Here is a 72,089-nt window from a genome sequence, read left to right on the forward strand (position 1 = left end):
AACCAAGTGAGCAACTTGCCATGAAGAGGAATGATGTTTTTACATTTCAGAAGTATAAACTATATCAAAGCATTATTGCCTGAAGTTTTTTCCAGAATGATGCAAGACATTTCCTCATTCTCCCAGTTTCCTCTTCCCCTAAATACATCCACCTTACCTCATTCAATTTTCTTTAAAAGCTCTCCATCCTGGCTCTGGTACTTTATTTCTTTAAAAAGAAATACACACAATCAAATCTTTCAGTGGTAGTGATATTAGGACTGTCTGTAATTGGATGTACGGGTGCAATTTCCACCGGTTATGTGGCCTATAGGTAGGACGGGGACGAGAAAATGAACGTGAAGGGTATTGGCCCGTACGGGGATCGAACCCGCGACCTTGGCGTTATTAGCACCACGCTCTAACCAACTGAGCTAACCGGCCGCCCCGAGGCCCAGGCCTTTACTTACATGGTTTAAAGTTATACCTAATTAAAGTCGGCGGTCTTTGTAAAATGTTTTTGAAAATGTTCTTTTTTCTATCAAAAAGGAAAAGACAAATCCCAGTTGCCTGCACGGATGAACCGTGCTTCTCCCCAGGAAAACTCAGTCTCTCAAACCGACCGAGGAAGACTCATATCAATGTCCGGGAGCAACTACCTCCTTGAAACTATTCCCAGAAGGCCTCGGGAAACGCGAAGCCCCTGCAAGCCTGAGATGGTGGCGGGCGGATCACGGAGCACAGAGCAGGGCTTGGTGGACTCGGCTTCCGCGCACGGGGTGCGGATTCTCGGCTCTTGGAGGTCATACCGGGCGGGTCATCTCTTCCCACAGGCCTTTAGCCGCTTGGCTTCAGGGTGGTTCCGCAGTCGCCTTTAAGCTAACTCTGTAGCCGTTCGTCCGGAGCGGAGTAAGACAGGGACCTTACGCTGCAATGTCAGCCATAGGCCACTTGGTGCCGCCCGAGTGCAGGGCTGAGGACTGAGGCAAAAGGACTGTGAAGACCGCCCCCCTCCTGAACCTCTGACCCCTCCCCATGCCCCCCAAATCACCAAATCTATGACAAGGGAAGTCGAGACCACAGCGAGTCCGGAGTCAGGGCCTTGTTCCGGACCAGGGAGAAACACCGGAATCTGAGAGGAGTAGGGGAACTGAAGCCAAGGTCAGGCAACTCAGAGGAAGGAGTTGGGAAACCTTTGCCCTTTTGAGCCTGGCCTGATCTACCTGCAAGCGGGCGTCAACGATGTCAGGGACCAGTAGAGCAGCGAATTTCTGCTTGCTTTCTTTTCTCTGTTGGACCCTACAACCCTCTCTCTCTCTCTCTTTTTTTTTTTTTTGTATCTGAAGTTAATTGACTCGTTTTATATATATATAGTATATCGAGTAAGATTTGAAAGACTATTCGAAAGAGAGCTATTTCTTTTAATGAGGCAAGTTAACTATTCATTTACTTGTTTTACATTATGCAATTTATAAATTTTGTTTTTAATTGTTTAAAAAGCTGTAAGATGGTATTTCTTATCTTTAGTACATTTCTTTTACTTTGTATCAGCATCCACCATATGAACTAGTAGCTGTCTTCATTTTCTTTGTCCTCTAGTAAAAATTCGGTGGAAAGTGTGTAGAAAAACCAATTTTTAAAATTTAATTGTATGTATTTATTTATTTTTATTAAAAAAATTTTTTTACTACAGTACTTTATCTGTAGTCTTTTCCCCTCCCTTTGTGTTTTACTGCCACTCTCCCGGATTTCCAAACCTTGAGAAACCTCTCTCTGCTTAACAGCCAGAATGTCAGCTGTTTGGATGACTGGGCATTCTCTTTTCTCTCCTGTCCTTCCCCAGTTTTCTTTGGCTGTGAGATCTCTCTCCATTCAGTAAGCCTTGGAGAGATTTCTCTCAGCTCTCCAGTCCTGGCTGTTGGCAGCTAAAACACAAAGTGCTGTTTGCTCTTCGTTTTCCTGCCGTGCTCCCCAACTTCAGAATGTTTTGAACTTGAGAGTGCCTCAGTGGGTATTTCCACTTTCTAGCCTTTTCCCTCACCCCCTTTTGACTTACTCTCCTCATCAGAGACAATCAGAACTGGTTTTGGCTACTTGAAATTCTGTTTGGGTCAAGCAAGCCCACAAGCAAACCTTAAAAATGTCTAAGTTTCTTCTGGTTTCTCCTAATCTGGTCTTCACAGGATTTTCCTCCTCTGTGCCGCTGCCATCTGCCAGGAATAAGGACAGCCAGAGGCTTCTTTTCTCCTATGAAGGAGAAATTTAGTTTCTGTTGATTTAGTTTATGTTGATTTAGTTTATGTTGATTCTTTAGTATCCTCAGCTCCTGATGGGTTCAGAAAATCTACTCCCCTTAAGCTTATGGCTTTGCTTTAGTTAGTAGGTTGAGAGGGACACACACTTGCAACTTCCTACAACTTAACCAAAATGGAACTCAGTGCTTTGTATTTTTAAAATATTTCCAAATGTCTGTGCCAAAAGTACTTTTGTCATTCCTTGAAACTATTTCCTTTAAAATATATAACAACAGACTAATCTCTCTCAATAAGGAAATTAACCATGTTGCCAGTTGCTTTTCATATTGTTTCAGGTAATCCTTATATCACATGTCATTTATTCAACTGATATTTTAAAATAGCCAGTTTTGTTCTTATATTGAAGTTGGAAGAAGTGAGATATAATATCCATACGATACCATGAAAACTTCAAGAAGTGAAACGAGTGACCACCTGCAGGTATGTTGCCAGATTTTACTTAGACTTCCAGGTGATACTGCTGGGCACGTGCAGGGCAAAAGAATGTCACATGGAATTTGGATACATTTCAGAAAGTTACCTCGAATATTGTCCCCTGATTTGACAAATGTTTATTGAGAACTACCAATATAATGGTCCCAAAGCCACACATGATACCTTCCTCATCTTCCCAGAGCTTAAAATCCAATACCACCATGACTTCTGATTAGTTGTCTAACAGTGGAGATGGTCTTCTCCACAGAAGCGGTATCTTCATTTTACTTTAAGAAAGATCTTCTTCAGTCTTTTGCATCTGATGCAGGTGTATTTTCTACACAAATGATCAGGACAGATTAGCAACATTATCCAGTGAAAGCACTTATACTATGCGCCATGGAAAACTTCCATATATGGGCACGTATCTTCCATATGTCAGCACATCTGCTTAAACAGAATATCCTGTTTGGAATCCTATCTCTTGCTTTTTGTGATTTTGGAGAATAATATCACCAGCAATGTTGAAGACAGCTTGATAAAGCAGAGATTTTTAGAAGTTAAATGATGGAGAAAATTGTGAGCCTGTTGTCAGCTAGGAAATGAGGATCTTGAGGTCAGGAGATGACAGTGGGGTGTTTTGTATAGAAATGCTGAGGTGGAAGGATTCGTTCATATAAAAGACTGCATGAAAAATCACTCCCAGTGGGGCCTCAAAAGGGTACCTTAAATTCTGTCTTGGAAACTGTAGGCTGCAGAATTCTCATTCCGTAACACCAGCATATTATGGAGAGAAGTGGAGTCTGAATGCAAGCATCAGAGCTTTAAAAAACAAACAAAAAAAAGTAAAATAAAACAAACAAACAAACAACAACAAACTCATATCCTTAATTCACCAAAAAAAAAAAAATTCTCCAGGATGCTGCCTTAGCTTTCCAAGCCTGGAATTTATTCAAGAATTGGAATTATGAAAGGTTTTTGTTTTTGTTTTCATAAATGGAGGAAAGGGGAGAGAAATGTTTTGCAACAATGAATATTTCTTCAAAAGGCATGAAGTGAGTAAACCCGGGCTATACAGGCAAAATCTACTCAGTTATGTATAAGGGCTGGAGCAACAGTTAGCAGGTGTTTCCGTAGTGTGGTGGTTATCACGTTCGTCTCACACGCCAAAGGTCCCCGGTTCAAAACCCAGCGGAAACAAGTTTTTTTCCTGATTATCTTATGTACTTCTACTTGATTTCAACTTGCTTATATTAAAAAATAACAAACCCCACAAATCTTCGCACTTACCCTTTGTTTGAAGGAAGAAATTATCCTGAGAGTCCCGCGCCGATGCATGGTTTCGCTGTTCACACGGGGCAGTTTTTCCCTTTCTCCCTTCTCTCCTCTGCTGGGTTTCGACGAGGCCTGTGAGGGTCCCTGGGAAAATATCAGAGGAGATGAGCCGGCGCCGCGGAAATGGTTGCTCTCTTCGGAATTTGGATTTCTACGAAAAGAGGCTTCTCCAGGAACTGACCCTGACGGCAGCTTGATCTTGGACCTGATCTGTAGCAGAAAAGTCTCCCAGACTCAAGCCAGTTTTGAATGCAGAGAATTCTGTTTCCCCTTGAGAAAGTCCACCGGCACATTGCCAAAAACGTATAATGTTATTCTTCCTCCTAGCCTTTCCTAAAGGGACCTGCGCTCATGTACCAAAGTGATTGTGCATTAGGGAAAAGGAAAAAATCAGACTTTTCAGGAATTACTAGACAATGTCTCGGAACCGGCATTACTTGCTAGAGATAAAAAACATCATTGCTGTCCACCAGGCAGTAGGTACTCATGAAGGTCAGGCAACCAATGAAGTTTTGCCTCCTGTCCATTTCACTGTGGACACAGTGGATCCCTGAGCCCACCCTGTGGTTACTTTCCCAATTCCAGAGAGAATCTCTATATCATTTCCATGACTAATGGAGTGAAGGCCAATTAGAGGCCACCAGAAATTCCTCTGTGAAAATAATTACACAAAACTGTTATTCCTGGACCGATTTTAGAGGTTAGTGCCAACATCGAAAACTTGAAAGATACAGGGACAGAGATTCACCAAATTTCTATTCAACTCACTTACTCAACTGTAGAAGGTAAATGGGTTGTGGAAAATGACAGTTATTGTAGATCTAGTCAAGTGATTATTTCCATTGCATCTGCTATTCCAGATGTTCTTTTATTAATGGAGAAAATTAACACGTGCCCTGGCCCTGGTATGCAGCTCCTGATATGGTTAGTGCTATTTTCTCTGTACCCAGTCAGAAAGACCATCAGAAGCAGTGAGCCTTCAGCTGGCTGATCCAACAGTACATCTTACCTATGCTACCTCAGGGGTATATCAGCTTTTCAATCATATGTTATAAATTAGTCTACAGAGACCTTCACCACCTTACCATATGTTCTAAAGTTGAAAGCTGATTTTTGTTGTTTTAAATATGAACACTGTAGGCAAATGTATATTGTGCAAACTGATCACAAGTGAATGGGCCTACCTTTCCAGAACTGGCTCAGTCCTGTGCGCCTCATTTGCATCTCTATCCCAGTTTTAGTCCATATGGGCTGCTGTAACAAAAATACCATAGACCAGGTGGCTTAAAGGACAAACATTTATTTCTCACGGTTCCGGAGACTAGTGTCGATTCTCAGTCTGGTGAAAGTTTGCTTCCTGGCTCCCTGTCTCATAGACAACAGTCTTCTCACTGTCCTCAGATGAAGGAAAGGGTGAAAGAGCTCTCTGACATCTCTTTTATGAGGACCTAATCCCACTCATGAGGACTCCATCCTCATGACCTAAAGCCCCCACCTCCAAATACCATCTCATTGGGGACTGAGATGGTCTCAATGTAATTTGGGGGAGAGAGGCACGTTCAGTCTATAGCAATCACCAAAACATCCATTTCCTTTTCTGACTTCAACTATGTTTAGTCAAGTATAAGTTGATATTGACTTTTTGTGCAGGGAGGCCAGTGGCCAATGGGTGATGTTGAAACCAATTATTAAAACATTTTGAAAGGAAATTATCCTGAACTGATCCTTCACATCCAGAAGTGCTGCCCCACCATACAGTCCTGACTGTCAGTTGAGTCTGAAAGAGTCTTCGTAGCCATCAAAGGAGGCATTTTCTAAGATATCTTTTTACCTCCCATTTCTTCCTGAAATTGAGAAAGGAAGTTGACTGAGAAAGACGCTTGGACAAATTTTAAAATCAAAGATGCTTTAAAGAAAATACCAGTCCGCAGGCGTCAATCCAGGAGGAAAGAGAAAGAACATCTCCTGGGGGAATGTTGATGTGTAGAAGAATGTGGTACCATTTAGAACTGAAAAGAATCCCTGACAAAAGTTAAACTCCCAAGGTGGACACAGGGAGGACGGGATGAACAGTGACTGCTTTTGGACGACGTTATTTTAAACAACCTCCTTTTTCTGTCCCCACCTCTACTTGGGGGTGAATTCCTTAGTAGTGTAGAAGTACTAGGAAGAAAATCAAGATCTAGCTGAGAAAAAAACACAAAAATTTCAAAAGAGCTTTTTCATTTGTAAGTGGATTTCACAGTCTTCACCCCAAGATTATTTAATTCTCCAAAGTGTTCTGTTGGAAGAGCTATAAAACCTCCAGAACTGTGCACTGTTTACATGACAAAACTGGGGACAGGAAACTAGAGATTTATAGAGTCACTTCACTCACTTATGAAGTGAGTGAAGGATTTCCCGTGAAAACAACTCCTGGGCACTGTCCGCTGTAAGAACTACACTCTGGTCAAGACAGAAAATAAAAAGAGAGCTATGCTCTTTTCTCTGCAAAAAACAAATCAACAAAACAAGACACACACAAAAACAACTTTTAAAGTTGTATTTCTAGACCCAAAGGAGGAAGTTTAAGCTATTTAAATTCTGCTAATTCTTCCACTTCCTTCAGAACATCCTAGAGCAAATCAAGGGCTTTGAAGTCAGGGTGTGAAGATGGTGGGTCTGACCTACTGAGCTGGTCCTGGTTGCTCACAAATGGAAGATCCAATTCAGTGTCTGAAGAACATTCCAGAATCGTTTGATCTTGGATCAGGTGATTCTCCTAGAGACTCCCAGGTCTCCCGTGCCCTGTGTGTCCAGGGCTAGACTTGGACAGCATTCCAGAACCTTCTTGCCTTTTTGCCTCAGGCTTCCTGAGTGGCTTCAAATCTTATTTGTGTGATTAGCTCCTTCTGAGGCTCGAAGTGAGGCCTCCTTCAGAGTGCTGACTATTGCTGAGTTCCAGAAAGGAAGGGCTAGTCACCATTCCAGAGGAGAACTCTGGTAAGAAAACTTTTCTCCTCCACTTCCTCATTTATACTGTTTTCTTGAGCCTTTATTTGATTTTTTAAATAGGTAACATCTAAAGTCTAATGTGACATGCAGTAAATTTCTTCCTCCTGCTTCCAAAGAATTCCACCTCCTTAGTCTCCAGCCCCTCAACTGGGAACTTTGTTGTGAGTTTACTGATTATCCTTGAGAGTTTTTTTTTTTTTTTGCTTTGTTTTGTTTTTGTAAAATGCATATACAATCTAACACAAATATATCTCCAATAGTATCATTCTATAGAGATTGCTCTGAACCTTGCTTCTACTTTATAGCATATGTATGTACATAGTGATCTTTATCAATTTGTTTTAAATATGCACAGCATTTCACTGTGTAGTTGTGCCATAATTTATCTAATTAATAGTTCTGACTAACTAGGTTTTTCTCAATCTTACCATTACGGTTAATGCTGCAGAGAATAAGTTAGAACACAATATAATTTCTCATGTGTTCAAGTCTATGTTTTACATTTGTGGAAATGCTGTATCAAAGAGTATATGCATTTGAAATATTGGTAGATCCTGCCACATTGTCCTCCTAGCAGTAAGGCATAGTGTATTTGTGGAGAACACAAATGAGCAGAATCGTAGACACACTTAATACAACTCTTACTTCATTCAATGCCAAGTATGAAGCTAAACCAGGCAATCCATGAAGACTGTAGAAAATTTTAGAAAATCAAGGATTCTTGTGTTGCTGGAATATTGCCTTCTCTCAAGGAGGTGAGATTTCGCAGCCTGGAGCCTGGCAGGATGGGGACAAGTTGGATGAGGCTGAGCGGAGAGATCTGATGAGGGGACTTGAGAAGTGATCTCCTTTCACGTACTGCTTAAAGTAAACATGCCAAATAAGCAAGGATGGCCAGAATTGGTAAGCAGGATTATAAATCAGGGACCTGTATGGTCTTTTTAGATTCCTAAATAGGGGCTGGGGATTCAAGCTGTGATGGCCGAGTGGTTAAGGCGTTGGACTCGAAATCCAATGGGGTTTCCCCGCGCAGGTTCAAATCCTGCTCACAGCGTTTCTCAGTGCTTTTCCACTCAAATTACAAAATGACTTTCTCAGTGTGGTTCTCAATCTTCGTCTTATTACATAAACAAACTGAGGAGTAAGAAGGCAGCTTTCCGTCCCGTCCCTAGTACACTCTCAGTATTTTGGCTCTTCCATCCTCCCCCAAACTGGGCGGGCACCTGTGAATCACTTGAGCGCGGGGGCGGGGCTTCCTTCAGCCCAACTATCTGCAGCTACCCCTCAGTACCCGGGAAGCCTGAGACTTAGCGAACGCTCAAAACAGCTGCTTGTTTTGTATCCATTCTGTTAAATCTAAAAGTAGCAGCAGGTCCCAAAGGCAAAGAGAAACAAGAAATTCTGTTTTAAAAAATCTGTAATAAAATTCCCCGCTCTGTTAATGGCGATGCAGGTAGCTTCCTTAAAGAGTTCTCTGGTATTTAAACAAAACAAAACAGTCTAGTGAGAACCATGAAGGTCTAGGATCATAAATATCTCTCTCTCTCTCTCTCTCTGTGTGTGTGTGTGTGTGTGTGTGTGAGCGCTCTTTAAAACATTGTACTATAGAAATGAGGAAACCGAGGCAAAGAGAAGATACACAACTTGCGCCAACGCAATAAATCTAACGAGGGAAGAGTACGGATAAAGGCTGTGGGCACCGTGACTGCACTCGGACCCAAACTATTGTACTTCTCGCTCAAAGAACTGCCCTCACTTATAAACACTTTTGTATCTCCACATACCTATTTCGCCTACATTGAGCCCTTAAATATAGCTAGCCAATTTATGTAATGATACTGGTATTCTCTAATTTTATAATTATATTAACTCTGAACTTCTAAGTTCCTATATGAATTTGGTTCTTAAAGTGTTTACCTTTATTAAATTATTACCCCCATTTCGCCTAATTTGGGAGGGTGGGTGCTTCGGAATGTTTTTCTGCTGCTTAGAGTCTGAAATTATTTCCTGTGTAAAGAGTTTCAGCTCTTTGGAGAGTGAGATTGAAAAATATGATTAATACCTCAAGAATGTGTTTTATTCCACTTTCTCTTTCACTATATCAAAATTGAAAATTAAATGGATCACTAATTTTTGACCCATACTCAACATCAGTAAGTGCCAAAGGAAAATGAAATGACTTGATGAATGGACAGATGAACCGACTGTTAAAGAAGCGTTGATAAGTAGAAACAATACAGACAATCACGCACATAAATGGGGGGAAAATGCTAACCACAGTCGTTCTATCACATACATGATGCTCCAAGGCAGAAAATTCTTTCATAATTATAAATATTTTAAGTGAATGTAACTTATACAAATTGACCCCGAGGATAACCAATCAGTTTTAGCAGAATCCATAGGTCTTTCTTGTACAACTAACTTCCATCTGTGTCATGAATCAACCGTTTTCTCAATGAGTCTAGTGAATAATGAGTAATAGACAGGCTTATAGCAAGGGGGGCCAGTGGCGCAATGGATAACGCGTCTGACTACGGATCAGAAGATTCTAGGTTCGACTCCTGGCTGGCTCGACTTGCCCTTGTCTTTTAGGAAAAAATATGTCTCTGTGTACATTTTTCAAATTGATAACAAATTCTTAACGTCCTTCGATCTGGTTCTTCGCCTTGCATGGGGCCCGCCACACAGTGCAATTTTGGCTGTCCGTTAAGTCTGAATGGATGCGTAGGTTGTCTCTCTTCTGAAATGTCCTTTTAATCTCGTTTCTTTTAATGATACTGAGAAGGGGAGTTGACAGAAAGGTCTTTAGAAAGACAACTTTAAAAAATTAAATACGGAATATTATTTGACCATAAAAAGGAATGAATTTCTGATACATGCTACAACATGAATGAAACTTGAAGACTTCATGTTAAATGAAAGAAGCCAGACACAAAAAGCCTTATGTTGTATGATTCCATTTATATGCAATGTCCGGAATAGGCAAATCCATAGCGGCAGTAGTAGTTGCCAAGGGCTGGGGAAAGGGTACAGAGTTGGTTTGCGGGTGATGGAAATGTTTTGAAACTCGATAATGGCGATGGTTGCACAACTCTGGGAATATACTCAAAAACACTGAATTGTACACTTTTATGTGAATATTATAGACTGTGAAGTATATCTTAGTTTTTAAAGATCAAAGAAGTGTCAAAGAAAAGAAACAAAGTCTGACCAGTATTTTCTTCATTAATTTTTCCCCCGTTGGGCAGGGCTCTCACTCTTCAGGCTCTTCCCCTGCACACTTTCTGTCTCTGAGCATCGGTCCTAGAGGAAAAAGAAGGGACATCAGCTGGAGAAACTGAAGCAGGAAAGCCACTTCTGTGGACAAACGAAATCATAGCGTCCCCCTTAGGCCCTCAATTCAGCGATCTTGGCAAAGATCTGCCCTGACACCCGAGAAAGCTATTCAGACTCTTATCTCATCGCCCAGCTCCGGATCTCAACTAGAAGAGCGCGGCAGCCTCACCGCCGAAGACAGAGACTAAGAAAGTGTTCCGAGTTGTAAGCGATCCTAGACAAAAGTTAAACAGACAAGAAGAGGGCGACGGTGTCAAAGGAGAAGAGGAAAGTGGCAGTTTGGGGGTGGTGTCTCTTTCAACAGCTGGATCTCCTTGTAAGGTCTTCCTGGGGCGTGACTTCAGACGTTTGGGGCCGAGTGGAGGAGCCTGGGAAGGAAATCAAGGTGAAGCTGGGAAAGGAACAAAAACATGCAAAGGAGACTTTCATTTGTTGGTATTGATGTATTTATCTTACAAAAGTTGATTGACTCTGGACAATGTGCGTTGTGAGGGGTGCCGGCAACCGAAAGAATGAACCTGCCACGCGTCTAGACCTCGTTTGATACCTCATCTGTTGGGCTGTTACCGAATTAAAAGGGGAGCGGGGTGGGGAGAGAAGAAAGGTCCAAAGGATTTGGAACTTCCTGATGTAAATACTTCTCAAATCTTAGCGCGGAGAAGAATCGCTAAGAAAAAGTATTAAGCCCAGTTTTCTAGGCTTCACCGCCCTCCCTCCCAGAGATTCTATATTGGTACTAGGATGCAGCCCATGAATTTTTAGCAAGGTGATGCTTCTGCTGCTATTCCGCCGACCATACTTTAAGCAGTACTGGACTAGTGCGTTGTATTTTATTACTCACTTTTTCCAGCTAACATCAACAGGGAACTTCCACGGTAGAAGAAAAAAAAAAATAGAACATCTATATGGAGACGCTCACAACTTTAGTATTATTCCACTAGGCTTTACCCAACAAAGATAACCGACTTTTCTACTCTCAAGATTTTTGGTTTGTTTTTCTCTTTTATAAACGTGTTTCATTGAATACTTTTTTTTTTTGGTGGTGGTGGTGGAGGCTTGTTTTAGAAAGAAGTCCGTTTCAACCTCCGTCTCAAATAAACAAAAAGACCTTTCTTTGATATAATAATCAAATCACTCTTGGACTTAAAGGAGATAAGCTAGGTTTTTTCAAAACTCTGCATATTGGGAACGTTCCTGCCCCCCCAAAAAAATCTACAGAGATTATACTGTGAAGTGAGTATTTTTTCCTTTCCCCCAGAATGTTGTGGAAGTGCCCTGTCCAAAACAATAGCCATTAACACATGTTTCTAAAATTTAGTTTTTTAAAAAAAGAATGTACAATATCTCATTAATTTTTTATTGATTGCATGTTGAAATGATAATATTAGGAGTTAAAACATTAAAATTAATTCCACTTGTTTACTTCTTAAAATGTGACTACTAGAAAAATTAAACTTACTTATTATGTGATATTATTTGTTAACTCTCACACCTTCTTGCGGTTATTGATGTAGCAACATCAGTAAAGTGTAATCAGTTTGCCAAGGATGTGGTTCTTTGAAGCAGACGCCATGGCAGTGTCATATTCCAAAGAATTTGTTTGTTCTTTACTTCAAAAAATATCTGTATTCTTCTCCAAACGCAATTCTTAGTATGTGAAAATGAAAACTTTCTCACACTATATTTCTTTACTGTTTTTCTTTTTCTGTTCAAGAGGGTTCTGTGGGTTGGCTGGTTGAAGAGCGTGCTTAGTAAACAAAAGATCCTGGATTGCAATTTGGTGGAGCTGTCTCCATAGGTTTCATAATTTTGAAAAGTGTTAGCCCTCATTTTGTTGAACACAGTTTGGGGAATTGATCCTTGATCAAACCCGAGTTGTTCAATTGCTGTATGATGTGGAGAACTAAGAGCCTGATGTTTACTTTATAGATGTGGTTTCTGAAGGTGGCAGGCACTGGAAGTTTTCAAAGAAAAGAGGGAAAGACTGGATGGAGTATGTAAAAAGTTGCATGAAAAATCATTCCACACATGGCATGAATGAAGCACTGTAAATTATTATTTGGACACCAAACAGTTCAGAATTCTCATCAGATGACAATGCCCCTCTCATATGCAATGAGATTAACAGTGATTTGCTTTGCACATCATTGAATATTTTGTCTTTAATCAATGACTTTACCATCTGAGAGTTTGCAATGAGAGCTACAGCAGTTACTGGAAACCACTGTTTTTTATTTTGTATGATCCCCACAAACAGCGTTAATTCTTTTTTGCATCCTGGAATATTTACCACACATGATGTGGTCAATAAATATTTGTGAATGGATTTGTGAATATCCAGTTTCTTTTCTCTACTATTTTGGAAGTCAGTAGAATGGAGCTGGATGCTGGAGATGCTGACGGCTGCAGGAGCTCCTGGAACCAGAAAGCAAAACTCTTTCCTCCTACTGTGTCTCTCCTGCACCCCCTACTGACAAAATTTCGGTGCCAGCTGGCACAAGAAAATAAATGTTTAAAAGGCCCAGAACCCTTTTCAAACAGTAGTCTAAAAGGGTGAATGTGTGGCTGAGAAGTGCATTAGAAAAAAAACCTGTTTTTCCTCCTGTGTGTCTCCTTCACTACTCACACAAGAACACTTTGCTTCTGACACTTCTGGCCACCAACTACATGGGAGTTTTCCCCCCACCAAGCAATTCTACAGCACTAGCTGAGTGTCCTACAGTTTAACTCAATTCTGACACTATTTATCTGGAGATAGCATCAGATCCCACAGGTTACGGGCTTAGTCCCTCAAGACCGCACCCATTTCAGATGCCAATGGAAAGTAGTAGGTCCCCACGTTACCCCAACACATAAACAGATGACATATTTCAGTAGATTGTTGCAAACTAAAAGTCCAATAAATATGTTAAATTTAAACACACACACACAGTAAGACTAACTAGTCTACTAGTTAGTCTATCAAATGCCTTTGATAGACTAACTAGTAGACTCTATAGAGCTGAGAAAAGAAGTGATAAACTTGAAGGTAGGCCTAAAAACTACCCAAGCTGAAACACCAAGAAAAAAAAGAAAAAAAGAGCATTGAAGAATTATTGATTAATATATTTGTAATCAGAATCCCAGGAGGTGAAGAGAAAAGAACAGAAAAAATATTTGAAGAGTTAATGGCCGAGTATTTTCCCAAGATAATGAAATACAGATATCCCTCACTTTTCAAAAGTTCACTTTTCTGCCACTTCATTTTTAGGAAAGACCTACATTTGTACCTGTTTTGTAGAAAGCCATTATAGAGGCAGCGTGCATCAGGAGCAGCAAGGGTGGGACCACCAAGCTCCTCCCCCAGGAACTACAGTCAGCATCTCAGCATCAAGCCGCTATAGCTTTGAACTGTGTCTGTGAGCATCTGTGCTTTACCTACATTTATTTTGTGCATCCATGTGCAAGAAGTGTCCTAAGGTAACTGCTTCTTCACTTCACACCAATTCAGCTTGTGAAAGGTTTTATAGGAATGCTCTACTTTCCGATAGCAGAGGAAACCTGTACATCAAACCTCAGCTCCAAGGTCAGAGAATTCCAATCTATCTATCTATCTATCTATCTATCTATCTATCTATCTATCACCTATCTATCAATCAATCTATCTATCTAAAACAGCAGACTTATCAGAAATTAGGTATACCAGAAGATAACGGAATGACATTTTAAAGTGATGAGAGGCTAAAAAAAAAGAAATTAAAAAAAAATCTGTTAACCCAAGCAAAAAATATTTTCCAAAAGTGAAGAAATAAAGGTCTTTCCAGACAAACAAAAACTGAAGAGTGCATTACTATCAGACCTGAAAAATAGGAAATGTTATAAGATGGACTTCAGGAAAAAGGAATACAAAAGAATGAATATCCATTTCTGTACGTATAATGGAGGTACATATAAGGAATACTTTTTCCCAATTTTCACTCTAAAAATGATAGACTGTATTAAGCAAAAGTAGTAGTGACGTATTGTACAGTTACAGCATATATGAAAGCAAAATCTATGACAGTAACACACACTATAGGAGGGAGTATATTATTACAAGCTTCTTACACTGCACTGGAAGCAGCATAACATTATTTGAAGGTGGACTTTGATTAATTGTAGCTGTATATAGAAAACCCTAGGGAAACAACTAATGATTTTTTTAGACATACAAATGATAAGGCAATGCTGGAGATATCATCAAATCATGTAAAATACTCATAAATTTCAAAGACAGGAAGAAGATAAAAGAAAGGAACAAAGGACAAAAGGAACACATAGAAAACAACTAAGTTAGCGGATTTTGATACAAACATGTCAATATTTGCGTTATATCTAAACTGTCTAAATCACCCAATTATAGATAGATCCTATCAGATTGGATAAAAGAAGTTCAGCGACATCTACATGCTGGACTATTTTCCAACTTGTACAAGGAATTTTCATTTTCAGGTAAGACATCCGCTAAAACGGAGTTACCGGGAGTGGGGTTCGAACCCACGCGGACACACGTCCATTGGATCTTAAGTCCAACGCCTTAACCACTCGGCCATCCCGGTGCCCTGAATCAGGCCTCACATGTCAAGTATTACTGGGTTAAAATTAATTAGACTTCCTAGTCCCTGGATTATGAATAATTTTACACACGTGAAATCTGGGACCAAGCTTTAAAGAGAGAAAACAAATCCTTGTAATGTTTCTTGGAAAAAACTAATGAAAACGTTTATTTTCACTAGTTTATTAGTTTATCTAATCACAAGTTTGTGCCACGCTTTAACCAGCGTTAGGGAAACACTGAACCACCCCTGATCTTATGGACTTACATTAAGATGAGGAATATTATGACAAAAGAAAAAAAAAAAAGCACATGATGCTGCAGGAATACATACTTTTCCAGACCCAACTCACTATGCTCAAGAGAAGACACTTCTTTTAGTGGATCTGGAAAGAAAAACCAAAGAGGAAAGGAAGTGGTATAACAGAGGTGGTGAGAATGCAGCCTCATGAACCATGTCTCAAGACTCTATAAAGGTGGAACGTACATGTTTTATTACTCACTACAGAACACTGTTTTGCCCTATTCCAAACCCACTGAATCTAATTGTCCAGGTAAGGGCTTCAGGTTTGGAATCAGAGGACAGTTAATATCGAAACAAGTTCCTCTTGGAGTACATTTGGAAAACCCTAGTGCAAGCATATGGAATTTGGAATTTGAATACAGGACATTGGTTTTAATAAGGAAGTATTTTAAACAGAAGTTCTAACTCTCCACTAATGAAATTTCTTTCCTGAGTACTTACTATGTGCTAAGTGCTGAGCCTGGTGTACATAATCTACCAGGTCAGTAAGACGCTGCCAGACACTTCGGGGTTGGGGTACTGGGTTGTTTAAGAACTCATTAAAACAGGTTTCAGATGGGTATTTGGGGAGTTGTGTTGAAAGTCTGTGAAGGATTCTGGAACCAGAGATGAAATTAAATCCTGAAGTAGGGTTTGGAATAGGAGTAATTTATAAACATCATAAAACATCTATTGCAAGCCACAAAAATAAATAAATACAGTCACCACTTGGTATCTGCATCTGAAGGGATTGGTTCCTGAAACCCCCTCAGATACCAAAATTTGTGGCTGATTAAGTTCCTTACAGTCGGCCCTCCCTATCTATGGGTTCTGCATCCCATACAATAATATGAGATAATATGTATATTATCTCATATATATATAATATGAGATAATATGATAATAGGATTGTGTCAGCTGTAACATACAAGCACAAAAGGTCCAAGGGCAACTCTCCTCAAGCTTAAAACCATTGATGCAGAAGGAGTCCATCCCTTGTTGGCAATGCACAATGCTTACTGAGTTCAAAAACCTATGTCCTCCATTGCCTTATAAAACCAGGAGAAACGAATATGTCACTCATTTCATTGGTCCATCCAGTGCCAGGTTCTGTCTCTGGCCTTTTAGATACTATGTGCTAATGAGCAAAGACATGGCCTGAGAGATTCTTGCCTTTGCATATTGGGAGAAATCCAGGCCTGTCAATGTCTGGGTCAGAGCTGAATTGGGAGGGGTGAGTAGTGGGTGCAAGAAAGGGCATATCAGAGAAAGGAGTCCCCATACATAGACATACACAAGAGTTTTTCTATTGTTCTGTTATTGTAATTCTTTTTTGGTCAGTATTTTTATTGAGGTATAATTGACATAAACCTTATATTAATTTCAGGTATAAAATGTAATGATTTGATATTTGTATATACTACAAAATGATCATCACAATAAGTCTAGTTAACATCCATCACTATACATTGTTACATATTTCTTTGTGTGATGAAAACTTTTAGGATTTATTCTCTTAGCAACTTTCAAATATTCAACACAGTGCTATTAACTATTTTACCGTGGTGTACCTTACATCCCCATAACTTATTTTATAACTGGAAATTTGTACCTTTTGGCCCCTTTCATTCATTTAGCCCATCCCCCAACCCCTGCCTCTGGCAACCGCCAAACTCTTCTCTGTGTCTGTGAACTTGATTTTGATTTTGTTTTTTAGATTCCACATGTAAGTGAGATCATGCAGAATTTGTCTGTTTCTGTCTCACTTATTTTCTCTTAGCATAATGCCCTCAAGGTCATTAAAAATTAATGAAAAGTCATTAATAATAAAAATCAGTGTTTTTATTATACATTACTTGGATATTTAAACAACTAACTTTGCTTTATGCCAAAGTAAAATATTGAGAACACATACTAATCACAAACTTAGGAAAAGACTGATTGTCCTGTAGCAGTGGTGACAAGTAGCCACCAGACCTGAATTTAAACCAATTCAATCTACCCATGACAATTGTTTTGTGAACATACTTTTGCATGACAACCAATCACTGTCAACCCCTGCTTTCTGAAAGTGAGCCAGCCAGGGATGCACTCACTCCAATAAACATACCTTTGAGTGCCAACCAAACAACAGCAGTTCCTCCCAATAACCATGCTTCCATAGAATATGTCAACCCGCTTAGTCTCCGAAAGCCTATCTTAAGCCCCTTCCCAGAAAACATCAGCCATAAGCTCTTTCAAAGGGACTGTGCCTTACCAACATCGCTCCCTCCTTAAATGAACTTTGGTTTTGTATTTCAAGTATTGAGTGATGAAAATGCACCTTTGTCAAACCTGAAACATCTAAATTTCATTTCTTGGTGGGACTATGTTTGCCGGGGTGGGGGGGGGGGGCTGGGGAGGCGGGGAAAGCAGGGGGTGGTGACAAGGAAGGTAAGTGCCATTGCTGAAGAACAAATTAAGTCAACATTTAATCCCAATTTTATGTCTGCGAGGTTATTTCCAATTTGATAAGTGCCTGCAGGAAGATTATTTAGTAACTGAAGAGCCAAAAACAGGGGTTGGCCCGTACGGGGATCGAACCCGCGACCTTGGCGTTATTAGCACCACGCTCTAACCGACTGAGCTAACCGGCCATGCGGCTCAAAGTTGTCGCTTTTCACATAAAATAACAGGTTTCACATTCTTGTGCCCACCTAGAACTAAATGATATGTCCACAAATTGGACAACCTAGAAGAAATAGATTCCTAGAAATATACAACCTACCGACACTGAATCGTGATGAAACAGAAAATCTGAACAGTCCTATTACTAACAAGGAGATTGAATCAGTAACCAAAAACCTCCCAACAAACAAATGTCTAGGACCAGACGGCTTCGCTGGTAAAGTCTACCAAACATTCAAAGAAGAATTAAGACCAGTCCTTCTCAAACTCGTCCAAAAAGTAGAAGAGGGGGAGGCTCTTCCAAACACATTTTACCAGGCAAGCATTACCCTGAAACCAAACCCAGACAAGGTTGCCACCTCACATATTGCAATATGGGGAAGTCATTGTGACTTATACATGATTTGGTGTGAACTTTATGCTAACTAGAACAGCCTGTCTTGTGACCCATCAAACATACCTTGTACCTCTGCTTTAACCATTGAAAAGGGTGCATTGTCCAGAAGTAAAATATGTCCATTTTGAAGATAGAGATAAAGCTAAGAGGATTGTTGATAGTCCAAGTCAGAGATGATGGTGGCTAGAAGAAAGTGAGAGCGCTGGAGGTGGGGAGAAGTTGTTGGATTCTGGATAAATTTTTAGAGTAGAACCAGCAACATTAGTTGATGGATTAGTCATTCACTCAACAAACATTTATTGATTGCCCACTATGTACACTGTAGTAAGGACCCAACATTTAGCAATGGACAAAAGAGATGAAAATCCATAGCCCCATGGAGCTTACCTTCTAGTCTGGGAGACAGATGATGAACCATATAAATAAATAAAATATGTATACTTCTGATAGTGATGTTGCTATGAAGAAGAGTAAAGAATAAAGGAGACCTACAGGTTTGACAATTTGTAAAGAGCTGACCATGGAAGACCTATCTGACCTTTGAATAGAGATCTGGCTGAGGTGAGGGAGCACGACATGAGGGTTTATGGAGAAAGAGGAATCCACAGTGAGAACAGCAGGAGCAAGCCTGAGATACTCAAAGTGTTCTAAGGACTCTAAGGAACGTGGTGAGATTGTGGGTCAGAAGGTTGGTGGGGGGGTTGATGATGGGCAGAAAAAGGGGGACACTGGAAAATAGACATGGCGAGACTAAACGAGAGAGAGACTGAAATAGAGAGAAGACTGAAAGAGAAGCGAGAAACAAAGAGAGGGACAGACTGAGTGTTGGGGCAACTGAGGGGGACTGAAAGTGTGCTGAGGGCAGAGAGAGGAAGAGGGGGTCCTGAGGTAGAAAGAAGTGGTGACTGAAGGAAAGAAGAGACTGAGGCACAGGCAGGGAGACTGAGGGCCTGTGGGGAGGGAGATCAGGGGGCAAGAGAGGAGAAAATCGGGAGCAGAGAGAGAAGTAATTGGATATCCAGGGGCCACACCAGCAGGTCTCTATATACAGACTCTGGCGTCCCTGCCTCGCTTTAGTGGTTCCAACAGAAGCTTGACCTGTCCCAGGACAGGAGTCTGGAAAGAAACCTGAGCTCCTGATCAAAGACTATAAATTTAAAGGCCAGCCCTGGGAACGTTAGATGAAGTCGAGTGAGCGGGGAGAACACAGCACCTAGAGCTCTTGCACAGAGGACTGGACACCATGGCCATTGGGCCTGTCCCGTGGCTGGGCCCTCTGCTCCTGGTTTTCCTCTGGGGGTCCTCAGCTCCAGGTAGGAGGATCCTGAGTGTCAGGCAGGGGGTCCTAAGGGGGCCTGGCCTGACTCTTTCCCCTCCATGTCCCACAGCTTCCCTCCTTAGGCGCCTAGGTGAGCACATTCAGCGGTTTCAGGAGAGCTCTGGCCTGGGCCTGAGCCTGGACACAGGAGGTGTGGCCCTCCCAAAAGAGGGGTGGCTGGAGCAACCACTGGACCCCTTCAATGCCTCTGACAGACGATCCTTCCTGCAGGTGAGGCCCGGAGAGGGGGAAACCACTGTGTCCCCTGCCCCCCTCCTTAGTCTCCCTACCCTGCCCCTCGGTCTCTGCTTTCCGTTCCTATCTCTACACCTCTGTCTCCCCATCCCTCTCCCCCTCAGTCTTATCCAATGCCTGCTGTCAGAATCCCTTATGACCCTTTAGTCTAGCCCCTCTGTTTTTTTGATTTGCCCTCTAACCCCTAATCTCCCCTTCTTTTCTTCAGCCTCCCACTTTTTTTGTCCCTCAGGTCCTGTCCTTCAGTCTTTCCTTTTCCCTGTCATTCACTCTCACTCCCCCACTGCCCCTCAACACTGCCCCCGCATCCTTCAGATTACACACTAAACCCACCACCAAGTCTCAGTATGGAGCAAAAATCTGGACCATCTTTGGAACCAGACCTGGCTAACAATAGGCACTTGAAGGTATCTACTGAATGAATGAACAGATTCACCATTTTTCACACCTACTCTATCCACAGTCTCCAGAGGTCATCTCACGTAGACCCTATTCCTAAATCCATCTGCATTCATTACTTATTCTACAATTATTATTTCAATATATTGCAAGTGCCTACCAAGTGCTAGCCACTATTCTTGACCCTGGGGATATAAGAGTGAAAAAGCTGACAAAAATATCTGCTCTTGTAGATCTTACATTCTAGATGAGGAGACAAAGAGGAGAGAAATGAACACGTAAATAAACAAGCCTATTTCAGATACTATAGGTATACAGAGATCCATTAGGGAGAGAGACTGGAGCGAACAGGGAATAAAGAACAGGTCAGAACTCTCACAATCCCATTTCTTCTTCCCCATCCTACCTCTTAGCGGTATTGGGTAAATGACCAACATTGGACCAGCCAGAATGGGCCTGTATTCCTGCATCTGGGGGGCGAAGGCAGCCTTGGGCCTGGCTCAGTGATGAGAGGTAAGATGCAAGGGTGAGGAAAGACATAGATGAGTAGCTGGTGGAGGCCAGGAAGGGGAGTTGCATATTGCAGTGCTATGAGGTCTGAGGGTTGCAGGAGTTGACACCCACTTCACACACACCCCCTCTGGACTCTTCACAGGGCACCCTGCAACCCTGGCCCCAGTCTGGGGGGCCCTGGTGATAGGTCTGGAACATAGATTTTATGGCCTGAGTATACCCGCTGAGGGGCTCGACGTGGCCCAGCTCCGCTTCTTGTCCAGCCGCCATGCGTGAGTAGGGGTAGGGAAAGTGTTTGGGGTCATGGGACTGAGGATGTCTGTGTTTTGGCATCTCTGCATCTGTGTCTCTCTCCTCCACTGCCCGAAGTTGACCTCTGAGTCTCTGGTCCCATGTTTTTGTCTCTGTCTTTCAGTGTCCTGTTCTTTCTTTCCCCATCTCTGGGTCTCTCTCCTTCCCTTTCCCCCAACCCCCCTTTCCACTGTATTCTTACGTTTTGCTGTCTCACTATGGCCTGTTGGTCCAGACCACCAGCATCTCTTACCTGGATGACAGAGCCTCCTCACTGGTCTCCTTGTTTCTGCCCTTGATCCCTCCAGTCTATTCTCCAGATGAAGCAGAGTGCTCATTAGAGCATAAACCAGATCACCTCTCTCCCAGCTCAAATCCTTCACATATCTCTCATCACACTCAGAGTAAAGACAAAAGCTTTGCAATGGCCACAAGGTCTGATTGGCTCTGGCTCCCCAATTAACTCTCTGATCTCTCCTACAGGCTAGATTTTCACCCAAACTGCCTTGGAGATTTTCCCTCTCCCACCTAGTCTGGAAGAGAATGGTGGAGGCTTTCCAGATGGGTCTCCCCTGACCTAGGCACTCATGAAGAAATGAGTTTGTGGGCATGCGGAGTCCTCAGAAATACCTCATGAGAAAAGAGCCCTAGCTTCTGGCCAGACTCCCTCCATTCTCCATTCCCGCCTATACAATGGGGGAATCTTCAGGGATTCCCGGTGTTGGGGACTGACCGAGCCTCCCCTCTGACCCTAGGCTGGCCGATGTGGTCTCTGCCCGCCTCGCACTCTCCCGCCTCTTCAACGTCTCCTTCTCCAGCCCCTGGCTCTGCTTCGGAGGCTCCTATGCCGGCTCCCTGGCTGCCTGGGCCAGGCTGAAGGTCCCGGGACTCCTCTGGGAGGACTGGGGGGAGGGAACTTGGACTCCGGGGTCCCCAACTCAGATAATAGAATACCTGCCCACCACACTCCCTCCTCCCACACTCTCCTTTCCGCCCAGAAGAGCTTCCTACAATCTGCCTTCACGGGAGTCCCGTGTATAGAAGGTAGGGACTTGCCTAAGATCACACAACGAGTGAGTGACACAGGGGCTGGAAGATATGGGATCCCAGTCCCTAAGCCCCCAGGCTGACAACTTCTCCTCCCTCAGTTTCCCCATCTCATTTTCGCCTCCGTCGCCTCTTCCGCTCCGGTGCGGGCCATACTGGATTTCTCCGAGTATAATGACGTAAGGATGGCAGGCGGTGGGTCCGGGTGGGGAGGAGGGCCTCAGTGGTCGGAGTCACCTGATACTCTCCGGCGGTCGGACTTTAGGTGGTGTCTAGAAGCCTAATGAACACTGCGATTGGCGGATCCCTGGAGGTAGGATGTGGGGCCCAGTCCAAGGGGGATAGGGAGAGAGAAGAGGCCTTGAGGATGGGGGCCAAAAGAAAAGGTTGAAGCTTGCAAGGTGTCGGGGTCTGAGGGACTTGGGAGCCCCGAGAGGTGGGTGGATTTGGGAAGAAGGCGGGAGCTGAAGATGGGTCCGGGTACCAAGAAAGGAGGAGACCCAACAGAGGCGGGGCCTGGGGACAGAAGACCCTATCAGGAGGCTGTTCCACTGTGGGGCGGGGCCTGGGGGGACGACCCGGAGGAGGAGCCGGAAGAGGGTGGGGCTTCGAGTCTGAGTGGCGTTCAACAGACCCCGGGATGAATCTGGCGCCGGGAAAGTGGGGAGCCCAGGGAGGATGCAGGTCGTGGAAAGGCAAAGGCCGGGGCTCGGGTCCGAGTCTTCGCCAACGCTGCCTCTCGTTCCCAACAGTGCCGGGCTGCTGCGTCCGCAGCCTTTGCGGAGGTGGAGCGACGGCTGCGCGCGGGCCGCTCGGCTCAGGCAGCGCTGCGAGCGGAGCTGGGCGCATGTGGGTCCCTGGGGCGCGCGGCGGACCAGGCAGAGCTGCTGGGGGCGCTGCAGGCACTCGTGGGAGGGGCAGTGCAGTACGACGGGCAAGCGGGAGCGCCGCTGAGTGTGCGACAGCTCTGCGGACTCCTCCTCGGGGACCGGGGCAACTGCAGCAGCCCTGCGCCCTACCGCGGGCTTCGTCGGGCAGTGCAGGTGAGCACCCCTGAGCACCGCCAGGCGTCGGCAGACAAGGGTTCCTGCTCCACCTCCGCTGTGTGATCTTCGTCAAGCGTAAAGCCTTCTGCACCTTAGTTTCCTCGTCTGTAAAATGGGTATGACATCTCATAGGGACCTCGGAGGTGAAATGAAGTAGGGGCATGGAAAACACTCAACAGGGAGCCTGGCACACCCTATGCAAATGTTAACGACTGTGCTTACTATCTAGCTTGCCTACCTTGTTCTGGCCTCTTCCTGGAGCCTGCAACAGCGTCTAGCACACAGCAAGCTCTCAATTAGTATTTATAGAATGAAAAACGGTAGCCCTGGGGACACAGTTCTCCTAGAGACCGGGCTCCCAGCCTCGGAATCCACAGCTACAATCCAGCTGTCACTTTTCCAGCGTTTTCTGCACCAAGTACTGTGCAGTGTGCTTCACATTTATTATTTCATTGAATTCTCACAATAATTCGAGGTAGGCACAGCTGAGGAAACTGAGATCTAAGATATTCTCACATGTCCAAGATGTCACAGGTAAGACGTTCTTGGTCATCTAGTACTTTAATCTCTAACCCATAGGGACCTAGGTCCCCACCACCTCTGACGACTGAATCCCAGGAGAACTCAGGGACTCACTCTTCTGACTGCTGACTTTTGACTTGTAGGGATCTATGGCTCCATGCCCTGGCTTGATGGGGGGAAGGGAGGAATGTATGTATGTATGTATGTATGTATATATGTATATTGTCCCCTAGGTTGTCACACACAGCCTGGGTCAGAAGTGTTTAAGCTTTTCTCGAGCAGAGACAGTGGCACAGCTGAAGGTCACAGAAACCCAAGTGGCTGGCGTTGGCGACCGGCAGTGGTTGTACCAGACCTGTACCGAGTTTGGCTACTGTGAGTGACTGGCCTAACCCTCACCCCCAAAACATACATTCTGTGCTATGCCCAGACAAGCCATCTAACAGGTAGTCTGGACTCGTTTTCATTTCCATAGGACAACTAGCCGGACTGCTGGGCCTCGTTTAACCTGCAGGTGTGGGGTGTGGGGTGAACAGCCGTACTAGAGCGTGCACGTGTGCTTGGCCCTCACGCACCTTCTCACTCACACACTTAGCCCTCAACATGAGTGATCGTCCCTTCAATCGTCTCTTCATCTGTGTGCCTGTCCCAGGAATGGCCCTACCCTCTCCAGTTACCAGGCTAGAAACCCTAACAGTGCTTTGCATGCCTCCTTCCCATCATCCCCATAGCTTGTCATCACTGAGTCTTGCCCACTCTTTATCCTGGACAACTCTGCAGTTCACCCAACCCCTTTCTCTTCCCACCTCTGCTGTCCTGGTAGGGACCCCCATGCTCTCCTGCCTGGATCCCGGACCCAGCCTCTTCTCTGGTCTCTAGGACTTCCCTTCACCCATACAATGCAACTTCCTCACAGGGCTTTGCATATTTTGACACCCACCCCCCCACACCTCCACCCGGCCCGATACACCAATCTTCCTAATCCTCAGACATTTTCTTGGATTACTTATCTTTCCCTCTTCACACAGTTTACTCGTTTTCAAGTCTCAACACAAGATGTCCCCTCCTCAGAAAGGGAGGCAGATCTCTCAAGATAAGTCTGCCTCCCTGCGCCCCACCCCATTAGCTCCTTGTTCTTCTCCTTAGCACTTTCCACAGTCTTACCATACATTCTTTATTGCCTATCTCCCCTCTGGACTGTGAGTCCTGTGACAGCAAAGCCTGGGGCTGTTGTGTTGTCACTGTGTTCCCAATATATTGTTCAACATATATCTGACTACATGGTAGGTGCTCAAATAAATGGTGAAGGAAGGAATGAATTAATGTGAGGCTGAGAAGTTAGATTTACCCTGAAAGCACAGAGGAGCTATGGATATTAAGCAGGGGTCCAATTTGTGCTTTCAGCACTGCAGGCTCCTTCCCACCTCTAGACCTTCGCACATGTGGTTTCCTCTTTTCTTTCTTTGTTTGCCTCACTCTGGCTAATTCCTTAAGGTCTTATCCCTTGCAGGATGCTGTCCCTGAGCCCACTGTGCTCCCTCTGAGACGGCCCCACCCCTACCCCAGGCCTTTGTCCATAACAGCCCTGATCGTTCTGGGCCATCACTGTCTGGGGCTGAGTATGTCTCTGACAGGAACCATGAACTTATTGAAAGGAGGGTCTGGAGCTGTCTTGATCATCAGTGGGGAGAGCTCTGTAAATGATTATTAAAGAGGTAGGGGGCTGGCTATGTACTCCACACTTATGGATACCTCTCTCCACAGATGTCACCTGTGAGGTCCCTGGATGCCCTTTCTCCCAGCTCCCAGCTCTGCCCTCCCAACTAGAGCTATGTGAGCAGGTGTTCGGGTTTTCAGCCTCATCCATAGCCCAGGCTGTGTCGCAGACGAACTCCTACTATGGTGGCCAGACCCCAGGGGCCACCCAAGTGCTGTTTGTTAATGGTGAGCGTGCTATCAGAACCTGACTCCTTAGTGTCTACCTGGCCCCAGCTCAACACACCATTCTCTCCTTTCTTTCCAGGGGATATAGACCCCTGGCATGTGCTAAGTGTAACACAGCCTTTGGGACCCTCAGAATCAGCCCTTCTCATCCCTAATGCTTCTCATTGCTTGGACATGGCACCTGAGAGACCCTCAGACTCCCCCAGCCTCCGCCTAGCACGCCAGGTAAGCGAGAAAAAGCTCTGGGTGATTTGCACTGTCACTTGCATACTAATTTGCATGTTCCTGCTCTCTACTAGTGCTGGAGTCTGACTGTCCAAATTCTCTCCACCTCGCCACAGAACATCTTCCAGCAGCTGCAGACCTGGCTTGGTCCAGCAAAGAAGAGCCAGGTTAGGGGTGGGGTCTGAGCCCCACATCCTCACCATTCCCCGTGTGGCCACCTCAGTCCTGGATGTATACACTTATTGGACAAGAAAAAGCTTGTTTTGAAAGAGGAAATTCCCAGGAATTCGGATTTAGCACCTGTTCTGCATAAAACTGACTTGTGTCTGCAAACGTCCTCACTCCCAACTAAAAGTGCTTTGTTACAAAGAGTTATGTGAATATAAGTGATTCTCCTCATCGTGAATATTGTTATTTTAAATGTCAAAGAAATATGGCTCTTTATGCTCATCTCCTCCCCCTGCAAATCAGCTTCTGTCTCAAATTCTGCTCAGCTCCTGGACTGGGCACCTTGCTTCATGTCTCTCTCTGGACCTCAGACCCTGACCTGTCTCTGCTTCTCACTGTTTGTCTCACTGTGCCCTCCTCCCTCAGTCTCTTCCTGTCTAACTTGTCTCTGTCTCTAATTATCTCTCAACCTCCTCCTGTTTCTCTGGATATCTTTCTTTCTGTCTCTCTCTGTGTCTTAGTCTGTTTCTGTTTATTTCTCTGTGTCTGTGTCTCTGTCCCTGTCTCCCAGTCAGCATCTCCTCTACTCTCCTCTCTTGCTTGCTCGGTCCTTAGTTATCTCCACTGCTCTACTCCTGTCTCTCATTTCTGGTGCCTGTGTCCCTTTAGTCACTTTCTCTCTCACTCTCTCTCTGCCTCTATTTCCCTCTCTTCAGACTTTCCGTCTCTCCTTCGTTATCTTCTCAACATCTCTCTCCCTCAGGCTCTGTTTCTGTCCCTTATGCTCTTCCCCACTGTCTCTATTTCTCTTCCTGTCACTTAATCTTTGTCTTTCTCTGTCTGTCTTTCAGTTTTCCATCTTTTTCACTCACCATCTTTTTCCATAATTAAATGTCACTCTCAGGCATTTCCAGCTTCCAGCCCTGGGGATTTAGGGTTCTGGTCAAACCTTCTTGATGGGGACATCCCCAAGTTCTAAGAGGTTGGGCCCAGTACCAAGGGGTCCGACCCCAGTACTAAGGGTCCCGCTTAGCCTGCTTTAGCACTGCCAACAGTGCCCTGTTCAGCACCCAGAGCCGCAGCCACCAGGAGCAGGAATTAGCAAGTCAGGGCGACTGAGTGCCTCTGCGAAGCTGGGAAGTGGAGGAGAAGTAAAGACAAGTCAGGACAAGGGTTTGGGGGCTGGGATGGTAACAGAAGCCATGAAGCCCATTCTGTGAGGAAGTCACTCCCTGCCTTTCTTGACTCCAAACCCTGAGGAGTAATTTTTTTTTTTTCTTCTGAGGATTAATCCCAGCTCACCGGGTGCTACCCTGTACCACTTACTGCTCTTTAACCACAGCCCCTCATGCTGAGGTCTAGCCTCAGTGTCTCCCTTTATATATTTAGCATGTGCACCATGGTCTGATACATCGTGGGTACTCAGTACCTATTGAGAAATGAGAGAATGAGGTCAACCCTCAACTCTTCACATACTTTTGTTTTTCCTCTTACTTTGCTGGATGCAACTTCTTTCATTCTCCTTTGCAAACTTCTTCTCCATGTATTATTCGAATGGGTTTGGGTTTGGTGCTGGGCTACCTTCCCTTAAGTATTCTCAGAGCTTCCCTACCAATGTGTCTGTGGTACCAGGGCTAGCTCTCAGGTATTCCAGAATATTGATTACCTCAGCCTTTGAGGGTTTTCTCTGGAGGCCCTTCGGCCAGTGAAAAAAGCCGGGGCTGCTCCGCACCTGACAGGTGCAGGTGTTTCTGCCTCTTTCCTCTGAAGTTGCTCAATTTGAGTCTCGACGCTGCCACCCTTCTCAGATCTAGATGTTTCTCTTCCGGTCCAGATAAAGTCCCCTGATTCTGGGGGCGTAGTTCTGCTCCGGGTCAGGGCCAACCACACAGTGCGCGGGGCGGGTGGCATTTCAGGATCACTCCGAGGCCGAGGCCGGCGGCAAGAGAGTGCAAGTTCGCAGGTCTCATGTCCTGGGATCTGTCCGAAAGGGTCTCCAGGAGCGCAGTATACCCGCAAGAGGCGCGCGCAGGGGCCGAGTCCTCGGAGCCTTGCTCCGTGGCCGCTCCGTGGTCAGTTCCGTGATCTGCCCGCCGCCAAATCTGGCTTGGAGCATCTTCTCGTTGGCCCCCGGTCTTCCCTGGGTAGGAGGAAGGACACCTCACTCCGGGGCTCTGATCGTTTGGGGTCAGAACTGTAAGTTTGAGAGGGGCCCCAAGAAGTAGAGTTCATTCAGGCCAAATGTTAAGTTTTTCTCTTTTTCTTTTTCCTAACTCCGCGATAGGGGAGAGTGAAATAGGAAGAATGTGATTTTTTTGATGTTAATTTTGGGTTGTTTTGGTTCTTTATGTTCCCTTTTCCCCACCCCCAGAAGAATTAGAAGAAACCGTTTTATTTCGTTTTCATTTAATTATCTAAGGAGGAATGCTCTGACTATCCAGCGGCCAGTTAGCTCAGTTGGTTAGAGCGTGGTGCTAATAACGCCAAGGCCGCGGGTTCGATCCCCGTACGGGCTAAGCTGTATATAACGAGGTCACTTTCTTACATTTATACACAGACGAGAGTTCTGCCAGTTTCAGGTGCACCGCGATGTCACAATTAATGTGTGGAAGACAAACCTCTCGCTGAGAACTTTAAAAAACTTGAACACACGCCTTTGATGTCCCGCAAGGTTGCGGTCCTGTTTTGACTCCCATCTGCAGGGCGAAAGGTTAGCAGGGAGGGACCCAGCAAGGGAAATAGAGCTGATTTGGGCATATTATTTTTCCACTGGGTAACTGATTCTTGCAAAGAAACTGACCCTATTGGATTATTTTCGTCCAAAAAAACCCTGGGAAACCATCCACACTTTCTACACTTCCACACTTGGGTCTTAACTAGTTCTGCGAAAGATGAAACAAGATTTTTTATATGACCTGTGAAAAAATGTATTAATATCAACACTAAGAAAGAAACAGCTTTGCCAATTGCCTCTTTCTAACAGGGAAAAGAGCTCCCAATGACCAAACCTGGAACAGTCTGAACAACAAAGAGTGTGGTTTTGGATTATAGAAGTTACCTTTTTGTAAAGACACTTATATTTATACTTTGGGATAGGAGAGGGTTTCTAAAGGAATAAGACACAACCGCGCTAAACATAAGGGGAAATTTGATAAATTTAAGTGAAATGAAGAACTCTGTTAATCCAAAAAAAAAAAAAAAACAACTATAAAGTAATGAAACACAGAATGGGAGAAGATATTTCCAATATAAATAACGAACAGGACTAACATAAAAATATGCTTTAAAGAACTTTTATGAGTCCATGACTCTATGAAGTCTATGACTTCTTGAGAGAGTGAGCCAAGCAGAAGATGTTTGTCTTTTATTTAGCTTACGACGTCAAACACAGCGTCACCTCGGCTTCATTCTTTCTTAGAAGCGAATCACTAAGCCCAGCCCATAGTCAAGGAGAAGGCAATCAGACTCCACCTTTTGATAAGAGGAGTGCCAAAGAATTTGTGGAAATATATTTCTTTAAAACTACAGCAACCAGCTTTATTAGAAATTAGGAAAATGCAAGTTATCCTATAATTAAATACTACTGATCTTCCACCAGAATTACTAAAATTAATACAACAAGAAGTACTATTTGGCAAGGATGTGACATAATAAGAACTTTCATCACCACTATTGTCTAAAATGATACAACTACTTTAGAAAACAGTTGGACTCTGTCTACTAAGTTGAAGATACACATACCCTATTATCCTAGAAATATACACAAAGGAAATATGTGCACAAGGAGATTCGTATAAGAATGTTCATAATAGTATTGTTTGTATAGCCAAGAACTGGAAACAACCTGAATGAACCTTTACAGTAAATTGGATACATAATGTTGAAAACTATTCAACAATTGACAATGAACAGATCAGAGCTACACACAAAAATATGGGTGAATCTTACAAGCATAATTTTGTGAAAAGAAGACAAAGAAAACATTTAGTATGATTATACTTATATAAATTTAAAAACCACAAAATTATGATACATTGTTTAGGGGTGTATGTGTAGATGGTAAAATGTATTAAGAATGTAAAAAATGATTACCATAAAAGTCAGGATTGTGGGGGGGATAAGAAGAGTGTGGAAGGCAGGGTGAGTGGAAGGGACATACTGAGGGCTTCTGGAGTGCAGCAATGATCTTTTTGTTTTTGCTCCTGAGTAATGGTTAAATGGGTGTTCAGTTTATAATTAATTGTTAAGTTGTAGAAATAAGGTTTTATTTACTTCTCTGTATGTTTATTTTGCAACAAAATGTAAAACTAAGCAAAGACAAACAAGGAAGCTTTCTATGTCATCAATGTGTAAAGATTTCCAAAATATATTGTGAGGTACCAAAAGCAAGACCCAGAACATATGAATCTATATATTTACATGCAAGTGGATAAAGAAACTCCAGAAGGTTAAGTAACAAATTAATAATAGTAGAAACCTGTGGAAGGTGGAGAAAAGAGAAGCAACCAGGTAGGTGAGTACCAGGGATGGGAAGGAAACTTTTAACTGTTTAACTATTTATACATTTTTGAACTCTATGAGTATATTACCTTTTCAAAATACAAAACAACCAAATAAATAAAATTTCTTAAAAGCACTATTCAGAAGCCCTATAGGAAAATGTGTCCTCTTTAGAACAGATTCCCACTCCCTCGCAGCCTCATGTATTATCTTCATCCAGCCTTAGCTCCAGTAGCTTGGGAGTCAGGGTTTATTCCTGGACAGTTGAAGGTCTGGAAAGTGGAACAACTAGTGATTACACAGATCAACATCTGCAGCTCTCCAGATGGGATTAGAAGTATTAGATGCTGAGTCCTAACTGCAGGGTCAAGCTTTAAGTCCTTGCACAAGCACTGACTAGCAATGGTGGGTCACATAATTAAACAGAAGACCCACGGTTAGCAACTCAGTCAGGTTTGTACACACACCCACAACAGGGAGCCATATGAATGGAATTCAGAACCTTTACCTATGAACAGACCATTCCTGTCCCCTTTCAGGGTTAAACACTTGAAATTTGCTTGTACGTCCACCTGTGGAAAAACTCATTTATTGTACCCTGGTAGACCATCCATTCAACATGTATTCAACAAATTGTTAATGAGTAGCTGCAATTTAACATGTACTCCTCGAGATACTGGGACTAAACCTGTGAACAAAATGGGCAAAACTCTATCCTCATGGAGTTTGCATTGTAATGGGAAATGCAGACCAATGAATAAGTAAAATGTGTAGTGCAGTAGATGGTGATAAGTATGAATGAAAAAATATAGCAAAAAGATAATAGGGATGGTTTTTTTCTTTTTAATGTCTTGTAATTTTAAATATGTTGAACAGGTAAGCCTGCACTGAGAGAGTGATATCTGAGCAGACCTGAAGGATATGAGGAAATGAGTTAGGCACGTATTTGGGAAAGGGTGTTTCCAGGCAGAGGAAGCAGCCTGTGCTAAGGACTGAGGCAGGAGTATGTCTGACTTGTCTGAGGAAGAGCAAGGAACTAGAGAGGACGGTGGAGGGGAGGAGGGGAGGGCTCTTGCAGGCCACGAGAAGCACTTTGGTTTCTTTACTGAACAGGAGGGAAACTCTTGGAGAGTTTCAAACCCTTGGGGAATTTTGCACTACTTCTGTGTGTAGAATAGACAGGAAAGGGGCAAGGTTAATACAAACCGGGGGACCAATGACGGGTCTATTGCAAAAATTGAGGTGATGGACCCGAGAAACGCCTGAGGATCTACATACTGGAAATGTTCCCACTAGCCAGCTGTGGTCACAACCACTATTGGCCACAGGGCAGGCTAAGACTCTGTTCTTTCTTCAAAAATGAGGACTGTTTGGACTTCACCTCAAATTGTGTCTTGTTGCCAGGTAGAACTGGCCTGGAGGAAAAGACAGAAGCAAAATTCCAGAGTAAAGAACTCCCTCTTTATTCACAATAGGAGCAAATTCACGTAAAACCTGACGTGCTCAATCAGTAAAATGCTTTAAAATGGTTTTGCAGTAAGGAAACAAAAATTAATGAAAAATTGTGTCAAAGGAAAAAAAGGAGAAGGGGGGAGGTTGGGATTACCATATACACGCTACTATATATAAAAAAAAAATCAACAAGGACCTACTCTATAGCACAGGGATCTCTACTCAGTACTCTGTAATAACCTATATGGGAAAAGAATCTGAAAGAAGAATAGATATATGTATATGTATAACTGAACCACTTTGCTGTATACCTGAAACTAAGACATTGTAAATAAACTATACTCTAATATAAAATAAAAATTTCTTTAAAATTAGGTGAGAGATTGATAGGCCTTTTAGTATGATAGCAAAGTAAATAGTAAAAGCTGGTTGAATTATGGATATATTTTGAAGGTGGAGCTGATAGATGAAATGTAAGATCTGAGCAAAAGCAAAGATTCACAGATAACTGCACAGATGGAGTAGTTGTTTACTGAGATGTGGGGAGATTGCGGAGGGGAAAGTTTGGGGAGAAGATTAGGAATTCAGTCTTTGGCAATGTTAAGTATAAAATACTTGTCAAGAAGGCAGCTGTATATGTGAATTTGGAGTTTGAAGGAGCAGTCCAAGGTGGAAAGACATTTGCATATACGTGGTATTTAAGGACTGAGCCCTGAGTGTGCAAATGTAAGATTCATACAAGAGGTAGTTATAATACAACATGTAATAAGGACTATTAATAGGATTGAAATAACTTCAGGGATCCTAGGTGTATTCTAGGAGTTTCTAAACCAGTCTTGAGGAGTCAGCAAAAGCTTCAGGGAAGAGGTAGTGGGTAAGGTCTGAACTGAGATCCAAAGGACAAGTAGAAACTGGCAAATGGGAAAGGGAGAAGGAATTCCAGGGGAAATGCAACCTCGACGTCCAAAAGCAAGAGAGGACACGAAACAGTCAGGAATTCCCCTGCGCCTTTCCACTCCAACTTCTCTGTCACATTTACCCTCCTGCCAGAGGAGGAACTATAGACATTTGGAGGGAAGTTAAATTGGAGAGATTTAACATTTGGATTTGGTGGGCAATATTTTTGTGGCTTCTAGTTACTTCTGTGTGGAGTGAAGTTCTTATTCGGCACCTAGTAGTGCAGTTTCTGGAAGGTAGCACGCAGAGGCAGCCGCGAACAGGAGCCTTGGTGTGCAGAGGCTTCCAAAAGCCCTATTCCGAGACCAACTCCGAAAACAAAAATCCTGTTTTCAGACACAGGAATTCCTGTGCCCTGTCGAAACGGATCCAAACGTTATCCAATCGGAAATGGAATTCTGAAAATCTGCCTCCCTTGCAGGCAAAGAAAAACCTCTTGAGATTTTTGACAGTTTCTTCTCAAGCGAGGGTTTCCGCAAGGCTTTGCCCTGCCGGCTCCTCCTACGTTCCCCCTGCAGCTCCTCCTGTGAGCCCAGACAAGCTTCTGAAGAAGCGGGTTCAGAGACTGAATATTTGGCGGATTGGAAACGGGCAGACTTGGAGGCGCTGCTGGAACCCTGTGGTTCTCAAGGGGACCGAAAAGAGGCCTAGTAAAGGGAGGAGTGAGCTGAGCTAGGGGGGAGGAAGAAAAAGACGGGGAAAAAACGAAAAGAGAAGAAGCCATTCTTGTGTTTGAAAACCCAGTTGTGATAACGGAGTTGAATATCGACGAGGGAACATCCGTTTATAAGCAGAGTGGACCAGCTGAAGTGTGTTGGACAGGAAACCCAGAGATCGATGCATCGGAACCAACCTTGGCTACAAGTTTTGTAGCAACTCCATTGTTAAGCTGTATTCAAACAGTTGAACTAAATCTACTTCTAGATCTTACATCATATTTCACCTTTCCTAAGGTATTTACCTTTCAAAAGTCACCTCTCAGAGGATCAGCCTGCCATAGAAGTGTGGCACGTAAGTCCCACGTTCTCACCTTTCATGGAAAAGTCTCGCCCTTCTGCTTGATAAATTAAGACATTTCTGATAAATTAAGACTCATTTGGCTGTGGCACAGTGCCCCGGGGTGTAAACATGCTCTCCTCTCGGACTCCCATCACGGGAACAATGGGAAGAACTGAATCCTTCAGTAGACGTAGTCTTGTACACGATTTCATGGAGGAGGGAGGAGGACAAATTCCACATTTATTTCCATTATGTGCTCCATTAAAGGGTGTTTAAATTATTATCTGTTTATCATCTCTGATTAATTATGTGCAAGTAGATGCAGATATAGCACAATCCACAAGAAGTATTTTTAATACAGATTTGGGTTCAAAAGAAAAACATCAGATTTCAATGTTTATACCTGGACTTGGTAGAGAGAAGCATCGTAGGAAAATCAAGAAGACACTAAATATAAAAAGATGTGGTATTGGAATAAAATTCTATGGGAGACACGGGCTGGAAATAACGAATTCAAGGAAATAAAAGATCAAAGGAAAATCTTTTACAGAAGTTTAACAAGGGCTTTCTCTTCTCTCTCTTTCTCAAAAGATGTTGGTAAGTATTAAATTACTATGGTTTTAAGATTCCTTTGATATAAGTTACTCTATCATTCAGAAAGATTGAACCTTATGAAGAAGAATGTTACATGTCCACTGAAAAAACATGTGAGGGGGAATATCGAATTTATCAAAATTCTGTTGGGGGTTAAGAATGCCTCCAAAGCAATTGAACTGTACAAAGGAGACGTAATAAAGAGACCCACAAAGAGCCTGGGTAGCTCAGTTGGTAGAGCATCAGACTTTTAATCTGAGGGTCCAGGGTTCAAGTCCCTGTCCAGGCATGATGGACCTCTGTTTCCTTGGGCTACTAGTATTTAAGCTTTTTTCCCAAGGAAAATTTGGGTTAAACTTCGATGACTTTTACCAACCTACAGTGAGAAAAAGCCCAGAAGTCAGCTACCTTCAGCCTTAACTAGTAGTTGAGGTTTGATATTCTGTTCCAAACAAAAGATGATTTTAGCAGTTTATAATAATAGAGACTTCCTGAGGAATGCAGTACAAAACCCTTACAGCCCATGAAATATAAGAAGGCTATCTCTCTAGACTAGGGTGCTTTAGAAAAGGAACTGGAAACTATATTTGTTGGGTAAAGTATTCTCTGGGTCAGGACCTTTAGATTTTCAGTTCTTCACTCTCACAACTGACCTACTTGGCAGATGGGAAAGCCCTCCACTAAACCGTGATAATGTCATATTCTAATGATAAACCCAAAAGGTAGGGAGTTATTTCACAAATACTGCAGTACGATCTTTAGGTGAAATGCTCACCCTACCCAGAAATATTGGCATACTTTACCATACGTTTCTGCAATTTTGTCCTGTTGTGTGTTGGTGGTGCAATTTCTTGCTCAGTGGATTGTATTTCTCTTTAGAAATATACATTTCCCCCCTCCCTCTCTGTGGAAGGATTGTACTTCCCATGCCATTTGAAGATTATGTGATGGTCTGCATAGAAAATGCTAAGGAACCTAAAAACAAACAAACAAACAAAATTCCTCCTGGAACTAATAAGTATGTTCAGCAAAGTCACAGAATACAAGATCAAAATAGAAAAATCAATTGTATTTCTATATACTAGCAATAAACATGTGAACACCAGAATTAAAATGCAGTACTTTTTGTAAAAAAGGAAAAGAACACTTAGATGAAAATCTATCCAGACATGTGAACATGTACATGCTGGAAACAACAAAACTATAAAATTCTGATGAAATAAATCAAAGACCTAAATAAATGGAGAGAGATTCCATGATTATAAAACTCAACATAGCTAAGATGTCAACTCTCCTGGAAATGATAAAGAGGTTTAACATAATTTAACATAATTCCTATCAAGATCCAGGTAAGATTTTTTTGTAGCTATAGACATGACTATTCTAAAATTTATATGGGAAGAAAAATGAGTTAGAATAACTAGAATGATTCTTAAAAACAGGAATAAAATGGAAGAAAATATTCTTATTATTTCAAGACTTATTATACAGCCACAGTTATAAACAGTGTACATTTTTGGCAGAGGGATAGATATATGTTGATGAAACAGTATAGAGAATCCAGAAAGCACCACATGCAAGTACATCTAAATTAATTCTTACAGAAGTGCAGAGGCAATTCAGTAGAGGAATAAAAGTCTTTTCACAAGATTGTGGTGGAGCAATCCATAGGCAAAAGAAGACAACTGCCGCCTAAACCTCACGCTTTATTTAAAAAGTAACTGAAAATGGTTCATAGATTTTAAAATAAAACATAAAACTATAAAACTTTTAGAAAAAATGTGAGAAAATTTGGGGGACCTGGGGCTTGGAGAAGAGTTCCTAGACATAACACCAAACACACAATCCATAAAAGACAAATTTGACTGACTGGGTTTCATCAAAATTAAAAACGTTTGCTCTGCAAAGGACTCGTTAAGAAAATAAACGAAGCAAGGTACAGACTGGGAGAAAATATTTGTAAATCACATATCTGGCAAAGACATATCTAGAATATACAAAGACCTCTCAAAACTCCACATTAAAACAACACTCAATCCAATTAGAAAATGGTCAAAAAACATGAAAAGACTTTTCACCAAAGAGGATATACAAATGGGAAATAAGCACATGAAAAGATGTTCAATGTCACAAGTCATTTAGGAAATATATATTAAGACCATGGTGAGATATCACTACACACCTACTGCAAGAGATAGAATAACAAATGGTAACAACTGCCAAAGGTTGGTAAGAATACAGAGAAACTGGATCGTTATACATTGCTCATAGGAATGTAGAATGGTGTAGCCACTCTGAAAAATAGTTTGTCAGTTTCTTAAAGGGCTAAACACACACTTACCATACAACTCAGCAATTCCACTCCTAGGCATTTATCCCAGAACAATGAAAACTTATATCCACACAAATCCCTGTGCATTATTACTTATAGGAGCTTTATTTGTAATAGCTCAAACCTGAAAACAACCAGAATGTTCCTTAATAGGTGAATAGGTTAAACAAGCTGTGGTCCATCTATACTATGGAAGTATACATCCATACTCAACAGTAAAAAAAAAAACAACTGTTGATACATGCAACCTTGATACATTATCTTTCCAACTTCATGTGAATTTATAACTATAAGTATAATTACTTCATGTGAATTTATAATTATTTATGATTATTTCATTGAAATAATATATTTATTATATAATATACACACTTCCTCTTCCTCATGGACTTGGCCATGTGACTTGATTTGACTAATGAAATGTCAGTGAAAATGTCCAGTCTGACATATCAGAGAAGTTAAGAACCATTATGTGGGGTTTAGGTAGAAGAGCCGTTGGTAATCAAATCACCTGGTTCATAGATAGGTGAGTTCTGTATGTTGCTGTGAGCTTTAAATGAACTGCTGTGACACAATCTCCCATTCAGATGTAACCCTGCAAGATAATGGTGAAAAGAAATCCTCCCAGTGGCTAGAGCTTTAGATGGTTCATTTGATGTTCCTCTTTACATGGAGAGAGAAGTGGCCTAAGATAAAGCTGTATATGGGATCCTAGGCAAAAGGGAATGGTTGGCTGGAAGGTCAGGAATCTGGAAAGGGTAAGATTTGAAGATTAGAGACCAGCGGTGTGGAGAAATGCATGTGGACTGACTTGTGGGAGTTGTCACAATGTTGAGGATCTTTTATCATATTTTAATACCTTCCAGATAAAATCTACTTCAGAACAGCCACTGAACAATTAGCTGCACAGATCAACTCATCCAGTAGATGTCATCACCCTCAGGCATCAATAACAGGAATTTCATCTTTTAAAATATTATTAAAAGATTGAAGGAAGGTTGTTTTACCCTCTTTTTTTTTTTTTTTTTCCTTCTCCGTGTGGGGCTGAAGTTTGGTGAGTCATGTCTCCGGTATCTCAAATGATCCCAGATACTTTAAGGTTGAAATTTCCAGTATACAAACATCTAACTGATGCTAGAGAGCCATAAACCACAGCTAGCAAGAGTGAATGCTGAATGAATGCGGTAACATTGCAACCAATGCACTGTGACAACACAGCAAAGGCAGGTGAGGATTATTCATCCTAGAAGAAATGTTAGGAGAAGTTAATAGACAAATCGTTTGAATTAGTCACGGGAAATGGAGAGCAGACTGCATTTGTCCAAAACCTCTGGATCCATTGATCCCAACATTTGAACAAAAGCTTGAAGGAAGCCAGGGAGTAAATCTTATAGATATCTGAGGTAAGAATTCTCTACACAGAGGGAACAGCATCAGAACAATATGTTGGACACGATAAAATAGAGGAATAAAAGCAAAATATTCTCTAAGAGGTGAAGACAAATACCTACTTAGTCACACAGGCAAGAATCCTTCAGCAGATGAGGAGGAAAAGAATCCACATCACAACTGTGGAATAGAGGTGGGAAAAAAATGGAATCAGAGAGGACTGTTTAGAATAAGTGTGATTTCCCTTCACTAACTGCAGGAAAAATCACAGATGGGGCATGTGGAGTGTAGTCTCTGGGAGAGTTAACATTGTGTCCTGTTTGATACCAAAAAAAAGCTGGTGGCCTTAGAACCATTTCCTTAATTCTTTGACCACTGTGGAACGGTCACTGTCTTTCACATCTTCCTTATCTGACTCTAAAAGGAAGAGACATTTCGAATACCATTATATAAGTGACAGTGTTTTTCAAATCACTCAGAAGTGAATGGGTGTAAAATTAATATAAAAAAAGGTCATGAATGGTATTTTAACAAATGAAATAGAAGATATAGGAATAGAAATAGGAAATATCAGAATAAACCCGTGCAGTAAAATACTGTTTGGTAGAGTTTGGTCTCTCTGTCTTTCCAAATATCTATCATCTATCTATAGCTATATCGATATTGGTATAGATGATAGAGATAGATTCAGATAGTTATCTCTCTCATATATATATATAAATCTCTCTCTCATATGTATAAATGTATATATATATATACATATACATACATTTGTTTGCATATTGTACTGAGTTGTGACTTAAAATGTATTTCGACACTGAGTTGCAGTCAGAAAAGTTTTGAAAAAAGACTTTCTTGAGAGGGTATAATTTGAAGATGGCAGCATCTCCTTGAGATGACAAATATCTGGGGGTGGGGTGTCGGGGTAAGAGCCCCAAAGGAATAATGGAGTTTCGCTTTCCTTGGCTGGGGTAGCTGCATAGCTGGGCTCAGGTGAGCCTAGCTGCAGACCCGAGGAGCTGCATAGCTGGGCTCAGTGCGCGTGACTGCGGACCCGAGGAGGGTCCTCTGCTGGTGCGAGCTGCTAAGCTCGCCACTCCACCATCGCTCCTTAAGTTTTATTGTGGACGGGGACATGGAGTACAAGGAGAAAAAACAAACGAACAAAACAAACAAAAACACACTAGCATACAAGCCTCGGCCTAGCCATGTGACTGAAGGAACACTCTGCGCTCACTGTCCAAAAGCTTCCAGTACTAAAGAGAAAAGATTTACAACCTTCCAGACGGACCCCTTCTAGCCTCATCGCAGAGGCAGCCGCAAATGAGAGCTGTGTTCGGGAACTTCCCAAAGGTTCTGCTCTCTAATATAACCCTCGGGAAAAGGAAGGTCCTATCTTATAATAAAATGTATTTGTTTGTTTAGTCCAAACGGCCCCAAACGAGATACAGTCGAAATTGTGACCCCCGTGTAATAATTTGAGAAACAACCTGGGTGAACTCTATTTCAGGCGCACCGTACTGAAAATCTTGCGCCCTTGCGAGCAAGCAAAATGCCTCTCTTTTATTCAAAGTGTCATCTATAAGATTTTTCGACAGGTAACAGAGGAGACGGTTAACACGTTTCCTTTCCGGTGGCAGCAGAGTTGGCTCCACGACTTCCGATCTTCTCCCCGATAAGGGTTCACCCAGAGTTTTGCTCCGCGGGCTCTTCCTCCGCTCCGAGAGGCTAGCGGCTCGAGGGAGTGGGGAGGGGTGCTGGGGAGGGGGTTCAATGACGAGCTTTGGGCACTCTTGGGCAGGTTGGAAAACTGCAGACCCGAAGGTGATGACCCAAGGTCATCTGGTTGCGGAAGAGCTGATCTACGTGCCTCGAGAGAGAGGGGCGACAGAAAGAAAGGAAATCAGAAAGAAAGGAAATCGAAAAACATGTTCAGCGCAGAAACGGTGACATAATCATTGAAGGGAATAACAGTGGCTTCTGTCAGGGGCTAAGCAGAGTGGCGAAGCGGTAGCGTGCGGGGCCCACAACTCCAGCGGTCGATAGATCGAAATCATCCTCTTCTAGAGAGTTTTTCCATCCCTTGCTATTAAAACTTTACTCCAACTCGGCTACAATCACGCATAAACACCGAATCAATTCCTACCTCTTCCATGTTCAACCAGTTAACATTCACGAGTTTGAGAATCCTCTAGTTTGGCTTCTTGCTTCCCAACTTACTTTGAAATCCCACCATTCTCTCACTAGGCAATTCCAAAACCCTTCTAGCTATCTGAAGTGACACACTGCCCCGAATTGTAAAATTCCTTCCATCTCTGGTGTCCAGTAGAGGAGCAATGGAAATATTCCTTCAGCGGCGGTGGTCTTATATCAATATATTGTATGCGACCTCTTGGAGAAAGAGGTGATAAATTCCATATTTACTTCTGTTACAACTTCCAGTAAAGGCCCTTTCAACTTTGTTATCTACTTACGATGTTTTCATTGATTGCATTCTATTAGTAAATGCAAATATAAATGAAACCAAAAGAATTAATTATAACAGATTTGTGGTTCTGTCACATATCAAAATTTCAGATTTCAGTGTTTATACCTATATTTGGTGCAGACTAGTATAGTAGGACGATCGAATAAAGACTTTAAGCGTAAGCACACATTATATTGGCATAAAATTCTGTGGAAATACAAATTCAAGGAGAAAGAGATCGGTGAAGTGGGAGATGTCTGGACCCAGTTTTGGACAGTGTGGGTTTTGAATGGAACTCATTCTCCGAGTTCCTTAACTTAACAACCTTAAAATGACCTTTCTTGAAAGAATCGTATTCAATCCGTGCCATTTTTATTGTTATTGGAAGGAATGGTGTTAGAAATCTTAAAACGTTATTCGTTTTTCAATTTCTCAGAATGTTAGTGCCCTAGTTCACTCAGGATAAGCCTGAATATTCAGCCGCAAATTAAATCTCCCACTTCTTTGCTCCCCTCCTGCAGCTCCGACCCCACCGGGCTGTGTGAGGATCGCGATTGGAGAGGGTGGCCGGGGCGGGGGGGCGTGGCTGAGCGAGGGACAAAGCCGGGTGCCTGCGGAGGCGCTCAGGCTCTCGGTCGGTAGACAAGAAATCCCTTTGGCCCCCTCCGGAGCCTCGCGAGCCCGCCAGAGTGCCATCGTACCCGCATACTCAAAGTGCGAACAACCGAGGGCGACACACATTCAGCCTCGGGGAGGCGGATGGAAAAGGAAGGAAGGAAAAGGTAAAGGCAAAGGAAAGGAAGAAGGGCGGGAATCGCCAAGCAGCAAATCCGGCCTCCGTTATTCCCCGCTGCTGGCGCCACGAACGCCGTCTGGGCTGCCCAGGTCCACGCGCCCGGGTCTCCGGTCCCGCGCTCCCGCCAGCGCCCCGCCCCTCGCCCCCAACCTCCACCCACTCACCCTGAGGGGCTCGGACTGCCCTCCCTACTCCGACTCCGGGGGCGGGCGGGCGGACTCGGTGCAGGGCCGGGAGCCGGAGTCTGGAGACCCAGCGCCTGCTCGACTCTAGCTCTGGGACTCTAGCTCTGGGACTCCAGCCGCGCGCGTCCTCTCCAATCCCTCTCCTCGTGCCGCGCGCTGCAACCCGGAGAGGAGAGAAGAGAGGCCAGAGCGCCCAGCTTAGGCCTCAAACTAGCAGAGCAGGCTACGGGGGCTGCTGAGGTCCCGCGTGTCCTCTGTTTCCACCGGCCGCTCACTTTCGGATGCAGGACCTGGAGGGTGAGGAGCTCCCCGAGACCCTTTCACTTTCCTCGCGCAGGGATCCCAACCGACACCGGAACACTTCGACTGCGGCTGAGTCACCAGGCGTCAGAAACCTCGGGAGCCCAAACCCGAAGTCAAAGTCACCGACCCCGCCTCACTGCTCCACATGGGCACTTACGTGGGCAAGCTGGGACTCTGGCTGTCACTCCCAGCAGGGGGGCGCACAGACTTGTCGGAGAGGCCCTTGAACCGCCGGCCAGCTCAGCCCCTTCATCAGGTCCCCCGGGTTCAGCACGTCCATCGTGCCCACCCTGCCCCTCGGCACAGACCTGCGAGGAGCCTGCCGAACTGGGATCCTACCAGTCCCAACGCGTGCGTGGTCAATGAGGCTTGGAGGCCCTTTCCCATGAACAGGTCCCGGAATTCCATCATGGGGCCTCTTCCCTCAGACTGGTGGGAAAGTTACTTCAAGGGGGAGTATCTGGTCTCTTCGGCACCCCAGGGCAACAAGGAGCCCGGTGACCAGGAGGCTCCCTCCTCGTGAGCAGACAGCGCCCTCCTCCACTGCCCCAGCAGAGGTAACGAACTCTGCAGGGGTCTCACCTTCTGAGAAGCCCCAGACCCATGTGCGAAGGAGACAGTGCTGAGGGCCCTCAGAGAGTGCAAGAAGGGGAAAGTGAGGTGGGAAGAATCACTTGTTCCATGAGAGCTTGGACAGTAAGAGGATTCCATAGACCAGACCATCTGCGTTTAAGCCTCTGACGAAAAATGGAGTCCTCACTTCTTTTGTGCCCAGGCCTGGGCCTCTGAAGAGAAGCCTCGACTGCTGAGGCTCAGATCACAGCTTGCATAACAGGCCCAGCTGCTCCTCCATGGACTCCTTGGCCAGCACACACACAGGTGGCCCCCTTGGCTCCCAAAGAAATGCTATTACAAGCTCTTACAGCTCTTCTAGAGATTTCTCTGAGCCTTGGAAGAGTATTCCCAGTACATCACTCCAGGTACCAGAGTGGCCAATGAAAAGGAAAGAACACTGGTCATCCGTCTCACTCTCCAGCCCCAGTGGTATCAGATGAGTCCCCAGAAACATCTGGCAGCTCTGGGCAGCAAAATCAGATTCCCCTGCCTCTGTCAAACCCTGGGAGCCAGTTGTCCCTGACTCCACCTCCTCAGCTCAGTTATGCGGTCCCAAAAGACCTGGCCTTAGGGAAGAAAGCTGGGCTCCAACGGAGCAACAAAGCCAGAGAAGATACGACTGAGGTCACCACAGACTCTGTCCCTGACACTTGGTCTGCTATTCAGCCTCCCCTGTCCCAGGGCACTGATCCTCAGCTGGAAAGCTTACATAAAATGCAGAAGTCTCCAAGTCCACTGGACTTCCCGCAACCTACCGGAGAGGCAATCAGTGTGGCCCACTCACCTCTGAAGACAGCGAGCCTGCTGGCCTCACATGGGTGCTCCCAGTCAGAGCCCCTTTCAGGCACCTCTTCAGACTCAAAACCCACCACTACTTTCATCCTCCTGACCCTTGTGTCTGCCACAGCACCAGTCACTGAGACCACGTGGCCACGTCAACCTCTCAGGCTGCCATACCCCGAGGCTCCCCTGCCATTAACCCTGCAGCACCCACCATGCAAAGCACTTTGTTTGGATTGATGAGCAGCCCAGCCCCCCATCTTCCTGCATCTGCACCTCCTGTTGCAACTTCTGCTGACCGCATGTCAAAACCCATCATGGGGCTCCCCGCCAATAGTGAGACAGGAGGCTCCTCATATTCCAGAATTTCAAGCACAGCTGCAGCATCTTCACCTCCGGGTATCTCAACTCCCACCTTCAAGCCTATCTTTGGCAGCATAAGACCACTTAAAACTATGCCCGTGAGAGCTCCTTTCTCTTTCAAGCAGACCACTCCTCCACCTACTCCTGCTTCTACCCGTCTCTTCCATGGCCTGGTCAAGGCTACCTCTGTAGTCATGTCCACCACCTCAGCCAGCACATCCAAAGGCTCCTTTAAGCCGCCTTTGGAATTTGGTGTAGTGAATGTTACCAGTACCATGGGCCGCACTTGCTCCAGTCCTTCCACTTGCCCCCCTTTCCCACTCGGGGCTGCCTGTGCCTTCAGGGCCAGCTTCTCCCCAGATGCAGCATTCACTTTCCCACTGAGCCAGCGTCCAACCATTCCTACTGTGCACACAGTCACCATCTTTAGCCAGGTTCTTCCCAGTGCTGTCCAGATATCCCCTACCAGGAACACTGCCGATTTTAGCGCTGTGGGTGGCCCTCCGGCAGCTTCAGCCCTAGTAACCACCAGCCAGCCTGCATCGTCATCCAGGATCTCCAGTTCGACGTCAGCATTCACAATTCCCTTGGAGTCAAGCTCAAGGCCACCTTCCCCACTAACCCTGGGAGCCACTCCCCAACCTGCATTTGGGGCTACATATGTGCAGAAGCAAGAAGCCCCCAGCCAGCCCTTGGCCCAAGCTTCTGTAGCTCTCCCATTTTTGGAAACTCAACAGTGGCCTCCTCAACCCCAACATCAACCCCAGCCCAGCCATCCTTCAGCGGTACCACGCAGTCAGCCTCTGGGGGTTTGGCACCACCAGCCTCCACCTTTCACATCCCTGCCAGCTTCCGGCCGGCCTTTGACAGCACTCCAGTAGGTTCCCTTTGGTCTACTACGAATGGTTTGGGAGTTGTCACCCAAACAACCAGACTGGGGCTTGTGGCTCCGTGTTTGGCAGCACAACCCCACGACCATTTGACTTTGGGGGATTAGTGAGCCCTGTGGACTGTGAGGAGACTGGGCTCAGCGTCACTGCCCCAGACGCGAGCTCCAGCTCCGGAGCACTCAGCCCTGGAGCAGTGCCGAGTGGGAGCACTAACGCCATCACACCCTTGGGGAAAGGCTGGGGCCCAGGCAGCCAGGGCCGGACCAGCCAGGGCACACCTTTGGCCCTGGGGAAGGCCAGCATTTCTGCAAGAGAAACTATGTTTGGGGACCCCTCCATGGCCCCCTTTGCTCAGAGCACCCCTGTCACTGGATCAGTTAAGGCAGGCAGCAGCCTTGGCTTTGGGATGCCCTCTCCACTGCCCCAGGGCTCTGTTGGGAGAAGATCTTTCAGACCGTCAGCCCCTTCGTTTTCCATTGGTGAAAAATCAAAAACCCTACAGAATAGGGAGCAAGGGCATTCCCGAAGGCATCATGCCCACAAGAAATAATTTGTGTTCCTTGCCACTCGTACTCTAATTTGGACCTCAGCATAGTAAAGTGCCTCAGTCACTTCTGATTCTCTACAGCGAAAATACCCCAGATCTAAGGTGAGAGCTTTGCACATTCACCTTGAGGTCCTAATCTACATTCTAGAGGAAAATGAAGGACTAAAGTATCTAGTGGTGATAGCAGAATGAAACTGAGTGGAACCAAAGCTTTGGAATTGAACAGAGCCTTGCCTTCCCCTCCCTACCCACTCCTTTCTGTGTCAACGGTGAGCTCAGTCAGGATACTGCCTCCTGCTTTTTTCTCTGGGAACAGACGTGCCAGGGAGGCAAAGAGTACAACCCATATTCTCTTGCATCTTTGGGAGGAGGATTAGATTCTCTCTAAATCTTAGCCTGCTTTTATTTGGCTCAAAGAAGTGGTTCCTTTATCTGGTCCCCTAGGGAGGCCGATTCCTCATTTCTTGCTATTTTGCTCCTCAGTTGGCTCTTGGAGAAGATTTTTTTTTAGTTTAATTTATTTATTTTGGAGAAGCTTTTAATGCAATTTGACCGTGAAGCCAACTTTTCCTTGAGGATCAATGGTCTACCCATGAGAGCATCCATGGGAGGGCCAGGGGAGGAAAAACACAGAGTGGAGCAACCTTGCTTCTTTTCTTTACGCCATAGGTCATAATTCCTCCATAATTACGAATGAGAAATGCTCAAGTAGGGAACCAAAGCTTCTACTTTTCTTTTAATTTGTACCTTATAAAAGCACCCTCTACCTCACATCTCTCCCAGATAGGGTGGGTAGGGCAGGAAGACTCTTGGGCCTGAGAACAAAGGGAGAAAGGGAGGAAGAGCAGATACCTAAGCTGACCTCTGTACTGTAACCAATGGGAGGTCTATGAGTAGCTACGACATATTCCATCCTGATGGAAAAAAAGAAAAGGCAAGAATGATTCCCTGAATGCATCTATCTCCTGTTTTATGGATACCTTGGAAGAGACCTAACTGGAAAAATAAGCAATCTTAAGTTGGTTGATAAAATAAAAATAAATTGTTGAAATGAGTTTATGATACAGGAATTGCTATAAAACTCATATCTATTCAGAGGCAGAAGGATATTAAGAAACTTGCCCAAGCTCAACCAGTCAGTAAAGGTTAGATTTGGGATTTCAACCCTATTGGCTCCAAAGTGTGTGTTCGCTTCTCCCTCACTACAGCAAATCACCAAAGTCAGAACTCTAACCCAGGTATATAGGACTCTAAATATCCATGCTGTTTCTACTTTGAAAGGCATTCCACAACCCAAGATTGCCATCTTACAGTGGGGGGGGGGGGATCAAGAGGAAAAGTATTAGACAATTTCTACAGCTCTTTACATGATAATTTAACATTTATACAGTGATGACTGTATACCTTGTATCGTGCTTTGCACCAGCCATTCAGAGGTGAAGGAAAACTTCTGCTTTGGAGATTACAATTTAGTGGGGAGACTGGTAAGTAAGCCAGTGATTCCATAACAAGCGACAGGTACTAAGGGAATGGAAGCAGGGCAGAAGGTCATCTTATCTAAGTCTTGAAACTTGAATTCTGTCTTACGGTGTGTGTTCTCCAGTTCTAGCAACTGGAGAAGGGTATTTCAGGCCAAAGACAAAACACGTGCACAGGAGGGTCTGGAAGACAGAACGCATCTATCTGGGTAACTTTCAAGGAGTCAGATATGGTTTGGGAGAAGAAGGGGCAGATCATGGGTATGTTTATAAACCATATCGTGCAGTGTGCACAAGGTTCCAAATACAATGGAGAGTCATGGAAAGATTTTAAGTAGGAAAGAGACAAGCTTGGGTTTAGATTGCTCTAGCTGTCATGTGAGGGAGGAGTCAAAGAGGAACAGGCTGGAGGCTTGGAAATGTGTGGGAGGCTGCGGAGACACCAACAAAGATGAAAGATACAATACATTCAAGCTAGGTAATTAATTACCTGGTTAACAGGGATTGTTAACCAGGTAGTTAACAGTGGGCGTGGGGAGGCAGTAGAGAGAGGAGGGATTAAGAAGCAGGACTTGGTGACCGATTGCACCGTGTGGGCGGAGGAGATGGGCAGAATAAGGGTAAGGGGGAGTTCGAGAAGACCGACCCTTAGCCATTTGACTTGGAGGATGGAAAATGTAATTTTGGCAGAATACATGGAATGTTTATAGACTTGAGTGTGAAATGACTATGGAATATGAAGGAAATATTTGTCATATTCAATCATTCATTCACTCAAAAAATACTGGGCATCTGATACTGGTTACTAGGCACTCTTCTAATATTTGGGATGTTCTCAGTGACATAAAATTCCTGTTCTTCTGGAGTTTATGTTCTAGTATGGGGCGTGATTAAAAATAAACAATAAACATAATAGGAAATAACTCCCATGTGAAAGAGATTGCAAACGGCCTGGCAAAAATATAGAGCAGGGTAGGTGGGTTAAGATGGCGCTACAGTTTCATCTGAGCTCTTATGAGAGGTTGACATCTGAGCAAAGACTTGAATTCACTGACAGACTCAGCCATGCCAGAGTATGAGGGAAGAGGATTCCAGGCAAAGAGAAAACCTGATGGAAGTCCCCAGGAGTGAGATGTGGAACAAGCAGAGGCTTTGGGACAAATAAATGACATGACTTGACTCACTGTTAGGATTGTTCTGGCTGCTGGCTGAGCTGGGACGGTAGAGGAGTGAAAGCGGGGAGACTGGGAGGAGGGTTCTGCGGGAATCCACTGGGATTCAATGGTGGCCCAGACGAGGATGCTTACAATGCAAGTGGTGAGAAGTGGTCAGATGTATATATATATTTAACTGATTTGCTCTTAAAGGGGTTGTGAGGTGTGAGATGAAGAGAGGAATCTGGGATAAAGCAAAGGTTTTTGGTTAGAGCAAATGAATGTATGGAGTGTCTGGTGAGGGCTAGGGAAAGATTGGAGCGTTGTCAATGTACCTTAGAATATCGAAATCTTGGGAAAAGGTGAGATTCCTTACGGGGAGGGTATAGAATATGAAGAAGAGGGCTAAATTCATCGCTTTAGAACGGCAGGAAGTTAATGAACTTTTCAAGTGCAGTTGGTACAAGTAGAAAAACTCTTCAAAAAATAAAAAAAACTGCTTCATCTCATACAATTAAAAAAATGAATTCCAGATAGATTAAGGACTCTGATAGTATGAAATAAAATTATTTTAAAAATAATTTATCTTTATAAATTATTTTAAATAGGTAGGAGGAAGGAAGCCTCCTTCGGCGACTTTGATTTTTTGGGGGGGCTCAGAGTCGTCAGTTGGAGAGAGGTCCCCAAGAAGTAGAGTTCAATCAGGCCAAATGTTGTGTTCTCTTATTCTTTTTCCTAACTCCGAGATGGGGGAGAATGAAATAGGAAGAATGTGGAGATTTAAAAAAATAACGTCACTTTTCGGTTGTTTCAGTTCTTTGTGTTCCCTTTCCTTCTCCTCCCTCCCCGCCTCCCCCCGCCCCACCCCTCCGGCCCCCCGGCCCCCCGGCCCCCGGCCCCCCGCCCCGAGAATTTGAAGAAACCATTTTGTTTCCCTTTTATTTAATTGCCTACAGAGGAACAAGCTACCAGTTTGCTGGCCGGTTAGCGCAGTTGGTTAGAGTGTAGTGTTAATAACGCCACGGTCGCTGGCTCGATCCCCGTACAGGCCAATTTGTACGACAGGGCGTTCCTCTTACATTTCTACACAGATGAGAGTTCTTCCAGTCTCAGGTCCACTACGATATCACAATTAATGTCAGGGAGACCGACGAACCTCCCGCTGAGAACTCAAAAAAATTTAAACACACATCTTTGATTTACCCCAAGGTTGAAGTCCTCCTTTGAATCCCATCTACAGGGTGCAAGGATAGTAGTGAGTGACTAGCAAGGGAAATAGAGCCGCTTTGGGCATATTAGTTTTCCACTGGGTAACTGATTCTTGCAAAGAAACTGACCCTACTGGATTATTTTCGTCCTAAAATAAACTGGGAAACCATCCACACTTTCTACACTTCCACACTCGGGTCTTAACTAGTTCAGCGAAAGGTGAAACAAGATTTTTTTTATATGATGTGTGAAAGAAAAATTTATTAATATCAACACAGTAGGAAAGAAACAGCTTTGCCAGTTGTCTCTTTATAACAGGGAAAGAGCTCCCAATGACCAAAGCTGGAACAGTTTGAACAACAGATGGTGTGGTTTTGGATTATAATCCAAAGTATAAAATACATATTCATGAGTCCATACTGATATAAATAAATCAATGAATACAGGAGAAGGGAAACATTTTCCTTACAGAAGCATTCCAACTAATATAAGTAAATACTCCCCCACCCCCCCAGGAGAGGAAGCTTAATCCCCTCCCTTCCGGAATATGGGCCATACTGAGTGACTAACTTCTAAATAGTAGAGTAGGAAGTAGGAAAAAATAGGAACTTCGCAAGGGAGAAAAATGGCAAACACTACCTTAAAAATGATCAAGGTTGGCATCACCATTGGTAAGCTGTGCTCCTATCATGTAACATCCGATATGATGCGATGGGACAAGTACTTTATCCTTGTGGTCTCCCACAAAAACCTATAACCCCAAACCAATCATGCAAAAAACATCAGACAAACCCAGATGGAAAACAGTCAAGTATGCTACAGAAATACTTCATCAACACTGAGAAACTGTCACAGACTAGAGGAGGCTGAATACAATGTAGGATCCTGGAAACAAAAGGGACATTAGTGTAAAACCTGGTGTGATATAGTCAAAGTCAGGAGTTTAGTTATTAGTAAAGTACCCACGTTGGCTTCTTAGTTTTAACAAAGGTACCATGATAATGGAAGAAGCTAATATTAAGGGAAACTAGGTAATGGGTATAAGGCAATTCTCTGTATTGTCTTTGCAACTTTTCTAAAATTATTCCAAAATAAAAACTTAATTTTAAAAATTACAATAAGAAACATGTCTCTTTGCCACCACTGAAATCAGTGTTGAGGCAAACGCCTGGTTGACAGTACTTCCATGACAGGTCGTTGTTCAAAGCTGAAGGAATGTGATATTGATGTCTTATTTTGGTGAGGGACATGGCAGAGATATTTATATGGTTATCTGTGCTAGATGACGTATACTTGTCCTGCCAAATACTCTCCTAGAGTCCCATTCGCACACTGAAATGCAAACCAGACCAATGAGATTTGTCTTTAGCGTGTAAAAGACATCTGAAATGGAGCCATCTGGTTTATGTTGAACTTGAAGTTCGGTGGGTTTCTCTCACAAAGTTTCACCTCACACCCAAAGGGTTTTCTTTCCTACCTTGGGCCTAAAATATTTCCATTTGGGCCAATAAACAACTGAACCACTTCTCTTTGTTACATCCTGCCCCACAAAACTGGGTTTATCTATCACACCAAGGTCCCATTATAGAATCCAAGTTTTTCAGAAAGAACAGTGGCCAGTTCAATGTTCTTTGGTGGGTTCTTCACAGAGCTCAGACTTCTCCCAGGTAGTATTAATCATGCCCTCTTTTTTGTTCTTAAAGACTTCATAGATTACGTTAATGCTAGGTGGATTTGTGTGTGTGTGTCTGTGTGTGTGTGTGTTTTAAGTTTTAGGCATCTCTGATGTGCATAAATGCAGGTGGTTCCTAATTTAACTTAGTCTTCCCATTAATACACATAATACCTGATACTTAAAATACAATAGGAGAGGTGTATTGCATTGGGCAGAAAATTTTAAATCTTACAGGTTTGATTACAATGAAAGAGTTCTTCAAATAGAAATGAGTGGAAAGTGTGTACTTTACAGAAGTACTCGAGCTGTTGAAATAAACAACAAAAGGAAATAAATTGCCTGCTATTGCAAGAGATACAGGCAGTTTCCTTACACTGTTCTCACATGCCCTAGGAGCTTGAAATTACCCTGCGTGGTGTTGGGGAAGGAATTTGGACTCTGCTTTTGAGTTACGTCAGCTCAGGAAGCAATGCTGTGTACCTGGCCTAGATCTAACACGCCTGTAGAAGTCTTATAGATTGAGGCTAGTCATAACCCACACCATCTGCCAGCACTCCCCAAAGAATTTGAGTAAATGAAAACAGGAAATAGAGATTTTACATTATTTTCCCAAGGTCCCAAATATAATGACAGGTTTGGGACAAAGAACCAATGGAGCCTGACATCACAGTTTGTGCTCTTAAGCATCATTCCATACTGCCTCTCATTCTCAAAGGGCAGGACAACTCTCTGATATTTATGCATTGATTGTTGATTTCAGGAACTAGGACCAGTTAAGAACTTTATGACATTTTTAAGTAAGACATGTCTACCTAAGTTTTATATTGTCTATATCTCTGTGTCAAACATCGTTCTTAACATGTATACATTTGCTGAATTCTTACCTTTGTTTTTCCATTTGCATGCCTTTACCTGCCACATAGCTCCAAAATCAAGATTGGGAAGCACGTTTCTCTTTTGTAAGATATTGCTTTATCACAGTAAGAGTAGAAAATGGTGTGGTGAAGTCCTTCAAAGTGCTCCAGTTCATGTTATGTTTCAAGACCGATAAGCACCATCATTTCCCAATTGCAGATTTGAAACTGAGAAATATCTCCTATAACGAAGTTGTAAAAGCTCCTAGAGGTGAAATGGTTTGGCTGCCTATTTCAAGGGTCCAGAGGCTCAGAAAGTTTTTCTTGTCTTGGCACAGCATGTAAACTTCTGTGCATATTTCAGGCGAGAGAAAGTAAAAGAACTTGATAGAAATTCTGAGAAGTAGTCCCGAGACTCTATCATTAATCAAAAATTCTTGAGAAATGCATTGGTGAAACAGGAAAGTGACATCTCCTTCAAAAACTATAAGAATTAGCTTCGTGCCATAGTTGGCTCCGTGGCTTAGTTGGTGAAAGCGCCTGTCTAGTAAACAGGAGATCCTGGGTTCGAATCCCAGTGGGGCCTAAGGTGGCTGTGTTTTAAACATGGCAAACGAAAATTGGAATTAACTGCAGTTGACATGCCTTCAAGTCCTAGGAGGAGATAGGGACAGCATTAGTCCCCTTGCTTAAAAAATAAATATAATATCAACAACTCTCCCAAGAGCGTTACTTGCCCTGAAATCATGAGATGAAAATTAGAATTGCCTAGGGTGCTTCTTGGTCTTTCCTGTACCTTTTAGATCAGGTGTCAGACATTGCCAGTTCGGTTTTGTGTGATCTCTTCAATTATTTTTGCCTCCTAGAACTTTTAGCACAATGGAGATGTTTGTTTCTCTTGACTGATTCATTGCATGGTCAACCTCTCCCCTCAGATCCCCCCAATTTTGCGCCAGATAGCTTTTTGGCACATTGAATAGCGCCTTAGAGCCATGCTTCTCAAAATTTTGTGAGCATATGAATGACCTGGTATGGTCCATTACAATGAGGGTTTTAGATGACTACATCTGCAACAGGGCCTGAAAGTCACCACTTCTACAGCCTCCCAGATGAGTGACGTCTACACTACTGTTACGTGGACCATCCAGTGTGGGGCCAGGCTACTGAATTAGTGATCTAGTTTCGACGGGTGTGCTTTCAAGTTCTGCACTTACATATGTTTACAGCTATTTTCCACACCCATTACTTAGTCTGGAGTTGTTTTTACCCATTTGCCTTTAGTCAAAGCTAATCCAAAACCAATAAAAGAACAAGGGAAAAGTTCTAATATAAATTAGAGTAGTGTAAATCAAGTAGTGTTATAACCGTTTCCTCTTTTCTTTTCAGTTTATTTTTACTGGAGTATAGCTGCTTTACAATGTTGTGTCTGTTTCCGCTGTACAGCAAAGTGAATCAGTTATACGTACACATATATCCCCTCTTTTTTTTAGATTTCCTTCCCGTTGAGGTCACCACAAGCACTGAGTAGAGTTCCCTGTGCTATGTGGTAGTTACCTCTTTTACACATAGCCGTGTATATATGTCAATCCCAATCTCCCAATTCATCTCACTCCCCCTTCCCCCCTTGGTTTCCATAACTTTGTTCCCTACATCTTTGTCTCTATTTCTGCCTTGCAAATAAGTTCATCTGTACCAGAAAATGAATGACCATTTATCTCTGTGGTTTCATTTGGCAACTTTAAAAATAATTAACTGATTTCGTGCAATCTTATTATAATACTCAGTGCATGTGCCCTTTGCTACCTCAGGCTTGCATACTTTTTCAGGACATCTGGTAGGGTCAGGACTGGCCACGTTGGGGGCCACTCATTGACTGCTTTACAGTAAACTTCTAATCAAAGTACTGGAAAATAATAAATCATCATTTTTGCTGCCAAGTCCATATCAGGGAAAAAGCGGACTCCAATCTTGCTAACTGGGAAATACTGTCTCACTTCTCTGTTTCCTGCAACCTTGGGACCAATCCAAGTTTGAGTTGCTGAGAACAGGAGTTTTCAGCTTGGCTCTTGGTCAGACGTGCTGATGCAGAGCTGTCCTATCACGAAATTCTCACCGAGAATTCGAGGAAAGACCATGGTTTTGCTGCTGAGCACCTCCCTGATCCTTGAGGTAAAAGCTGGGAAGTGGACAAATACAGTGACGAAGGTCAGGTGAAGTGAGGAGAAAAATAAAGTATAGTCTAGTACGTCAGCTGTTGCACAGATTGACGTCGCTCAGAGCACAGGCGTTCCAGGCCAGTGTGAGTGACACTGGATAAGAAGTTGACTGACGACTCCCACCTCAACCTACTCGGCACAGAGTCCGGTCCCATGAATTCCCAAACACTACTCCTTTTGTCACTCCCTCCTGGGGCACAGCCCACTCCGCCCCTGCTCAGCAGTCTCCTCCGGACAAGCATGCCCTCTCGGAAGTCTGGGGGTCTTCGGGGCTCTGTGTGTTATGTCCTGGGTCCAACGGTGAGCAAGAGACATGGAAATGAAAGTCACAGGGTACTGTCGGGTAGTTCCTTGTAATCACATGCCCTAGGAGCTTGAAATTACCCTGCGTGGTGTTGGGGAAGGAATTTGGACTCTGCTTTTGAGTTACGTTTGGTTATGAGTCGTAGAGTTCCTATATTCTTATTTTAACACGTTTTTAAAAAGGAGGGTAAGCAAAGTGAGTGAGTGATAATATACTAAAAGAGAAATACTCAAAATTATTAGACTTGGGGAGCACCAAGGAAATGCCGTTTTATTGGACTTGTAAAATGCAACGTGCGTGTGACGTTTCCGTGGTGCAGCGGTCAGCACGTTCGCCTTACACGCGAAAGGTCCCCGGTTCGAAACCGGGCGGAAACAGTGCCCTTCCCAGGCTTTTGCCACTTTACCCACAAGTACAACTACTTCCTTACTACCTTGCTGCCCTCTCTAAGGTGCCCGACCTCGAAACAAAGGGTTTCCAACCTATCCTCACAACAGCAGTGCTCAGAACTACATCTTGTTAAAGTACTTACTGCATTTTAACATTTCTGTAGGTTCCTCGGACTCCAACGTCTTTTACATTGTGTGAATTATGAGTATGTCCTTCCAGCCTGTGCCTAGTGTTTTTCTCTCCGAATGGACTTTTGAGGAAAAACGTGCTCAGTTTTTGTTGTTTTGGTTTGCGGGGTGGGGGTGGGGGTGGGTACAGTGTAGCAATCTTTCTTGTATGCTTGTATGCTTATTATGTGCTGTCTAACATATAGTTGCTCATCTCAAAGGCATGGAGTATTCTGCTAAATTTTCTTCAACAGACTTTACTGTTTTCACTTTCACTGTAGAGGCAAATGATTTGAAATGCAAGCAAATGGCCAGGAAGCAGCTGAGGTACGCTTACCGCAATTAGAAATGAATAAGTGAATGAATGCCATCAGACAAACAAGGATGTAAATCAAACAAACGAAAACCAAAAGGTGATGTTTCCAGATGTCTTCCATCTCCGGCATTTTCTTTTTTTCCTTGCCAGAAATATTTTCAAAAACCTTCAATATAAAATTTGTGTGTGGAGAAGGTGGAAAGCAATGGAGGAGGGGGTGGAGGAAATGAATCAGAAACGTTTCCCGTCCCCAGAAAGTACACGTGGATTTTGTGTCCGGCAGAGGCCGTTGCTTAACCTCACTGCCCTTTCCTTTTTCTCCTAGTTCCCGGGGTCCGCGTTGGTATCCCCGTCAATACTCTCGGGGACTCGGTCTGCAGTCCGCCTTGATCCGGGTCTCTCTGCTCAGGTGTTTGCACAACGCGGTCAAGGCCAAGCCGCCCCTTCTCCGGAAGCCCAGGCTGCGCGCCGGGATCCGTAGGCCGACTCGCCTCAGCCACCTAGGCTTGCCTGGGAGGGGTGGCCGCTCGCTGCCACGAGTTGTCCTTTGGGCGCAGACACCTGTCGCTTACGTGGGTTCAAAAGGCAGTTGCCTTTAGGCACAGAACAGTCCCGGCCGGGCTCGGAAAGGGGTTAGGGTGGGTTTACCGGCGTGTGTGTTTAGAGACAAGTCTGTGGGACAGACGTACGCGGAATGGGGCGCGGGGGCCCTCGCAGGCAGGGTATCGAGGCCGGCAGGGGCTCCTCTCGGACACTTCAGGGGCTCGGCATCCCGCTCAACTCAAGGTGCGCGCCCGGAGGGCGGAGATGGTCCGCGTTGCCACCAGGAAGCCCGCCTCTTCCCGGAGTCAGGACCATGAACAGCGCACTCTGCATTTGCCGGGCTGTGTGAGGGATTTCTCAGAAGAGAGAAAGGACAGGGGGGAATGTTCTGGTATAGTATATTGAGCTGGTGGTGTGTGTGTGTTTTAGGCACCGATTTTTTTTTTATTTACAAAACACAGGAAGTACCGCATACAGTATTTCTACTTGATGGTTATGGAAGAAATGTTCATATATTAAGGTGTGGGGAAGTCATGGCTTACGTATGATTTAACTAAAACTTAACCCTGACTAGAGCAGCCTGTGTTGCGACCTATTAAACATACCTTTTACATAAGCTTTCACCGTTAAAAAAAAAAAACCCAAAAAACATAAAACAAAACCATACCGTTACATCTGCTTTAACCATTTAACTTCTACATTACCAGAAGTAAAAATGTCTGTTTTAAAGATGAAGCTTAAACGCCTCCCTTCCTGGGACGCCAGTGCCAGTAGTACTTCCCCTCTACAGGGACCCTGGCTCTTGTCCCTCGTGGACTAAGGGGAGTCACATGATCTGAATGCCTGGGAGTTTTCTCAAACCTTTGGGGGAATTTTAGCTGGCTTTTGCTTAGACTAGGTCAGACTAGATCTCAGATTCTGTGAACTTTGAGAGGACAAAAGTATGACAGACAGAAAGCAGTGTTTCTAAAAGAGTTGCCTGTCACCTAAACATCTGATGGCTATTTTATTATGTGGCCCTGAAGATTATGGCCTGAAATCCTCTCCACGGCCACTCCTGTGTCTTCAGCTTCATTTCGTACCTCACTGCCCCCTCTCTCCCAACCAGCAGCCCTTCGTCCTACCTGCCAGCAGTTCCTCTTGTTTCCCAGGGATGTGTGCACATATCATTCGTTCTACCCCAAATACTCCTCTATACCTAGTGAACATCTCCTCAACCTTGAAACTTGACCTCCACCATTACTCCTTCAGACAAAACTTTCTAAGTAAATCTTCACATTTCTGTTAGCACTGTACACCTCTCTTTTATTGCAAAAGCCAGTTAGGTGAAAGATGGCAAGGCTGGGATGAGAACGCATTGCACTCTGGATTCCAAGTTTGGGCCGTCAAGAACATTACCGTACCGTGCCTGTCTCTCAACATCCAAGGTCCTTCTCTCGAGGCAGTTGTACATTTTGAGGCATCTCTTTTGCCCAATTTGAAAACTAAAATAAACATGCAACCAAATTGTCTAAAAAGAGCATGTCTGTCTGTTTGAAATGTATGTGGTATTAAATCAGTTCCTAAATTCCCACATTCTATGTCAAATTTGATTTCTGGAATGTGTGTACCTTTACTGAAGGACTGAATTCTTGCCTCGTTTTGCCTTTACCGTTGACTTTTGCATGCTTTTATCCGATGCATGGTTTATCACAGAATTTGCCCATGATTCTCCCTCTTAGTGAGGCTTACTCTTTTAACAGTAAGAGGAAAAGATGTGATTCTTACAGCCGAACGCATTTCCAAACCAAATAGATGTGCACTATTTTTTAAAGCTTAATTAAAGAGAATACAGGGCAGTCATTAGTCATCCGCGCACACATCATCAGGGTCCAATAGAAGTACATCCGAATATATGACGCGGGTGGAAGCATGGCAGATTAACAGATTGATTGCAAAAATTTGCAAAGAGCACTCGCAGGAGAAAACTTGCTTTCAGGGAATGACATTCTTGCTATCACGTATGCAATGTTCTAAGGGTTACAATTCTTATGATTTTAAATATAGAAATTGAAAACAACGTTGTAGTATATACACTCACCGCGAATTACATGAATCTGTCGGAGTCAACGGTTTTGCGGTTATTTCCATCCTCACTCCGGAACCAGCGACTTCGGAGGTTTCATTTAATTAAATAGGCATGCTTAAGGTCCTGTTTCACGCAGGGGCCAGTGGCGCAATGGATAACGCGTCTGACTACGGATCAGAAGAGTCTAGGTTCGACTCCTGGCTGGCTCGGAACCCTTTTGACACCCAATCACCTTGCAATTGACACGCCGACCAATTCTTCAAACTTCTCTCCGATCGCAATGACGTGCTGGGAAAAGCTCCCTCACCTTCCTTCTTGTTGCCCCACAGGGCAATCAATCCCGCCTCTTGCGCAACTCGGAAGGACCCTTCAAAGGCGATCACAGGAACGTTCACAATCTAACCTTTTCTGGTTTCAATCTCATACCGCAAATATGGAGAAAGATTCAGTCTCACACGGCAAATATGGAGAAAGGATCACACAGAGACACCTATACACAGATTCAAATCAAAGAGGCTTTAAGAAAAAAGAAGAGGAGGAGGAAGAACAAGAAGAAAGAAAGAAAGAATCAATGTGGATCTACGAGTGTCTTCACCAATATTAGCTTCACTGGGTTACCCCTCAACCCCTTCCGAATAGAGAGACGAGAGGCTTTGACTGAGGCAATGGTAAATCTAGAAAGGCCGGGCTTGTGCGGGCCGGATATTGGAGCTGGTCCTGACCACCACGCTACTCCACATTCCATGCCGCAGCTTGCTTTCCAGGACCGCGACTTCCAGAAGAGCTCTGGTTAGGCAGTTCCAAAATGCCGGGGAGGGGGGAGGGTGTAACGTGAGTGACGTGTAGGATTTTTTTGTTTTTCTTTTTCTTTAAGTAACCTGTGCCTTCCAAGTCTCAGAGACGTGTAACCACCTTGGGTGGTAAGGAGTAAAAGCAAGTGAAAGGAGTGGCCCGTACGGGGATCGAACCCGCGACCTTGGCGTTATTAGCACCACGCTCTAACCAACTGAGCTAACCGGCCGGGACGTGACGTAGCTTTTCACTTCAAACTTTTAACCCCACCGTTTCCCGCAGTACTTCTTCGGCCAAAGACAAACGTTTACTTTTCACGGTCCTCGGACACCTAGCTGCTCCATGTGTAACCCACCAAAGATCTGCTGTGCCCTCTACACAGAGAGCCAAACTCGGACAGCAGCGCTTTGTCCAAAAGGAAGCCTTGGGTTGCACGGCGCCGAGCCATTTACACAACAGCACATACTTCCATGGATTCCCCCGGCCGTTGGCCGCAGCTTCCTCCAAAAACGTCGGCTTCCTCTTTCACGTCCAGGAGTACGACTGAAAACTGGTGTGCCTTCTTTCCGTTTGGTTTTCTTTCAGGAGACAGCGTCTCATTCTGTTTATTTTGGGTGGAAAGCAACAACCACCACCAAATTCTCCTGAGAGAAGCTACACTTGGAACTTAACCTTTGAAAGAGGTTGGGGGGTGGGGATGGGGAAGGAGAGAGGGCGCAAGAGGAACGAAAGAGGAGAAGAAGGGCTGGGTGGTCGGGGGCCGGTTAGCTCAGTTGGTTAGAGCGTGGTGCTAATAACGCCAAGGTCGCGGGTTCGATCCCCGTACTGGCCACTCCCTTCACTCACCTGCGCAGGGAACCTCCCCTGCCGAGTCCCTCAGGAGGAAACCTGGCTCTTAACCTGCGCACACCTGCGAAGACGGTAGAGTCCTCTCCACAATAACATGCTCCAAGTCCACCATCCCTCGCGGGCCTTTTTATCCACTCCTTACCCAAACTCGGCTCTCGGCCCACTACAACTTCAACATTCTTCCCAGCAGGCAGTGTACTCTTTCCTCCGGGACCAGTGGCTGAGGACAGAGACACTTGCAGGGCCAGAGGACGCAAGAGTGGGAGCTCGACCTAACACGAAAAGTGGGCGGGAAAAAGTGGAAAAGATTACTGGCAACCTTTGGTTACAAGCTTATTCGCTTTTCAATTCTCTTTCCAAAGTAGTTGCGCAATCAACGTCCTTTCTCAAATCCTCAAGAGATACAAAGTAAATAGGCGTTCTTTCAAAGGTCGTTCTTTCCACGTCTCTGACGACTCTTTCAGAGGAACTGACAGCCGAGATTGCCCTGTGAGGAAGGACCACGCCAGGCGGACTGGTTCAGGATACTTCCTCTTCCCTCCATGTCAGCAGCTCTTTGAACACTTTGAGCAAGAAACACAAAACACAGACTTTTCTTTTCTTTTCTTAAGGACAGGAATCGAATCTGGATTCCTTAGACAGACGTGCATCTCATATCGTTGCTTCTGACTTGAAAGGACAGTTCAGTATCATGGTAACTTCTCTGATCTTTGTGGGAAGTCCTTCCCCAGACTTGTACAGTTTCCCTACCTGCGTGCGCTGACCAGTGCTAAGCTCCACGTGGAGTGCTTTCTGGAGGTTTCTCTTCTCGCGGCTCTCTCCTTTCCGGTACTCTGTCCTGCCAGCTTTAGCTGCCTTGGTCTCCTGGACTATCCGCCCCGTCACTTCAACGCAGGGAGTTCACCAGCCTCCGCCTGGGTTCCTGTTCCACGCACTGGGGCCTGGAAACTCTCTCAAGGCTGCAATCCCAGGTCTCACCTCATGCCCAGAAAACTCGCTCATTCCTTTCTTTCTGTCAGGGAGCACCATCCTTCTTTGCCTGATGTTTGGTGTCTTGAAAACTGTTTCGTCTATTTTGTCAGGTTCTGCTTCTTTCAAGCAGGAGGGTGTATCTGATCCTTGAGATTTCGTCTTAACTGGAAACAGGACTCTCTGCCCTTTAGAAGACGGAGGGGGATAGCTGAGGCCTCTTCGGTGTGTGCTGGGGGTTGCAGGCTCCGAGGGAGCAGAGGCAGGCGGGCTGCTTAGTGCAGCGGCCTGTCTCAGGGCAGTTGGCATTGCCTTCCTGGGAAACGTGGGGCCTCATATTGCGTGTGGCAAGCAGTGTGCTCAGGTATTGCACTGGGGCTCCAGGCTGCAACCGGGCCAAACTGTCTGGAGGGCTCAGGCTACAGGCCTCAGCGCCGGTCAGGTGGTTTCCTCTGGTGTGTGAGTGTGATGTGTGTGTGTGTGTGTGTGTGTGTGTGTTGGGGGGTGGGGGGGGGCGGGGTTTGGGCCAGGGCTGTTTGTGGGAGAGGAGGGCTCTTGTGTGAGAGCAGGGTTGAGTCCAGGAGTGCTGAGGGGCCGATGCCGCCAAAACGGGCATTCGGATCTCTGTCCGGCTGGAAGGCTGAAGGTGGGAGTTTTCTGATGAGGGGGTGGGAGCCTTGGAGGGCGTGGGATCCGGGCACTCTTTCCTTATCGCCGCCCCGCTGTCGGCCGCGGGGCATCGGAACACCTACGTGCTCCGTCAGCGCCTCACCGTGGGTGAATTCCGGTCGTCCTCTTGGTGGCCTGGAGATGACTGCCACTTAGCACAGCCTCAGAGGCTGAGATTGGATGAATCAGTGGGACCCGCCCAGCACCCGAGTCCACCGGAATGACCCCGCTCCGTCCTTCCTTCCCTTGCTGCCTCTAGTACCCTTTCTCTCTCTCTCCCCACACACACCCCCGTCTCTCCTTTCCATTAGGTTACTACTTCTCTGTGGTACCCTTTTCCCAATACTTTATTGAAGTATATTTTTAAATGAAAAGCGTTTATGTGTAGTTTGAGCTGATAAACTTTACCGATGTATCCTACTCCCATGTGACCACCACCCAGATGGAGACTGAGAACATTCCCATTAGTCCAGAAAATCGCCTTATGCCCCCTTACCAGACAAGACTGCATCCTGCAAGCTAATCGCTGTCTGATTTCTAGCACCAGACAGTTTGCCTGCTCTTGAACCTCATAGAAGTGGAATCATATAGCATATCCTACTGTGAGGCATTTTGGGGGTCCAGCATGATATTTCTGAGAGTGATCTGAGTCCTTCCACGTGCAATAAGTCACAGAACTTTGTTCCGCTTATTGCTGGGAAGTTGATTCTTTCGATTTTATAAACAAACCAAAATTTGTCTGTATATACAAGGACGCATGACATAGCTCATGAGGTTCATAGTGGGGGAAAAGGAGCGCAGCGTGACGGCCTGTCAGCAGAGTGGCGCAGCGGGAGCGTGCTGGGCCCATAACCCAGAGGTCGATGGATCGAAACCATCCTCTGCTAAGCTTCCTTCTTCTAACGCCCAGTTCTTTTCTCCTGGATCGCAGGCACGACATAGCGAGAAGAAATTTCGTCAACTTACACATGCACCTTCTTCTTCGACCACCTCTAGAATCCATTGCCACCCCCTACCTAACCACTGAAAACCAGTTAGCGTTTTCCTTTCCCCTCCTTTTCCTTTCCTTTCCTTTTCTTTTTTCTTTTGCCAGTTGGGAGGGGGGGACGGGGGTGGGGAGCACAATCCACCCTCCTCACTCATTTCAAAAGAGAGGCGAATCTCTAGCCCTTCTCACTCGAGAATACTTTAAAAATTTACCGTTCATTTCCAATGGATCAGTATCATTTCTTCCAGGAAATAAAATACACACCTCACTCCAGTTAGGGTTTTATATTTTCTTTACACTCGAAAGAAAAACATTTTTTCTTGATTTCTGCCCGATGACTATGTCGCATTTTTACTTGGGCTCGAGTCTCCTACCCTTTGTCGCCTCTTTTTTCGCTCCTACGCATGATTTATCAAATTTAGATCAAGTTAATGCGAAAGCTTTGTGAATCCTTTTTGAAAGCAATACATGTTGCAATTACCATGAAGACGCCATTCGCGTGCACTCTATGGGAAAAACAGAAGCAAAGGAGTTAAACGTGAAATGGCAGGAGAAAATGAAATGAATGTGTTAAAATAAAAACATCTGTGCATCACTATCTAACTGTCAAGCTCAGGGGGGAAAAACACACACATGGAAGTCTTAGGAAAAAAAATTTTTTCCCGTTTTTTGAGGAAAACTTTTTAGTGAAAGTACTCTTTAATGAGTCCTTACATCATGACAAGGAAGTATAAATTCCTCCAAAACAGGAAGCACTCTAAATAATGAGAATTTTAAAAAATCAAATGGAAAACTAGAAATGAGCTGAAGATGGCGATAGAGGGACCTGTTCTCTTCCTCTACCTGTTGCTTTGAAGGTGTTCTTATCTGGACGTCCACTAAACCAACACTCTTCCACTTATTTTGCCTGCTTACGCTCTAAATTGTTCAGAGGAGGGAATAGCCAGGTTCTGACCAAAACTCTGGGTCCTTTGGCTCTGCAACGTGTGCCACCATGTGATGGAAGGGAGGGTTTACGCCTTCAAGACACCTTTCCTATGGGTCCCCAAGAGGTCGAGGCCACATCACTTCCATGTGTGAGATGTGATGAGATAAGCAGTAAACCACGCTCTAAGAGTAGAGAGCAATTGCACTCAGCCAGCCAAGCAAGAACACTCGAGTATCTGGGAAGGACGTGAAATACCTGACCAAAGCGAGTGGGAGATGGGAGGAATTGAAGCAGGAATGTTGCACGCACCGCTTTTGGCGTTTGCACCTGGAACTTTGCCTGTTCTCGAAAAGCGGGCAAATGAACTGAATTATATAGACTTTTCCCTGTTGACGGCGGAGTTTACTTCACGCGACCCCGACATTTCCTAGCGAGGGTTCCCTGAAGACTTTGCTGGGCGCGCTGCTCCTCGGCTTTCTCTGCGGTTCCTGGTCTGGCCCAGAGCTCGGACCCTCTTCTGCCTGTTCGAAAAGAGTGGTCGTCCTAGGAATTGCTGGGGTCGTTTAGTTTTGGAGAGAGCCCGGGATGGAAGAGGCGAGGAGAAAAGAAATGTGAACAGGATAACTCAGCTCTAGTGTTTAGGGAAGATGGAAAAAGCGAGAACACTGTACCCCAGAGCAACTCAACTACAGCGTTGCTACTCTGGAGATGGCCAGATCCAGTAGGAGAAAGTGAAACATTTTCCTAAAATGTATCTTCCTGATCGCGCGCTGGCTCCCGAAGGATGTGAACGGATTCTACTTTCACATTCCCTTGCAAATCATGCCATTCTATTACTTTTTATACAACATTTTACTGTGGCACGTTACTTCAGGGGTAAAAATATTCCCTGTTGACAAAAAACAAATGGGAATATTGGTGTCCAAAGTCTCACCTGTAAACAAGACACAGGGCTGCGTTTCCTTTGTGTATTTTATACAGTTTCACAGAGGAGAAAGTGACAAATTCTTCATCTACTTCCAACTACGAACACTACAGTTTTAATGAAGGGAACATACATATATATCACAGAAAGTTAGTGCTTTAATATTTTTACACTTATTCAGACTCGTAAAAAAATTATTCTCCTTGACTCTGTCAAATAGAAATCCATATTTTGTAAAAATAATTTTTATATAATTACTAGACCCCTGCTCACTATCACTCCTACTTATTGCCACCGTTTGTTAAATTTAGATGAACAGTGGAAATGTATTGAACATTCTACTTTTAATAATGCACCTTAAATAATCATAAAAGCACCTTTTGTAAGCCACACACTTATTCAAAACTAATGGTCTTTTTGCTAATTTTCACCGAATTCTTCTTATTCCAGCCATAAGAAGTTTTCATCCACAAACGCATGAATTGATGGGAGAAAATATTCCCTGCCCTTTCACTAAAAAATGTCTTACTAATGCAATTCTACTTTACATATGTAGCAACTTCCTTATCAAAATTAGCTATTAATATTTTTACTGAATGCTCTTACTAAATGTGAAGGTAATTCAAGTCAGAAAAAAAAAACACTTAAACACAGATTTATAGTCACTGGAAATAACTGAAATTTAGATTCCAGTTAATGTAAATAAATACTTTCTATTGCATAGTGGCATGATTGGGTAATTGAGCATAAAAATACATAGTATTAGGATAAAATTCTGTGGCAGAAACGGAATGAGAATATGTTTTGAGAGAAAACGTATTCTCGAAATTTTTTCAACTGTAAAAGCTCAGTAAGAAGGGCTTTTCGACGGAGGATGAGGGGTGGGGGGGAAGAGGAAGGGAAGGGGGAGAGGAGGGAGACGGGGAGGAGAGCTGTAAGGCCCAAACTGAGATCTGAGGAACGTGTAGAGAATGAAGACAGGTGAAGTGAGGGCAGAGGTGGGGACTAGAGTGTTGCCGGTGAAGAATGAGAAGATTATGGAGCTTGGGGGGAATAGAAAAAATTTTATCTTGACTGGAAGGCAATGCGAATACTGAGGAAGGATGACAATTAAGGCTGGAGACACGAGCAGGTTAAAAGATTATCAAAGTGTGAAAGGCTCCCAGGAGAAAGGGGGAAAGAACTGGTTCTGTGTGAAAATTCTTTTAAAATGACTGCACTTTGGAGAACGGTACTGTACAGAAAGATGAAAAGGTAAGGCTTTGCCAAAAGCAAGATTTTTAAAAAGTATTCAAAAGCACTTTCCAGCCGTGGGACGAGGTGGCCGAGTGGTTAAGGTGATGGATTGCTAATCCGTTGTGCTCTGCACGCGTGGGTTCGAATCCCATCCTCGTCGACTTTTCCAGTGGTGGGGACTGTGCCATTTACTCTTTTATCTTCTATCTTGACAAAAGAATTGTGCATTGCACGTGTCGTTCCCAGATACTCGAGTGTTCTTGCTTGGCTGGCTGAGTGCAATTGCTCTCTACTCTTAGAGCGTGGTTTACTGCTTATCTCATCACATCTCACACATGGAAGTGATGTGGCCTCGACCTCTTGGGGACCCATAGGAAAGGTGTCTTGAAGGCGTAAACCCTCCCTTCCATCACATGGTGGCACACGTTGCAGAGCCAAAGGACCCAGAGTTTTGGTCAGAACCTGGCTATTCCCTCCTCTGAACAATTTAGAGCGTAAGCAGGCAAAATAAGTGGAAGAGTGTTGGTTTAGTGGACGTCCAGATAAGAACACCTTCAAAGCAACAGGTAGAGGAAGAGAACAGGTCCCTCTATCGCCATCTTCAGCTCATTTCTAGTTTTCCATTTGATTTTTTAAAATTCTCATTATTTAGAGTGCTTCCTGTTTTGGAGGAATTTATACTTCCTTGTCATGATGTAAGGACTCATTAAAGAGTACTTTCACTAAAAAGTTTTCCTCAAAAAACGGGAAAAAATTTTTTTTCCTAAGACTTCCATGTGTGTGTTTTTCCCCCCTGAGCTTGACAGTTAGATAGTGATGCACAGATGTTTTTATTTTAACACATTCATTTCATTTTCTCCTGCCATTTCACGTTTAACTCCTTTGCTTCTGTTTTTCCCATAGAGTGCACGCGAATGGCGTCTTCATGGTAATTGCAACATGTATTGCTTTCAAAAAGGATTCACAAAGCTTTCGCATTAACTTGATCTAAATTTGATAAATCATGCGTAGGAGCGAAAAAAGAGGCGACAAAGGGTAGGAGACTCGAGCCCAAGTAAAAATGCGACATAGTCATCGGGCAGAAATCAAGAAAAAATGTTTTTCTTTCGAGTGTAAAGAAAATATAAAACCCTAACTGGAGTGAGGTGTGTATTTTATTTCCTGGAAGAAATGATACTGATCCATTGGAAATGAACGGTAAATTTTTAAAGTATTCTCGAGTGAGAAGGGCTAGAGATTCGCCTCTCTTTTGAAATGAGTGAGGAGGGTGGATTGTGCTCCCCACCCCCGTCCCCCCCTCCCAACTGGCAAAAGAAAAAAGAAAAGGAAAGGAAAGGAAAAGGAGGGGAAAGGAAAACGCTAACTGGTTTTCAGTGGTTAGGTAGGGGGTGGCAATGGATTCTAGAGGTGGTCGAAGAAGAAGGTGCATGTGTAAGTTGACGAAATTTCTTCTCGCTATGTCGTGCCTGCGATCCAGGAGAAAAGAACTGGGCGTTAGAAGAAGGAAGCTTAGCAGAGGATGGTTTCGATCCATCGACCTCTGGGTTATGGGCCCAGCACGCTCCCGCTGCGCCACTCTGCTGACAGGCCGTCACGCTGCGCTCCTTTTCCCCCACTATGAACCTCATGAGCTATGTCATGCGTCCTTGTATATACAGACAAATTTTGGTTTGTTTATAAAATCGAAAGAATCAACTTCCCAGCAATAAGCGGAACAAAGTTCTGTGACTTATTGCACGTGGAAGGACTCAGATCACTCTCAGAAATATCATGCTGGACCCCCAAAATGCCTCACAGTAGGATATGCTATATGATTCCACTTCTATGAGGTTCAAGAGCAGGCAAACTGTCTGGTGCTAGAAATCAGACAGCGATTAGCTTGCAGGATGCAGTCTTGTCTGGTAAGGGGGCATAAGGCGATTTTCTGGACTAATGGGAATGTTCTCAGTCTCCATCTGGGTGGTGGTCACATGGGAGTAGGATACATCGGTAAAGTTTATCAGCTCAAACTACACATAAACGCTTTTCATTTAAAAATATACTTCAATAAAGTATTGGGAAAAGGGTACCACAGAGAAGTAGTAACCTAATGGAAAGGAGAGACGGGGGTGTGTGTGGGGAGAGAGAGAGAAAGGGTACTAGAGGCAGCAAGGGAAGGAAGGACGGAGCGGGGTCATTCCGGTGGACTCGGGTGCTGGGCGGGTCCCACTGATTCATCCAATCTCAGCCTCTGAGGCTGTGCTAAGTGGCAGTCATCTCCAGGCCACCAAGAGGACGACCGGAATTCACCCACGGTGAGGCGCTGACGGAGCACGTAGGTGTTCCGATGCCCCGCGGCCGACAGCGGGGCGGCGATAAGGAAAGAGTGCCCGGATCCCACGCCCTCCAAGGCTCCCACCCCCTCATCAGAAAACTCCCACCTTCAGCCTTCCAGCCGGACAGAGATCCGAATGCCCGTTTTGGCGGCATCGGCCCCTCAGCACTCCTGGACTCAACCCTGCTCTCACACAAGAGCCCTCCTCTCCCACAAACAGCCCTGGCCCAAACCCCGCCCCCCCCCACCCCCCAACACACACACACACACACACACACACACATCACACTCACACACCAGAGGAAACCACCTGACCGGCGCTGAGGCCTGTAGCCTGAGCCCTCCAGACAGTTTGGCCCGGTTGCAGCCTGGAGCCCCAGTGCAATACCTGAGCACACTGCTTGCCACACGCAATATGAGGCCCCACGTTTCCCAGGAAGGCAATGCCAACTGCCCTGAGACAGGCCGCTGCACTAAGCAGCCCGCCTGCCTCTGCTCCCTCGGAGCCTGCAACCCCCAGCACACACCGAAGAGGCCTCAGCTATCCCCCTCCGTCTTCTAAAGGGCAGAGAGTCCTGTTTCCAGTTAAGACGAAATCTCAAGGATCAGATACACCCTCCTGCTTGAAAGAAGCAGAACCTGACAAAATAGACGAAACAGTTTTCAAGACACCAAACATCAGGCAAAGAAGGATGGTGCTCCCTGACAGAAAGAAAGGAATGAGCGAGTTTTCTGGGCATGAGGTGAGACCTGGGATTGCAGCCTTGAGAGAGTTTCCAGGCCCCAGTGCGTGGAACAGGAACCCAGGCGGAGGCTGGTGAACTCCCTGCGTTGAAGTGACGGGGCGGATAGTCCAGGAGACCAAGGCAGCTAAAGCTGGCAGGACAGAGTACCGGAAAGGAGAGAGCCGCGAGAAGAGAAACCTCCAGAAAGCACTCCACGTGGAGCTTAGCACTGGTCAGCGCACGCAGGTAGGGAAACTGTACAAGTCTGGGGAAGGACTTCCCACAAAGATCAGAGAAGTTACCATGATACTGAACTGTCCTTTCAAGTCAGAAGCAACGATATGAGATGCACGTCTGTCTAAGGAATCCAGATTCGATTCCTGTCCTTAAGAAAAGAAAAGAAAAGTCTGTGTTTTGTGTTTCTTGCTCAAAGTGTTCAAAGAGCTGCTGACATGGAGGGAAGAGGAAGTATCCTGAACCAGTCCGCCTGGCGTGGTCCTTCCTCACAGGGCAATCTCGGCTGTCAGTTCCTCTGAAAGAGTCGTCAGAGACGTGGAAAGAACGACCTTTGAAAGAACGCCTATTTACTTTGTATCTCTTGAGGATTTGAGAAAGGACGTTGATTGCGCAACTACTTTGGAAAGAGAATTGAAAAGCGAATAAGCTTGTAACCAAAGGTTGCCAGTAATCTTTTCCACTTTTTCCCGCCCACTTTTCGTGTTAGGTCGAGCTCCCACTCTTGCGTCCTCTGGCCCTGCAAGTGTCTCTGTCCTCAGCCACTGGTCCCGGAGGAAAGAGTACACTGCCTGCTGGGAAGAATGTTGAAGTTGTAGTGGGCCGAGAGCCGAGTTTGGGTAAGGAGTGGATAAAAAGGCCCGCGAGGGATGGTGGACTTGGAGCATGTTATTGTGGAGAGGACTCTACCGTCTTCGCAGGTGTGCGCAGGTTAAGAGCCAGGTTTCCTCCTGAGGGACTCGGCAGGGGAGGTTCCCTGCGCAGGTGAGTGAAGGGAGTGGCCAGTACGGGGATCGAACCCGCGACCTTGGCGTTATTAGCACCACGCTCTAACCAACTGAGCTAACCGGCCCCCGACCACCCAGCCCTTCTTCTCCTCTTTCGTTCCTCTTGCGCCCTCTCTCCTTCCCCATCCCCACCCCCCAACCTCTTTCAAAGGTTAAGTTCCAAGTGTAGCTTCTCTCAGGAGAATTTGGTGGTGGTTGTTGCTTTCCACCCAAAATAAACAGAATGAGACGCTGTCTCCTGAAAGAAAACCAAACGGAAAGAAGGCACACCAGTTTTCAGTCGTACTCCTGGACGTGAAAGAGGAAGCCGACGTTTTTGGAGGAAGCTGCGGCCAACGGCCGGGGGAATCCATGGAAGTATGTGCTGTTGTGTAAATGGCTCGGCGCCGTGCAACCCAAGGCTTCCTTTTGGACAAAGCGCTGCTGTCCGAGTTTGGCTCTCTGTGTAGAGGGCACAGCAGATCTTTGGTGGGTTACACATGGAGCAGCTAGGTGTCCGAGGACCGTGAAAAGTAAACGTTTGTCTTTGGCCGAAGAAGTACTGCGGGAAACGGTGGGGTTAAAAGTTTGAAGTGAAAAGCTACGTCACGTCCCGGCCGGTTAGCTCAGTTGGTTAGAGCGTGGTGCTAATAACGCCAAGGTCGCGGGTTCGATCCCCGTACGGGCCACTCCTTTCACTTGCTTTTACTCCTTACCACCCAAGGTGGTTACACGTCTCTGAGACTTGGAAGGCACAGGTTACTTAAAGAAAAAGAAAAACAAAAAAATCCTACACGTCACTCACGTTACACCCTCCCCCCTCCCCGGCATTTTGGAACTGCCTAACCAGAGCTCTTCTGGAAGTCGCGGTCCTGGAAAGCAAGCTGCGGCATGGAATGTGGAGTAGCGTGGTGGTCAGGACCAGCTCCAATATCCGGCCCGCACAAGCCCGGCCTTTCTAGATTTACCATTGCCTCAGTCAAAGCCTCTCGTCTCTCTATTCGGAAGGGGTTGAGGGGTAACCCAGTGAAGCTAATATTGGTGAAGACACTCGTAGATCCACATTGATTCTTTCTTTCTTTCTTCTTGTTCTTCCTCCTCCTCTTCTTTTTTCTTAAAGCCTCTTTGATTTGAATCTGTGTATAGGTGTCTCTGTGTGATCCTTTCTCCATATTTGCCGTGTGAGACTGAATCTTTCTCCATATTTGCGGTATGAGATTGAAACCAGAAAAGGTTAGATTGTGAACGTTCCTGTGATCGCCTTTGAAGGGTCCTTCCGAGTTGCGCAAGAGGCGGGATTGATTGCCCTGTGGGGCAACAAGAAGGAAGGTGAGGGAGCTTTTCCCAGCACGTCATTGCGATCGGAGAGAAGTTTGAAGAATTGGTCGGCGTGTCAATTGCAAGGTGATTGGGTGTCAAAAGGGTTCCGAGCCAGCCAGGAGTCGAACCTAGACTCTTCTGATCCGTAGTCAGACGCGTTATCCATTGCGCCACTGGCCCCTGCGTGAAACAGGACCTTAAGCATGCCTATTTAATTAAATGAAACCTCCGAAGTCGCTGGTTCCGGAGTGAGGATGGAAATAACCGCAAAACCGTTGACTCCGACAGATTCATGTAATTCGCGGTGAGTGTATATACTACAACGTTGTTTTCAATTTCTATATTTAAAATCATAAGAATTGTAACCCTTAGAACATTGCATACGTGATAGCAAGAATGTCATTCCCTGAAAGCAAGTTTTCTCCTGCGAGTGCTCTTTGCAAATTTTTGCAATCAATCTGTTAATCTGCCATGCTTCCACCCGCGTCATATATTCGGATGTACTTCTATTGGACCCTGATGATGTGTGCGCGGATGACTAATGACTGCCCTGTATTCTCTTTAATTAAGCTTTAAAAAAAATAGTGCACATCTATTTGGTTTGGAAATGCGTTCGGCTGTAAGAATCACATCTTTTCCTCTTACTGTTAAAAGAGTAAGCCTCACTAAGAGGGAGAATCATGGGCAAATTCTGTGATAAACCATGCATCGGATAAAAGCATGCAAAAGTCAACGGTAAAGGCAAAACGAGGCAAGAATTCAGTCCTTCAGTAAAGGTACACACATTCCAGAAATCAAATTTGACATAGCATGTGGGCATTTAGGAACTGATTTAATACCACATACATTTCAAACAGACAGACATGCTCTTTTTAGACAATTTGGTTGCATGTTTATTTTAGTTTTCAAATTGGGCAAAAGAGATGCCTCAAAATGTACAACTGCCTCGAGAGAAGGACCTTGGATGTTGAGAGACAGGCACGGTACGGTAATGTTCTTGACGGCCCAAACTTGGAATCCAGAGTGCAATGCGTTCTCATCCCAGCCTTGCCATCTTTCACCTAACTGGCTTTTGCAATAAAAGAGAGGGGTACAGTGCTAACAGAAATGTGAAGATTTACTTAGAAAGTTTTGTCTGAAGGAGTAATGGCGGAGGTCAAGTTTCAAGGTTGAGGAGATGTTCACTAGGTATAGAGGAGTATTTGGGGTAGAACGAATGATATGTGCACACATCCCTGGGAAACAAGAGGAACTGCTGGCAGGTAGGACGAAGGGCTGCTGGTTGGGAGAGAGGGGGCAGTGAGGTACGAAATGAAGCTGAAGACACAGGAGTGGCCGTGGAGAGGATTTCAGGCCATAATCTTCAGGGCCACATAATAAAATAGCCATCAGATGTTTAGGTGATAGGCAACTCTTTTAGAAACACTGCTTTCTGTCTGTCATACTTTTGTCCTCTCAAAGTTCACAGAATCTGAGATCTAGTCTGACCTAGTCTAAGCAAAAGCCAGCTAAAATTCCCCCAAAGGTTTGAGAAAACTCCCAGGCATTCAGATCATGTGACTCCCCTTAGTCCACGAGGGACAAGAGCCAGGGTCCCTGTAGAGGGGAAGTACTACTGGCACTGGCGTCCCAGGAAGGGAGGCGTTTAAGCTTCATCTTTAAAACAGACATTTTTACTTCTGGTAATGGTAGAAGTTAAATGGTTAAAGCAGATGTAACGGTATGGTTTTGTTTTATGTTTTTTTTTTTTTAACGGTGAAAGCTTATGTAAAAGGTATGTTTAATAGGTCGCAAAACAGGCTGCTC

The 72,089-nt window shown here is 44.6% G+C and overlaps 1 protein-coding gene and 1 pseudogene across 2 annotated transcripts; both read left to right on the forward strand.

Annotated features, from left to right (window-relative positions):
• Positions 1 to 19,539: 19,539 nt before the first annotated feature.
• Positions 19,540 to 26,079, forward strand: PRSS16 (serine protease 16; the record flags this gene model as incomplete). Its single annotated transcript, XM_079934652.1, has 12 exons — positions 19,540 to 19,609; positions 19,685 to 19,845; positions 20,682 to 20,781; positions 20,924 to 21,053; positions 21,828 to 21,951; positions 22,221 to 22,298; positions 22,385 to 22,432; positions 22,872 to 23,162; positions 23,921 to 24,062; positions 25,452 to 25,631; positions 25,711 to 25,856; positions 25,973 to 26,079. The coding sequence occupies 12 exons, from the start codon at positions 19,540 to 19,542 to the stop codon at positions 26,039 to 26,041; spliced, it is 1,539 nt and encodes a 512-aa protein (XP_079790778.1). The 3' UTR covers positions 26,042 to 26,079.
• Positions 26,080 to 42,143: 16,064 nt separating this feature from the next.
• On the forward strand, positions 42,144 to 45,196 carry LOC307193073 (POM121-like protein 2; annotated as a pseudogene). The gene has a single exon. The product of its transcript is annotated as a POM121-like protein 2 (transcript).
• Positions 45,197 to 72,089: the final 26,893 nt, after the last annotated feature.

Source organism: Stenella coeruleoalba (genome assembly GCF_951394435.1).
Source record: "Stenella coeruleoalba genome assembly, chromosome: 10".
NCBI lineage: Eukaryota > Metazoa > Chordata > Mammalia > Artiodactyla > Delphinidae > Stenella > Stenella coeruleoalba.